Consider the following 71,361-nt stretch of genomic DNA (forward strand, 5'->3'; position numbering starts at 1 on the left):
AGCAAGCCTGGCTGAAGATGGCTGAAATGCCAGAAACCAGTCCTAGGTAGCTTGTTTCCGGTCCAGGGAAGACATGGCTTGGCAGTTCGGGCTGGACTGTTCCCATGAGGCACAGGGTCAGACTGATTTGCATATGGCCATGTCTGAACTGGGGTGGCAGAGTGGGCTAAAGAACGGTGATGGATTAAACCCAGATCAGTTGACTGGGGGTGAGTGCTTGCAATGTTCAACACTCCGTCCATCATTTCCTTTGGTTTTTGCTTTGTTCGCCATAAGTTGGCAGGGTATGCTCAGACGTGAGTCCCTTGCTCACTTTGCCACTGGATTCAAGCAAGCCTGGCAGAAGACGGCTGAAATGCCAGAAACCGGTCCTAGGAAGCCTGTTTCCGGTCCAGGGAAGACATGGTTTGGCAGTTCGGGCTGGACTGTTCCCATGAGGCACAGGGTCAGACTCATTTGCATATGGCCATGTCTGAAGTGAGGTGGCAGAGTGGCCTAAAGAACGGTGATGGATTAAACCCAGATCAGTTGACTGGGGGTGAGTGCTTGCAATGTTCAACACTCTGTCCATCATTTCCTTTGGTTTTTGCTTTGTTCGCCATAAATTGGCAGGGTATGCTCAGACGTGAATCCCCTGCTCACTTTGCCACTGGATTCAAGCAAGCCTGGCTGAAGATGGTTGAAATGCCAGAAACCGGTCCTAGGCAGCTTGTTTCCGGTCCAGGGAAGACATGGCTTGGCAGTTTGGGCTGGACTGTTCCCATGAGGCACAGGGTCAGACTGATTTGCATATGGCCATGTCTGAAGTGGGGTGGCAGAGTGGGCTAAAGAACGGTGATGGATTAAACCCAGATCAGTTGACTGGGGGTGAGTGCTTGCAATGTTCAACACTCCGTCCATCATTTCCTTTGGTTTTTGCTTTGTTCGCCATAAGTTGGCAGGGTATGCTCAGACATAAGTCCCTTGCTCACTTTGGCACTGGATTCAAGCAAGCCTGGCTGAAGACGGCTGAAATGCCAGAAACCGGTCCTAGGTAGCTTGTTTCCGGTCCAGGGAAAACATGGCTTGGCAGTTCGGGCTGGACTGTTCCCATGAGGCACAGGGTCAGACTGATTTGCACATGGCCATGTCTGAACTGGGGTGGCAGCGTGGGCTAAAGAACGGTGATGGATTAAACCCAGATCAGTTGACTGGGGGTGAGTGCTTGCAATGTTCAACACTCCGTCCATCATTTCCTTTGGTTTTTGCTTTGTTCGCCATAAATTGGCAGGGTATGCTCAGACGTGAGTCCACTGCTCACTTTGCCACTGGATTCAAGCAAGCCTGGCTGAAGACGGTTGAAATGCCAGAAACCGGTCCTAGGCAGCTTGTTTCCGGTCCAGGGAAGACATGGCTTGGCAGTTCGGGCTGGAATGTTCCCATGAGGCACAGGGTCAGACTGATTTGCATATGGCCATGTCTGAAGTGGGGTGGCAGAGTGGGCTAAAGAACGGTGATGGATTAAACCCAGATCAGTTGACTGGGGGTGAGTGCTTGCAATGTTCAACACTCCGTCCATCATTTTCTTTGGTTTTTGCTTTGTTCGCCATAAGTTGGCAGGGTATGCTCAGACGTGAGTCCCTTGCTCACTTTGCCACTGGATTCAAGCAAGCCTGGCTGAAGACGGCTGAAATGCCAGAAACCGGTCCTAGGTAGCTTGTTTCCGGTCCAGGGAAGACATGGCTTGGCGGGTTCGGGCTGGACTGTTCCCATGAGGCATAGGGTCAGACTGATTTGCATATGGCCATGTCTGAACTGGGGTGGCAGCGTGGGCTAAAGAACGGTGATGGATTAAACCCAGATCAGTTGACTGGGGGTGACTGCTTGCAATGTTCAACACTCCGTCCATCATTTCCTTTGGTTTTTGCTTTGTTCGCCATAAGTTGGCAGGGTATGCTCAGACGTGAGTCCCTTGCTCACTTTACCACTGGATTCAAGCAAGCCTGGCTGAAGACGGCTGAAATGCCATAAACCGGTCCTAGGTAGCTTGTTTCCGGTCCAGGGAAGACATGGCTTTACAGTTCGGGCTGGACTGTTCCCATGAGGCACAGGGTCGGACTCATTTGCATATGGCCATGTCTGAACTGGGGTGGCAGAGTGGGCTAAAGAACGGTGATGGATTAAACCCAGATCAGTTGACTAGGGTGAGTGCTTGCAATGTTCAACACTCCGTCCATCATTTCCTTTCGTTTTTGCTTTGTTCGCCATAAGTTGGCAGGGTATGCTCAGACGTGAGTCCCTTGCTCACTTTGCCACTGGATTCAAGCAAGCCTGGCTGAAGACGGCTGAAATGCCAGAAACCAGTCCTAGGTAGCTTGTTTCCGGTCCAGGGAAGACATGGCTTGGCAGTTCGGGCTGGACTGTTCCCATGAGGCACAGGGTCAGACTGATTTGCATATGGCCATGTCTGAACTGGGGTGGCAGAGTGGGCTAAAGAACGGTGATGGATTAAACCCAGATCAGTTGACTTGGGGTGAGTGCTTGCAATGTTCAACACTCCATCCATCATTTCCTTTGGTTTTTGCTTTGTTCGCCATAAATTGGCAGGGTATGCTCAGACATGAGTCCCCTGCTCACTTTGCCACTGGATTCAAGCAAGCCTGGCTGAAATGCCAGAAACCGGTCCTAGGCAGCTTGTTTCCGGTCCAGAGAAGACATGGCTTGGCAGTTCGGGCTGGACTGTTCCCATGAGGCACAGGGTCAAACTGATTTGCATATGGCCATATCTGAACTGGGGTGGCAGAGTGGGCTAAAGAACGGTGATGGATTAAACCCAGATCAGTTGACTGGGGGTGAGTGCTTGCAATGTTCAACACTCCGTCCATCATTTCCTTTGGTTTTTGCTTTGTTCGCCATAAATTGGCAGGGTATGCTCAGACATGAGTCCCCTGCTCACTTTGCCACTGGATTCAAGCAAGCCTGGCTGAAATGCCAGAAACCGGTCCTAGGCAGCTTGTTTCCGGTCCAGAGAAGACATGGCTTGGCAGTTCGGGCTGGACTGTTCCCATGAGGCACAGGGTCAAACTGATTTGCATATGGCCATATCTGAACTGGGGTGGCAGAGTGGGCTAAAGAACGGTGATGGATTAAACCCAGATCAGTTGACTGGGGGTGAGTGCTTGCAATGTTCAACACTCTGTCCATCATTTCCTTTGGTTTTTGCTTTGTTCGCCATAAGTTGGCAGGGTATGCTCAGACGTGAATCCCTTGCTCACTTTGCCACTGGATTCAAGCAAGCCTGGCTGAAGACGGCTGAAATGCCAGAAACCGGTCCTAGGTAGTTTGTTTCCGGTCCAGGGAAGACATGGCTTGGCAGTTACGGCAGGACTGTTCCCATGAGGCACAGGGTCAGACTGATTTGCATATGGCCATGTCTGAACTGGGGTGGCAGCGTGGGCTAAAGAATGGTGATGGATTAAACCCAGATCAGTTGACTGGGGGTGAGTGCTTGCAATGTTCAACACTCCGTCCATCATTTCCTTTGGTTTTTGCTTTGTTCGCCATAAATTGGCAGGGTATGCTCAGACGTGAGTCCCTTGCTCACTTTGCCCCTGGATTCAAGCAAGCCTGGCTGAAGACGGCTGAAATGCCAGAAACCGGTCCTAGGTAGCTTGTTTCTGGTCCAGGGAAGACATGGCTTGGCAGTTTGGGCTGGACGATTCCCATGAGGCACGGGGTCAGACTGATTTGCATATGGCCATGTCTGAACTGGGGTGGCAGAGTGGGCTAAAGAACGGTGATGGATTAAACCCAAATCAGTTGACTGGGGGTGAGTGCTTGCAATGTTCAACACTCCGTCCATCATTTCCTTTGGTTTTTGCTTTGTTCGCCATAAGTTGGCAGGGTATGCTCAGACATGAGGCCCTTGCTCACGTTGCCACTGGATTCAAGCAAGCCTGGCTGAAGACGGCTGAAATGCCAGAAACCGGTCCTAGGTAGCTTGTTTCCGGTCCTGGGAAGACATGGCTTGGCAGTTTGCGCTGGACTGTTCCCATGAGGCACAGGGTCAGACTGATTTGCATATGGCCATGTCTGAACTGGGGTGGCAGCGTGGGCTAAAGAACGGTGATGGATTAAACCCAGATCAGTTGACTGGGGGTGAGTGCTTGCAATGTTCAACACTCCGTCCATCATTTCCTTTGGTTTTTGCTTTGTTCGCCATAAGTTGGCAGGGTATGCTCAGACGTGAGTCCCTTGCTCACTTTGCCACTGGATTCAAGCAAGCCTGGCTGAAGACGGCTGAAATGCCAGAAAACGGTCCTAGGTAGCTTGTTTCCGGTCCAGGGAAGACATGGCTTGGCAGTTTGGGCTGGACTGTTCCCATGAGGCACAGGGTCAGACTGATTTGCGTATGGCCATGTCTGAACTGGGGTGGCAGCGTGGGCTAAAGAACGGTGATGGATTAAACCCAGATCAGTTGACTGGGGTTGAGTGCTTGCAATGTTCAACACTCCGTCCATCATTTCCTTTGGTTTTTGCTTTGTTCGCCATAAGTTGGCAGGGTATGCTCAGACGTGAGTCCCTTGCTCACTTTGCCACTGGATTCAAGCAAGCCTGGCTGAAGACGGGTGAAATGCCATAAACCGGTCCTAGGTAGCTTGTTTCCGGTCCAGGGAAGACATGGCTTTGCAGTTCGGGCTGGACTGTTCCCATGAGGCACAGAGTCAGACTCATTTGCATATGGCCATGTCTGAACTGGGGTGGCAGAGTGGGCTAAAGAACGGTGATGGATTAAACCCAGATCAGTTGACTGGGGGTGAGTGCTTGCAATGTTCAACACTCCGTCCATTATTTCCTTTCGTTTTTGCTTTGTTCGCCATAAGTTGGCAGGGTACGCTCAGACGTGAGTCCCTTGCTCACGTTGCCACTGGATTCAAGCAAGCCTGGCTGAAGACGGCTGAAATGCCAGAAACCAGTCCTAGGTAGCTTGTTTCCGGTCCTGGGAAGACATGGCTTGGCAGTTTGGGCTGGACTGTTCCCATGAGGCACAGGGTCAGACTGATTTGCATATGGCCATGTCTGAACTGGGGTGGCAGCGTGGGCTAAAGAACGGTGATGGATTAAACCCAGATCAGTTGACTGGGGGTGAGTGCTTGCAATGTTCAACACTCCGTCCATCATTTCCTTTGGTTTTTGCTTTGTTCGCCATAAGTTGGCAGGGTATGCTCAGACGTGAGTCCCTTGCTCACTTTGCCACTGGATTCAAGCAAGCCTGGCTGAAGACGGGTGAAATGCCATAAACTGGTCCTAGGTAGCTTGTTTCCAGTCCAGGGAAGACATGGCTTTGCAGTTCGGGCTGGACTGTTCCCATGAGGCACAGGGTCAGACTCATTTGCATATGGCCATGTCTGAACTGGGGTGGCAGAGTGGGCTAAAGAACGGTGATGGATTAAACCCAGATCAGTTGACTGGGGGTGAGTGCTTGCAATGTTCAACACTCCGTCCATTATTTCCTTTCGTTTTTGCTTTGTTCGCCATAAGTTGGCAGGGTATGCTCAGACGTGAGTCCCTTGCTCACGTTGCCACTGGATTCAAGCAAGCCTGGCTGAAGACGGCTGAAATGCCAGAAACCGGTCCTAGGTAGCTTGTTTCCGGTCCTGGGAAGACATGGCTTGGCAGTTTGGGCTGGACTGTTCCCATGAGGCACAGGGTCAGACTGATTTGCATATGGCCATGTCTGAACTGGGGTGGCAGCGTGGGCTAAAGAACGGTGATCGATTAAACCCAGATCAGTTGACTGGGGGTGAGTGCTTGCAATGTTCAACACTCCGTCCATCATTTCCTTTGGTTTTTGCTTTGTTCGCCAAAAGTTGGCAGGGTATGCTCAGACGTGAGTCCCTTGCTCACTTTGCCACTGGATTCAAGCAAGCCTGGCTGAAGACGGCTGAAATGCCAGAAAACGGTCCTAGGTAGCTTGTTTCCGGTCCAGGGAAGACATGGCTTGGCAGTTTGGGCTGGACTGTTCCCATGAGGCACAGGGTCAGACTCATTTGCATATGGCCATGTCTGAACTGGGGTGGCAGAGTGGGCTAAAGAACGGTGATGGATTAAACCCAGATCAGTTGACTGGGGGTGAGTGCTTGCAATGTTCAACACTCCGTCCATTATTTCCTTTCGTTTTTGCTTTGTTCGCCATAAGTTGGCAGGGTATGCTCAGACGTGAGTCCCTTGCTCACGTTGCCACTGGATTCAAGCAAGCCTGGCTGAAGACGGCTGAAATGCCAGAAACCGGTCCTAGGTAGCTTGTTTCCGGTCCTGGGAAGACATGGCTTGGCAGTTTGGGCTGGACTGTTCCCATGAGGCACAGGGTCAGACTGATTTGCATATGGCCATGTCTGAACTGGGGTGGCAGCGTGGGCTAAAGAACGGTGATCGATTAAACCCAGATCAGTTGACTGGGGGTGAGTGCTTGCAATGTTCAACACTCCGTCCATCATTTCCTTTGGTTTTTGCTTTGTTCGCCAAAAGTTGGCAGGGTATGCTCAGACGTGAGTCCCTTGCTCACTTTGCCACTGGATTCAAGCAAGCCTGGCTGAAGACGGCTGAAATGCCAGAAAACGGTCCTAGGTAGCTTGTTTCCGGTCCAGGGAAGACATGGCTTGGCAGTTTGGGCTGGACTGTTCCCATGAGGCACAGGGTCGGACTGATTTGCGTATGGCCATGTCTGAACTGGGGTGGCAGCGTGGGCTAAAGAACGGTGATGGATTAAACCCAGATCAGTTGACTGGGGGTGAGTGCTTGCAATGTTCAACACTCCGTCCATTATTTCCTTTCGTTTTTGCTTTGTTCACCATAAGTTGGCAGGGTATGCTCAGACGTGAGTCCCTTGCTCACTTTGCCACTGGATTCAAGCAAGCCTGGCTGAAGATGGCTGAAATGCCAGAAACCGGTCCTAGGTAGCTTGTTTCTGGTCCAGGGAAGGCATGGCTTGGCAGTTCGGGCTGGACTGTTCCCATGAGGCACAGGGTGAGACTGATTTGCACATGGCCATGTCTGAACTGGGGTGGCAGTGTGGGCTAAAGAACGGTGATGGATTAAACCCAGATCAGTTGACTGGGGGTGAGTGCTTGCAATGTTCAACACTCCGTCCATCATTTCCTTTGGTTTTTGCTTTGTTCGCCATAAGTTGGCAGGGTATGCTCAGACGTCAGTCCCTTGCTCACTTTGCCACTGGATTCAAGCAAGCCTGGCTGAAGATGGCTGAAATGCCAGAAACCAGTCCTAGGTAGCTTGTTTCCGGTCCAGGGAAGACATGGCTTGGCAGTTCGGGCTGGACTGTTCCCATGAGGCACAGGGTCAGACTGATTTGCATATGGCCATGTCTGAACTGGGGTGGCAGAGTGGGCTAAAGAACGGTGATGGATTAAACCCAGATCAGTTGACTGGGGGTGAGTGCTTGCAATGTTCAACACTCCGTCCATCATTTCCTTTGGTTTTTGCTTTGTTCGCCATAAGTTGGCAGGGTATGCTCAGACATGAGTTCCTTGCTCACTTTGCCACTGGATTCAAGCAAGCCTGGCTGAAGACGGCTGAAATGCCAGAAACCGGTCCTAGGAAGCTTGTTTCCGGTCCAGGGAAGACATGGTTTGGCAGTTCGGGCTGGACTGTTCCCATCAGGCACAGGGTCAGACTGATTTGCATATGGCCATGTCTGAACTGGGGTGGCAGAGTGGGCTAAAGAACGGTGATGGATTAAACCCAGATCAGTTGACTGGGGGTGAGTGCTTGCAATGTTCAACACTCCGTCCATCATTTCCTTTGGTTTTTGCTTTGTTCGCCATAAGTTGGCAGGGTATGCTCAGACGTGAGTCCCTTGCTCACTTTGCCACTGGATTCAAGCAAGCCTGGCTGAAGACGGGTGAAATGCCATAAACTGGTCCTAGGTAGCTTGTTTCCAGTCCAGGGAAGACATGGCTTTGCAGTTCGGGCTGGACTGTTCCCATGAGGCACAGGGTCAGACTCATTTGCATATGGCCATGTCTGAACTGGGGTGGCAGAGTGGGCTAAAGAACGGTGATGGATTAAACCCAGATCAGTTGACTGGGGGTGAGTGCTTGCAATGTTCAACACTCCGTCCATTATTTCCTTTCGTTTTTGCTTTGTTCGCCATAAGTTGGCAGGGTATGCTCAGACGTGAGTCCCTTGCTCACGTTGCCACTGGATTCAAGCAAGCCTGGCTGAAGACGGCTGAAATGCCAGAAACCGGTCCTAGGTAGCTTGTTTCCGGTCCTGGGAAGACATGGCTTGGCAGTTTGGGCTGGACTGTTCCCATGAGGCACAGGGTCAGACTGATTTGCATATGGCCATGTCTGAACTGGGGTGGCAGCGTGGGCTAAAGAACGGTGATCGATTAAACCCAGATCAGTTGACTGGGGGTGAGTGCTTGCAATGTTCAACACTCCGTCCATCATTTCCTTTGGTTTTTGCTTTGTTCGCCAAAAGTTGGCAGGGTATGCTCAGACGTGAGTCCCTTGCTCACTTTGCCACTGGATTCAAGCAAGCCTGGCTGAAGACGGCTGAAATGATAGAAAACGGTCCTAGGGAGCTTGTTTCTGGTCCAGGGAAGACATGGCTTGGCAGTTTGGGCTGGACTGTTCCCATGAGGCACAGGGTCAGACTGATTTGCGTATGGCCATGTCTGAACTGGGGTGGCAGCGTGGGCTAAAGAACGGTGATGGATTAAACCCAGATCAGTTGACTGGGGGTGAGTGCTTGCAATGTTCAACACTCCGTCCATTATTTCCTTTCGTTTTTGCTTTGTTCACCATAAGTTGGCAGGGTATGCTCAGACGTGAGTCCCTTGCTCACTTTGCCACTGGATTCAAGCAAGCCTGGCTGAAGATGGCTGAAATGCCAGAAACCGGTCCTAGGTAGCTTGTTTCTGGTCCAGGGAAGGCATGGCTTGGCAGTTCGGGCTGGACTGTTCCCATGAGGCACAGGGTCAGACTGATTTGCACATGGCCATGTCTGAACTGGGGTGGCAGCGTGGGCTAAAGAACGGTGATGGATTAAACCCAGATCAGTTGACTGGGGGTGAGTGCTTGCAATGTTCAACACTCCGTCCATCATTTCCTTTGGTTTTTGCTTTGTTCGCCATAAGTTGGCAGGGTATGCTCAGACGTCAGTCCCTTGCTCACTTTGCCACTGGATTCAAGCAAGCCTGGCTGAAGATGGCTGAAATGCCAGAAACCAGTCCTAGGTAGCTTGTTTCCGGTCCAGGGAAGACATGGCTTGGCAGTTCGGGCTGGACTGTTCCCATGAGGCACAGGGTCAGACTGATTTGCATATGGCCATGTCTGAACTGGGGTGGCAGAGTGGGCTAAAGAACGGTGATGGATTAAACCCAGATCAGTTGACTGGGGGTGAGTGCTTGCAATGTTCAACACTCCGTCCATCATTTCCTTTGGTTTTTGCTTTGTTCGCCATAAGTTGGCAGGGTATGCTCAGACATGAGTTCCTTGCTCACTTTGCCACTGGATTCAAGCAAGCCTGGCTGAAGACGGCTGAAATGCCAGAAACCGGTCCTAGGAAGCTTGTTTCCGGTCCAGGGAAGACATGGTTTGGCAGTTCGGGCTGGACTGTTCCCATCAGGCACAGGGTCAGACTGATTTGCATATGGCCATGTCTGAACTGGGGTGGCAGAGTGGGCTAAAGAACGGTGATGGATTAAACCCAGATCAGTTGACTGGGGGTGAGTGCTTGCAATGTTCAACACTCCGTCCATCATTTCCTTTGGTTATTGCTTTGTTCGCCATAAGTTGGCAAGGTATGCTCAGACGTGAGTCCCTTGCTCACTTTGCCACTGGATTCAAGCAAGCCTGGCTGAAATGCCAGAAACCGGTCCTAGGCAGCTTGTTTCCGGTCCAGAGAAGACATGGCTTGGCAGTTCGGGCTGGACTGTTCCCATGAGGCACAGGGTCAAACTGATTTGCATATGGCCATATCTGAACTGGGGTGGCAGAGTGGGCTAAAGAATGGTGATGGATTAAACCCAGATCAGTTGACTGGGGGTGAGTGCTTGCAATGTTCAACACTCCGTCCATCATTTCCTTTGGTTTTTGCTTTGTTCGCCATAAATTGGCAGGGTATGCTCAGACGTGAGTCCCTTGCTCACTTTGCCCCTGGATTCAAGCAAGCCTGGCTGAAGACGGCTGAAATGCCAGGAACCGGTCCTAGGTAGTTTGTTTCTGGTCCAGGGAAGACATGGCTTGGCAGTTTGGGCTGGACGATTCCCATGAGGCACGGGGTCAGACTCATTTGCATATGGCCATATCTGAACTGGGGTGGCAGAGTGGGCTAAAGAACGGTGATGGATTAAACCCAAATCAGTTGACTGGGGGTGAGTGCTTGCAATGTTCAACACTCCGTCCATCATTTCCTTTGGTTTTTGCTTTGTTTGCCATAAGTTGGCAGGGTATGCTCAGACGTGAGTCCCTTGCTCACGTTGCCACTGGATTCAAGCAAGCCTGGCTGAAGACGGCTGAAATGCCAGAAAACGGTCCTAGGTAGCTTGTTTCCGGTCCTGGGAAGACATGGCTTGGCAGTTTGGGCTGGACTGTTCCCATGAGGCACAGGGTCAGACTGATTTGCATATGGCCATGTCTGAACTGGGGTGGCAGCGTGGGCTAAAGAACGGTGATGGATTAAACCCAGATCAGTTGACTGGGGGTGAGTGCTTGCAATGTTCAACACTCCGTCCTTCATTTCCTTTGGTTTTTGCTTTGTTCGCCATAAGTTGGCAGGGTATGCTCAGACGTGAGTCCCTTGCTCACTTTGCCACTGGATTCAAGCAAGCCTGGCTGAAGACGGCTGAAATGCCAGAAAACGGTCCTAGGTAGCTTGTTTCCGGTCCAGGGAAGACATGGCTTGGCAGTTTGGGCTGGACTGTTCCCATGAGACACAGGGTCAGACTGATTTGCGTAGGGCCATGTCTGAACTGGGGTGGCAGCGTGGGCTAAAGAACGGTGATGGATTAAACCCAGATCAGTTGACTGGGGTTGAGTGCTTGCAATGTTCAACACTCCGTCCATCATTTCCTTTGGTTTTTGCTTTGTTCGCCATAAGTTGGCAGGGTATGCTCAGACGTGAGTCCCTTGCTCACTTTGCCACTGGATTCAAGCAAGCCTGGCTGAAGACGGGTGAAATGCCATAAACCGGTCCTAGGTAGCTTGTTTCCGGTCCAGGGAAGACATGGCTTTGCAGTTCGGGCTGGACTGTTCCCATGAGGCACAGAGTCAGACTCATTTGCATATGGCCATGTCTGAACTGGGGTGGCAGAGTGGGCTAAAGAACGGTGATGGATTAAACCCAGATCAGTTGACTGGGGGTGAGTGCTTGCAATGTTCAACACTCCGTCCATTATTTCCTTTCGTTTTTGCTTTGTTCGCCATAAGTTGGCAGGGTATGCTCAGACGTGAGTCCCTTGCTCACGTTGCCACTGGATTCAAGCAAGCCTGGCTGAAGATGGCTGAAATGCCAGAAACCAGTCCTAGGTAGCTTGTTTCCGGTCCAGGGAAGACATGGCTTGGCAGTTCGGGCTGGACTGTTCCCATGAGGCACAGGGTCAGACTGATTTGCATATGGCCATGTCTGAACTGGGGTGGCAGAGTGGGCTAAAGAACGGTGATGGATTAAACCCAGATCAGTTGACTGGGGGTGAGTGCTTGCAATGTTCAAAACTCCGTCCATCATTTCCTTTGGTTTTTGCTTTGATCGCCATAAGTTGGCAGGGTATGCTCAGATGTGAGTTCCTTGCTCACTTTGCCACTGGATTCAAGCAAGCCTGGCTGAAGACGGCTGAAATGCCAGAAACCGGTCCTAGGAAGCTTGTTTCCGGTCCAGGAAAGACATGGTTTGGCAGTTCGGGCTGGACTGTTCCCATCAGGCACAGGGTCAGACTGATTTGCATATGGCCATGTCTGAACTGAGGTGGCAGAGTGGGCTAAAGAACGGTGATGGATTAAACCTAGATCAGTTGACTGGGGGTGAGTGCTTGCAATGTTCAACACTCCGTCCATCATTTCCTTTGGTTTTTGCTTTGTTTGCCATAAGTTGGCAGGGTATGCTCAGACGTGAGTCCCTTGCTCACGTTGCCACTGGATTCAAGCAAGCCTGGCTGAAGATGGCTGAAATGCCAGAAACCGGTCCTAGGTAGCTTGTTTCCGGTCCTGGGAAGACATGGCTTGGCAGTTTGGGCTGGACTGTTCCCATGAGGCACAGGGTCAGACTGATTTGCATATGGCCATGTCTGAACTGGGGTGGCAGCGTGGGCTAAAGAACGGTGATGGATTAAACCCAGATCAGTTGACTGGGGGTGAGTGCTTGCAATGTTCAACACTCCGTCCTTCATTTCCTTTGGTTTTTGCTTTGTTCGCCATAAGTTGGCAGGGTATGCTCAGACGTGAGTCCCTTGCTCACTTTGCCACTGGATTCAAGCAAGCCTGGCTGAAGACGGCTGAAATGCCAGAAAACGGTCCTAGGTAGCTTGTTTCCGGTCCAGGGAAGACATGGCTTGGCAGTTTGGGCTGGACTGTTCCCATGAGACACAGGGTCAGACTGATTTGCGTAGGGCCATGTCTGAACTGGGGTGGCAGCGTGGGCTAAAGAACGGTGATGGATTAAACCCAGATCAGTTGACTGGGGTTGAGTGCTTGCAATGTTCAACACTCCGTCCATCATTTCCTTTGGTTTTTGCTTTGTTCGCCATAAGTTGGCAGGGTATGCTCAGACGTGAGTCCCTTGCTCACTTTGCCACTGGATTCAAGCAAGCCTGGCTGAAGACGGGTGAAATGCCATAAACCGGTCCTAGGTAGCTTGTTTCCGGTCCAGGGAAGACATGGCTTTGCAGTTCGGGCTGGACTGTTCCCATGAGGCACAGAGTCAGACTCATTTGCATATGGCCATGTCTGAACTGGGGTGGCAGAGTGGGCTAAAGAACGGTGATGGATTAAACCCAGATCAGTTGACTGGGGGTGAGTGCTTGCAATGTTCAACACTCCGTCCATTATTTCCTTTCGTTTTTGCTTTGTTCGCCATAAGTTGGCAGGGTATGCTCAGACGTGAGTCCCTTGCTCACGTTGCCACTGGATTCAAGCAAGCCTGGCTGAAGATGGCTGAAATGCCAGAAACCAGTCCTAGGTAGCTTGTTTCCGGTCCAGGGAAGACATGGCTTGGCAGTTCGGGCTGGACTGTTCCCATGAGGCACAGGGTCAGACTGATTTGCATATGGCCATGTCTGAACTGGGGTGGCAGAGTGGGCTAAAGAACGGTGATGGATTAAACCCAGATCAGTTGACTGGGGGTGAGTGCTTGCAATGTTCAAAACTCCGTCCATCATTTCCTTTGGTTTTTGCTTTGATCGCCATAAGTTGGCAGGGTATGCTCAGATGTGAGTTCCTTGCTCACTTTGCCACTGGATTCAAGCAAGCCTGGCTGAAGACGGCTGAAATGCCAGAAACCGGTCCTAGGAAGCTTGTTTCCGGTCCAGGAAAGACATGGTTTGGCAGTTCGGGCTGGACTGTTCCCATCAGGCACAGGGTCAGACTGATTTGCATATGGCCATGTCTGAACTGAGGTGGCAGAGTGGGCTAAAGAACGGTGATGGATTAAACCTAGATCAGTTGACTGGGGGTGAGTGCTTGCAATGTTCAACACTCCGTCCATCATTTCCTTTGGTTTTTGCTTTGTTCGCCATAAGTTGGCAAGGTATGCTCAGACGTGAGTCCCTTGCTCACTTTGGCACTGGATTCAAGCAAGCCTGGCTGAAGACGGTTAAAATGCCAGAAACCGGTCCTAATTAGCTTGTTTCCTGTCCAGGTAAGACATGGCTTGGCAGTTCGGGCTGAACTGTTCCCATGAGGCACAGGGTCAGACTGATTTGCATATGGCCATGTCTGAACTGGGGTGGCAGAGTGGGCTAAAGAACTGTGATGGATTAAACCCAGATCAGTTGACTGGGGGTGAGTGCTTGCAATGTTCAACACTCCGTCCATCATTTCCTTTGGTTTTTGCTTTGTTCGCCAAAAGTTGGCAGGGTATGCTCAGACGTGAGTCCCTTGCTCACTTTGCCACTGGATTCAAGCAAGCCTGGCAGAAGACGGCTGAAATGCCAGAAACTGGTCATAGGAAGCTTGTTTCTGGTCCAGGGAAGACATGGTTTGGCAGTTCGGGCTGGACTGTTCCCATGAGGCACAGGGTCAGACTGATTTGCATATGGCCATGTCTGAACTGGGGTGGCAGAGTGGGCTAAAGAACGGTGATGGATTAAACCCAGATCAGTTGACTGGGGGTGAGTGCTTGCAATGTTCAACACTCCATCCATCATTTCCTTTGGTTTTTGCTTTGTTCTCCATAAATTGGCAGGGTATGCTCAGACGTGAGTCTCCTGCTCTCTTTGACACTGGATTCAAGCAAGCCTGGCTGAAATGCCAGAAACCGGTCCTAGGTAGCTTGTTTCCGGTCCAGAGAAGACATGGCTTGGCAGTTCGGGCTGGACTGTTCCCATGAGGCACAGGGTCAGACTGATTTGCATATGGCCATGTCTGAACTGGGGTGGCAGAGTGGGCTAAAGAACGGTGATGGATTAAACCCAGATCAGTTGACTGGGGGTGAGTGCTTGCAATGTTCAATACTCCGTCCATCATTTCCTTTGGTTTTTGCTTTGTTCGCCATAAGTTGGCGGGGTATGCTCAGACGTGAGTCCCTTGCTCACTTTGCCACTGGATTCAAGCAATCCTGGCTGAAGACGGCTGAAATGCCAGAAACCGGTCCTATGTAGTTTGTTTCCGGTCCAGGGAAGACATGGCTTGGCAGTTAGAGCGGGACTGCAGGGTCAGACTGATTTGCATATGGCTATGTCTGAACTGGGGTGGCAGCATGGGCTAAAGAATGGTGATGGATTAAACCCAGATCAGTTGACTGGGGGTGAGTGCTTGCAATGTTCAACACTCCGTCCATAATTTCCTTTGGTTTTTGCTTTGTTCGCCATAAGTTGGCAGGGTATGCTCAGACGTCAGTCCCTTGCTCACTTTGCCACTGGATTCAAGCAAGCCTGGCTGAAGATGGCTGAAATGCCAGAAACCAGTCCTAGGTAGCTTGTTTCCGGTCCAGGGAAGACATGGCTTGGCAGTTCGGGCTGGACTGTTCCCATGAGGCACAGGGTCAGACTGATTTGCATATGGCCATGTCTGAACTGGGGTGGCAGAGTGGGCTAAAGAACGGTGATGGATTAAACCCAGATCAGTTGACTGGGGGTGAGTGCTTGCAATGTTCAACACTCCGTCCATCATTTCCTTTGGTTTTTGCTTTGTTCGCCATAAGTTGGCAGGGTATGCTCAGACGTGAGTCCCTTGCTCACTTTGCCACTGGATTCAAGCAAGCCTGGCAGAAGACGGCTGAAATGCCAGAAACCGGTCCTAGGAAGCCTGTTTCCGGTCCAGGGAAGACATGGTTTAGCAGTTCGGGCTGGACTGTTCCCATGAGGCACAGGGTCAGACTCATTTGCATATGGCCATGTCTGAACTGAGGTGGCAGAGTGGCCTAAAGAACGGTGATGGATTAAACCCAGATCAGTTGACTGGGGGTGAGTGCTTGCAATGTTCAACACTCTGTCCATCATTTCCTTTGGTTTTTGCTTTGTTCGCCATAAATTGGCAGGGTATGCTCAGACGTGAATCCCCTGCTCACTTTGCCACTGGATTCAAGCAAGCCTGGCTGAAGATGGTTGAAATGCCAGAAACCGGTCCTAGGCAGCTTGTTTCCGGTCCAGGGAAGACATGGCTTGGCAGTTTGGGCTGGACTGTTCCCATGAGGCACAGGGTCAGACTGATTTGCATATGGCCATGTCTGAAGTGGGGTGGCAGAGTGGGCTAAAGAACGGTGATGGATTAAACCCAGATCAGTTGACTGGGGGTGAGTGCTTGCAATGTTCAACACTCCGTCCATCATTTCCTTTGGTTTTTGCTTTGTTCGCCATAAGTTGGCAGGGTATGCTCAGACATGAGTCCCTTGCTCACTTTGCCACTGGATTCAAGCAAGCCTGGCTGAAGACGGCTGAAATGCCAGAAAACGGTCCTAGGTAGCTTGTTTCCAGTCCAAGGAAGACATTGCTTGGCAGTTCGGGCTGGACTGTTCCCATGAGGCACAGGGTCAGACTCATGTGCATATGGCCATGTCTGAACTGGGGTGGCAGAGTGGGCTAAAGAACGGTGATGGATTAAACCCAGATCAGTTGACTGGGGGTGAGTGCTTGCAATGTTCAACACTCCGTCCATCATTTCCTTTCGTTTTTGCTTTGTTCGCCATAAATTGGCAGGGTATGCTCAGACGTGAGTCCCTTGCTCACTTTGGCACTGGATTCAAGCAAGCCTGGCTGAAGACGGCTGAAATGCCAGAAACCGGTCCTAGGTAGCTTGTTTCCGGTCCAGGGAAAACATGGCTTGGCAGTTCGGGCTGGACTGTTCCCATGAGGCACAGGGTCAGACTGATTTGCACATGGCCATGCCTGAACTGGGGTGGCAGCGTGGGCTAAAGAACGGTGATGGATTAAACCCAGATCAGTTGACTGGGGGTGAGTGCTTGCAATGTTCAACACTCCGTCCATCATTTCCTTTGGTTTTTGCTTTGTTCGCCATAAATTGGCAGGGTATGCTCAGACGTGAGTCCACTGCTCACTTTGCCACTGGATTCTAGCAAGCCTGGCTGAAGACGGTTGAAATGCCAGAAACCGGTCCTAGGCAGCTTGTTTCCGGTCCAGGGAAGACATGGCTTGGCAGTTCGGGCTGGACTGTTCCCATGAGGCACAGGGTCAGACTGATTTGCATATGGCCATGTCTGAAGTGGGGTGGCAGAGTGGGCTAAAGAACGGTGATGGATTAAACCCAGATCAGTTGACTGGGGGTGAGTGCTTGCAATGTTCAACACTCCGTCCATCATTTTCTTTGGTTTTTGCTTTGTTCGCCATAAGTTGGCAGGGTATGCTCAGACGTGAGTCCCTTGCTCACTTTGCCACTGGATTCAAGCAAGCCTGGCTGAAGACGGCTGAAATGCCAGAAACCGGTCCTAGGTAGCTTGTTTCCGGTCCAGGGAAGACATGGCTTGGCGGGTTCTGGCTGGACTGTTCCCATGAGGCATAGGGTCAGACTGATTTGCATATGGCCATGTCTGAAATGGGGTGGCAGCGTGGGCTAAAGAACGGTGATGGATTAAACCCAGATCAGTTGACTGGGGGTGACTGCTTGCAATGTTCAACACTCCGTCCATCATTTCCTTTGGTTTTTGCTTTGTTCGCCATAAGTTGGCAGGGTATGCTCAGACGTGAGTCCCTTGCTCACTTTACCACTGGATTCAAGCAAGCCTGGCTGAAGACGGCTGAAATGCCATAAACCGGTCCTAGGTAGTTTGTTTCCGGTCCAGGGAAGACATGGCTTTGCAGTTCGGGCTGGACTGTTCCCATGAGGCACAGGGTCAGACTCATTTGCATATGGCCATGTCTGAACTGGGGTGGCAGAGTGGGCTAAAGAACGGTGATGGATTAAACCCAGATCAGTTGACTAGGGTGAGTGCTTGCAATGTTCAACACTCCGTCCATCATTTCCTTTCGTTTTTGCTTTGTTCGCCATAAGTTGGCAGGGTATGCTCAGACGTGAGTCCCTTGCTCACTTTGCCACTGGATTCAAGCAAGCCTGGCTGAAGACGGCTGAAATGCCAGAAACCAGTCCTAGGTAGCTTGTTTCCGGTCCAGGGAAGACATGGCTTGGCAGTTCGGGCTGGACTGTTCCCATGAGGCACAGGGTCAGACTGATTTGCATATGGCCATGTCTGAACTGGGGTGGCAGAGTGGGCTAAAGAACGGTGATGGATTAAACCCAGATCAGTTGACTTGGGGTGAGTGCTTGCAATGTTCAACACTCCATCCATCATTTCCTTTGGTTTTTGCTTTGTTCGCCATAAATTGGCAGGGTATGCTCAGACATGAGTCCCCTGCTCACTTTGCCACTGGATTCAAGCAAGCCTGGCTGAAATGCCAGAAACCGGTCCTAGGCAGCTTGTTTCCGGTCCAGAGAAGACATGGCTTGGCAGTTCGGGCTGGACTGTTCCCATGAGGCACAGGGTCAAACTGATTTGCATATGGCCATATCTGACCTGGGGTGGCAGAGTGGGCTAAAGAACGGTGATGGATTAAACCCAGATCAGTTGACTGGGGGTGAGTGCTTGCAATGTTCAACACTCCGTCCATCATTTCCTTTGGTTTTTGCTTTGTTCGCCATAAGTTGGCAGGGTATGCTCAGACGTGAATCCCTTGCTCACTTTGCCACTGGATTCAAGCAAGCCTGGCTGAAGACGGCTGAAATGCCAGAAACCGGTCCTAGGTAGTTTGTTTCCGGTCCAGGGAAGACATGGCTTGGCAGTTACGGCAGGACTGTTCCCATGAGGCACAGGGTCAGACTGATTTGCATATGGCCATGTCTGAACTGGGGTGGCAGCGTGGGCTAAAGAATGGTGATGGATTAAACCCAGATCAGTTGACTGGGGGTGAGTGCTTGCAATGTTCAACACTCCGTCCATCATTTCCTTTGGTTTTTGCTTTGTTCGCCATAAATTGGCAGGGTATGCTCAGACGTGAGTCCCATGCTCAGACGTGAGTCCCTTGCTCACTTTGCCCCTGGATTCAAGCAAGCCTGGCTGAAGACGGCTGAAATGCCAGAAACAGGTCCTAGGTAGCTTGTTTCTGGTCCAGGGAAGACATGGCTTGGCAGTTTGGGCTGGACGATTCCCATGAGGCACGGGGTCAGACTGATTTGCATATGGCCATGTCTGAACTGGGGTGGCAGAGTGGGCTAAAGAACGGTGATGGATTAAACCCAAATCAGTTGACTGGGGGTGAGTGCTTGCAATGTTCAACACTCCGTCCATCATTTCCTTTGGTTTTTGCTTTGTTCGCCATAAGTTGGCAGGGTATGCTCAGACATGAGTCCCTTGCTCACGTTGCCACTGGATTCAAGCAAGCCTGGCTGAAGACGGCTGAAATGCCAGAAACCGGTCCTAGGTAGCTTGTTTCCGGTCCTGGGAAGACATGGCTTGGCAGTTTGGGCTGGACTGTTCCCATGAGGCACAGGGTCAGACTGATTTGCATATGGCCATGTCTGAACTGGGGTGGCAGCGTGGGCTAAAGAACGGTGATGGATTAAACCCAGATCAGTTGACTGGGGGTGAGTGCTTGCAATGTTCAACACTCCGTCCATCATTTCCTTTGGTTTTTGCTTTGTTCGCCATAAGTTGGCAGGGTATGCTCAGACGTGAGTCCCTTGCTCACTTTGCCACTGGATTCAAGCAAGCCTGGCTGAAGACGGCTGAAATGCCAGAAAACGGTCCTAGGTAGCTTGTTTCCGGTCCAGGGAAGACATGGCTTGGCAGTTTGGGCTGGACTGTTCCCATGAGGCACAGGGTCAGACTGATTTGCGTATGGCCATGTCTGAACTGGGGTGGCAGCGTGGGCTAAAGAACGGTGATGGATTAAACCCAGATCAGTTGACTGGGGTTGAGTGCTTGCAATGTTCAACACTCCGTCCATCATTTCCTTTGGTTTTTGCTTTGTTCGCCATAAGTTGGCAGGGTATGCTCAGACGTGAATCCCCTGCTCACTTTGCCACTGGATTCAAGCAAGCCTGGCTGAAGATGGTTGAAATGCCAGAAACCGGTCCTAGGCAGCTTGTTTCCGGTCCAGGGAAGACATGGCTTGGCAGTTTGGGCTGGACTGTTCCCATGAGGCACAGGGTCAGACTGATTTGCATATGGCCATGTCTGAAGTGGGGTGGCAGAGTGGGCTAAAGAACGGTGATGGATTAAACCCAGATCAGTTGACTGGGGGTGAGTGCTTGCAATGTTCAACACTCCGTCCATCATTTCCTTTGGTTTTTGCTTTGTTCGCCATAAGTTGGCAGGGTATGCTCAGACATGAGTCCCTTGCTCACTTTGCCACTGGATTCAAGCAAGCCTGGCTGAAGACGGCTGAAATGCCAGAAAACGGTCCTAGGTAGCTTGTTTCCAGTCCAAGGAAGACATTGCTTGGCAGTTCGGGCTGGACTGTTCCCATGAGGCACAGGGTCAGACTCATGTGCATATGGCCATGTCTGAACTGGGGTGGCAGAGTGGGCTAAAGAACGGTGATGGATTAAACCCAGATCAGTTGACTGGGGGTGAGTGCTTGCAATGTTCAACACTCCGTCCATCATTTCCTTTCGTTTTTGCTTTGTTCGCCATAAATTGGCAGGGTATGCTCAGACGTGAGTCCCTTGCTCACTTTGGCACTGGATTCAAGCAAGCCTGGCTGAAGACGGCTGAAATGCCAGAAACCGGTCCTAGGTAGCTTGTTTCCGGTCCAGGGAAAACATGGCTTGGCAGTTCGGGCTGGACTGTTCCCATGAGGCACAGGGTCAGACTGATTTGCACATGGCCATGCCTGAACTGGGGTGGCAGCGTGGGCTAAAGAACGGTGATGGATTAAACCCAGATCAGTTGACTGGGGGTGAGTGCTTGCAATGTTCAACACTCCGTCCATCATTTCCTTTGGTTTTTGCTTTGTTCGCCATAAATTGGCAGGGTATGCTCAGACGTGAGTCCACTGCTCACTTTGCCACTGGATTCTAGCAAGCCTGGCTGAAGACGGTTGAAATGCCAGAAACCGGTCCTAGGCAGCTTGTTTCCGGTCCAGGGAAGACATGGCTTGGCAGTTCGGGCTGGACTGTTCCCATGAGGCACAGGGTCAGACTGATTTGCATATGGCCATGTCTGAAGTGGGGTGGCAGAGTGGGCTAAAGAACGGTGATGGATTAAACCCAGATCAGTTGACTGGGGGTGAGTGCTTGCAATGTTCAACACTCCGTCCATCATTTTCTTTGGTTTTTGCTTTGTTCGCCATAAGTTGGCAGGGTATGCTCAGACGTGAGTCCCTTGCTCACTTTGCCACTGGATTCAAGCAAGCCTGGCTGAAGACGGCTGAAATGCCAGAAACCGGTCCTAGGTAGCTTGTTTCCGGTCCAGGGAAGACATGGCTTGGCGGGTTCTGGCTGGACTGTTCCCATGAGGCATAGGGTCAGACTGATTTGCATATGGCCATGTCTGAAATGGGGTGGCAGCGTGGGCTAAAGAACGGTGATGGATTAAACCCAGATCAGTTGACTGGGGGTGACTGCTTGCAATGTTCAACACTCCGTCCATCATTTCCTTTGGTTTTTGCTTTGTTCGCCATAAGTTGGCAGGGTATGCTCAGACGTGAGTCCCTTGCTCACTTTACCACTGGATTCAAGCAAGCCTGGCTGAAGACGGCTGAAATGCCATAAACCGGTCCTAGGTAGTTTGTTTCCGGTCCAGGGAAGACATGGCTTTGCAGTTCGGGCTGGACTGTTCCCATGAGGCACAGGGTCAGACTCATTTGCATATGGCCATGTCTGAACTGGGGTGGCAGAGTGGGCTAAAGAACGGTGATGGATTAAACCCAGATCAGTTGACTAGGGTGAGTGCTTGCAATGTTCAACACTCCGTCCATCATTTCCTTTCGTTTTTGCTTTGTTCGCCATAAGTTGGCAGGGTATGCTCAGACGTGAGTCCCTTGCTCACTTTGCCACTGGATTCAAGCAAGCCTGGCTGAAGACGGCTGAAATGCCAGAAACCAGTCCTAGGTAGCTTGTTTCCGGTCCAGGGAAGACATGGCTTGGCAGTTCGGGCTGGACTGTTCCCATGAGGCACAGGGTCAGACTGATTTGCATATGGCCATGTCTGAACTGGGGTGGCAGAGTGGGCTAAAGAACGGTGATGGATTAAACCCAGATCAGTTGACTTGGGGTGAGTGCTTGCAATGTTCAACACTCCATCCATCATTTCCTTTGGTTTTTGCTTTGTTCGCCATAAATTGGCAGGGTATGCTCAGACATGAGTCCCCTGCTCACTTTGCCACTGGATTCAAGCAAGCCTGGCTGAAATGCCAGAAACCGGTCCTAGGCAGCTTGTTTCCGGTCCAGAGAAGACATGGCTTGGCAGTTCGGGCTGGACTGTTCCCATGAGGCACAGGGTCAAACTGATTTGCATATGGCCATATCTGACCTGGGGTGGCAGAGTGGGCTAAAGAACGGTGATGGATTAAACCCAGATCAGTTGACTGGGGGTGAGTGCTTGCAATGTTCAACACTCCGTCCATCATTTCCTTTGGTTTTTGCTTTGTTCGCCATAAGTTGGCAGGGTATGCTCAGACGTGAATCCCTTGCTCACTTTGCCACTGGATTCAAGCAAGCCTGGCTGAAGACGGCTGAAATGCCAGAAACCGGTCCTAGGTAGTTTGTTTCCGGTCCAGGGAAGACATGGCTTGGCAGTTACGGCAGGACTGTTCCCATGAGGCACAGGGTCAGACTGATTTGCATATGGCCATGTCTGAACTGGGGTGGCAGCGTGGGCTAAAGAATGGTGATGGATTAAACCCAGATCAGTTGACTGGGGGTGAGTGCTTGCAATGTTCAACACTCCGTCCATCATTTCCTTTGGTTTTTGCTTTGTTCGCCATAAATTGGCAGGGTATGCTCAGACGTGAGTCCCATGCTCAGACGTGAGTCCCTTGCTCACTTTGCCCCTGGATTCAAGCAAGCCTGGCTGAAGACGGCTGAAATGCCAGAAACAGGTCCTAGGTAGCTTGTTTCTGGTCCAGGGAAGACATGGCTTGGCAGTTTGGGCTGGACGATTCCCATGAGGCACGGGGTCAGACTGATTTGCATATGGCCATGTCTGAACTGGGGTGGCAGAGTGGGCTAAAGAACGGTGATGGATTAAACCCAAATCAGTTGACTGGGGGTGAGTGCTTGCAATGTTCAACACTCCGTCCATCATTTCCTTTGGTTTTTGCTTTGTTCGCCATAAGTTGGCAGGGTATGCTCAGACATGAGTCCCTTGCTCACGTTGCCACTGGATTCAAGCAAGCCTGGCTGAAGACGGCTGAAATGCCAGAAACCGGTCCTAGGTAGCTTGTTTCCGGTCCTGGGAAGACATGGCTTGGCAGTTTGGGCTGGACTGTTCCCATGAGGCACAGGGTCAGACTGATTTGCATATGGCCATGTCTGAACTGGGGTGGCAGCGTGGGCTAAAGAACGGTGATGGATTAAACCCAGATCAGTTGACTGGGGGTGAGTGCTTGCAATGTTCAACACTCCGTCCATCATTTCCTTTGGTTTTTGCTTTGTTCGCCATAAGTTGGCAGGGTATGCTCAGACGTGAGTCCCTTGCTCACTTTGCCACTGGATTCAAGCAAGCCTGGCTGAAGACGGCTGAAATGCCAGAAAACGGTCCTAGGTAGCTTGTTTCCGGTCCAGGGAAGACATGGCTTGGCAGTTTGGGCTGGACTGTTCCCATGAGGCACAGGGTCAGACTGATTTGCGTATGGCCATGTCTGAACTGGGGTGGCAGCGTGGGCTAAAGAACGGTGATGGATTAAACCCAGATCAGTTGACTGGGGTTGAGTGCTTGCAATGTTCAACACTCCGTCCATCATTTCCTTTGGTTTTTGCTTTGTTCGCCATAAGTTGGCAGGGTATGCTCAGACGTGAGTCCCTTGCTCACTTTGCCACTGGATTCAAGCAAGCCTGGCTGAAGACGGGTGAAATGCCATAAACCGGTCCTAGGTAGCTTGTTTCCGGTCCAGGGAAGACATGGCTTTGCAGTTCGGGCTGGACTGTTCCCATGAGGCACAGAGTCAGACTCATTTGCATATGGCCATGTCTGAACTGGGGTGGCAGAGTGGGCTAAAGAACGGTGATGGATTAAACCCAGATCAGTTGACTGGGGGTGAGTGCTTGCAATGTTCAACACTCCGTCCATTATTTCCTTTCGTTTTTGCTTTGTTTGCCATAAGTTGGCAGGGTACGCTCAGACGTGAGTCCCTTGCTCACTTTGCCACTGGATTCAAGCAAGCCTGGCTGAAGACGGCTGAAATGCCAGAAACCAGTCCTAGGTAGCTTGTTTCCGGTCCTGGGAAGACATGGCTTGGCAGTTTGGGCTGGACTGTTCCCATGAGGCACAGGGTCAGACTGATTTGCATATGGCCATGTCTGAACTGGGGTGGCAGCGTGGGCTAAAGAACGGTGATGGATTAAACCCAGATCAGTTGACTGGGGGTGAGTGCTTGCAATGTTCAACACTCCGTCCATCATTTCCTTTGGTTTTTGCTTTGTTCGCCATAAGTTGGCAGGGTATGCTCAGACGTGAGTCCCTTGCTCACTTTGCCACTGGATTCAAGCAAGCCTGGCTGAAGACGGGTGAAATGCCATAAACTGGTCCTAGGTAGCTTGTTTCCAGTCCAGGGAAGACATGGCTTTGCAGTTCGGGCTGGACTGTTCCCATGAGGCACAGGGTCAGACTCATTTGCATATGGCCATGTCTGAACTGGGGTGGCAGAGTGGGCTAAAGAACGGTGATGGATTAAACCCAGATCAGTTGACTGGGGGTGAGTGCTTGCAATGTTCAACACTCCGTCCATTATTTCCTTTCGTTTTTGCTTTGTTCGCCATAAGTTGGCAGGGTATGCTCAGACGTGAGTCCCTTGCTCACGTTGCCACTGGATTCAAGCAAGCCTGGCAGAAGACGGCTGAAATGCCAGAAACCGGTCCTAGGTAGCTTGTTTCCGGTCCTGGGAAGACATGGCTTGGCAGTTTGGGCTGGACTGTTCCCATGAGGCACAGGGTCAGACTGATTTGCATATGGCCATGTCTGAACTGGGGTGGCAGCGTGGGCTAAAGAACGGTGATCGATTAAACCCAGATGAGTTGACTGGGGGTGAGTGCTTGCAATGTTCAACACTCCGTCCATCATTTCCTTTGGTTTTTGCTTTGTTCGCCAAAAGTTGGCAGGGTATGCTCAGACGTGAGTCCCTTGCTCACTTTGCCACTGGATTCAAGCAAGCCTGGCTGAAGACGGCTGAAATGCCAGAAAACGGTCCTAGGTAGCTTGTTTCCGGTCCAGGGAAGACATGGCTTGGCAGTTTGGGCTGGACTGTTCCCATGAGGCACAGGGTCAGACTGATTTGCGTATGGCCATGTCTGAACTGGGGTGGCAGCGTGGGCTAAAGAACGGTGATGGATTAAACCCAGATCAGTTGACTGGGGGTGAGTGCTTGCAATGTTCAACACTCCGTCCATCATTTCCTTTGGTTTTTGCTTTGTTCGCCATAAGTTGGCAGGGTATGCTCAGACATGAGTTCCTTGCTCACTTTGCCACTGGATTCAAGCAAGCCTGGCTGAAGACGGCTGAAATGCCAGAAACCTGTCCTATGAAGCTTGTTTCCGGTCCAGGGAAGACATGGTTTGGCAGTTCGGGCTGGACTGTTCCCATCAGGCACAGGGTCAGACTGATTTGCATATGGCCATGTCTGAACTGGGGTGGCAGAGTGGGCTAAAGAACGGTGATGGATTAAACCCAGATCAGTTGACTGGGGGTGAGTGCTTGCAATGTTCAACACTCCGTCCATCATTTCCTTTGGTTATTGCTTTGTTCGCCATAAGTTGGCAAGGTATGCTCAGACGTGAGTCCCTTGCTCACTTTGGCACTGGATTCAAACAAGCCTGGCTGAAGACGGTTAAAATGCCAGAAACCGGTCCTAATTAGCTTGTTTCCGGTCCAGGTAAGACATGGCTTGGCAGTTCGGGCTGAACTGTTCCCATGAGGCACAGGGTCAGACTGATTTGCATATGGCCATGTCTGAACTGGGGTGGCAGAGTGGTCTAAAGAACGGTGATGGATTAAACCCAGATCAGTTGACTGGGGGTGAGTGCTTGCAATGTTCAACACTCCGTCCATCATTTCCTTTGGATTTTGCTTTGTTCGCCATAAGTTGTCAGGGTATGCTCAGACGTGAGTACCTTGCTCACTTTGCCACTGGATTCAAGCAAGCCTGGCTGAAGACGGCTGAAATGCCAGAAAACGGTCTTAGGTAGCTTGTTTCCGGTCCAGGGAAGACATGGCTTGGCAGTTTGGGCTGGACTGTTCCCATGAGGCACAGGGTCAGACTGATTTGCATATGGCCATGTCTGAACTGGGGTGGCAGCGTGGGCTAAAGAACGATGATAGATTAAACCCAGATCAGTTGACTGGGGGTGAGTGCTTGCAATGTTCAACACTCCGTCCATCATTTCCTTTGTTTTTTGCTTTGTGCGCCATAAGTTGGCAGGGTATGCTCAGACGTGAGACCCTTGCTCACTTTGCCACTGGATTCAAGCAAGCCTGGCAGAAGACGGCTGAAATGCCAGAAACTGGTCCTAGGAAGCTTGTTTCTGGTCCAGGGAAGACATGGTTTGGCAGTTCGGGCTGGACTGTTCCCATGAGGCACAGGGTCAGACTGATTTGCAGATGGCCATGTCTGAACTGGGGTGGCAGCGTGGGCTAAAGAACGATGATTGATTAAACCCAGATCAGTTGACTGGGGGTGAGTGCTTGCAATGTTCAACACTCTGTCCATCATTTCCTTTGGTTTTTGCTTTGTTCGCCATAAATTGGCAGGGTATGCTCAGACGTGAGTCCCCTGCTCACTTTGCCACTGGATTCAAGCAAGCCTGGCTGAAAACGGTTGAAATGCCAGAAACCGGTCCTAGGCAGCTTGTTTCCAGTCCAGGGAAGACATGGCTTGGCAGTTCGGGCTGGACTGTTCCCATGAGGCACAGGGTCAGACTCATTTGCATATGGCCATGTCTGAACTGGGGTGGCAGAGTGGGCTAAAGAACTGTGATGGATTAAACCCAGATCAGTTGACTGGGGGTGAGTGCTTGCAATGTTCAACACTCCGTCCATCATTTCCTTTCGTTTTTGCTTTGTTCGCTATAAGTTGGCAGGGTATGCTCAGACGTGAGTCCCTTGCTCACTTTGCCACTGGATTCAAGCAAGCCTGGCTGAAGATGGCTGAAATGCCAGAAACCGGTCCTAGGTAGCTTGTTTCCGGTCCAGGGAAGACATGGCTTGGCAGTTCGGGCTGGACTGTTCCCATGAGGCACAGGGTCAGACTGATTTGCACATGGCCATGTCTGAACTGGGGTGGCAGCGTGGGGTAAAGAACGGTGATGGATTAAACCCAGATCAGTTGACTGGGGGTGAGTGCTTGCAATGTTCAACACTCCGTCCATCATTTCCTTTGGTTTTTGCTTTGTTCGCCATAAGTTGGCAGGGTATGCTCAGACGTGAGTCCCTTGCTCACTTTGCCACTGGATTCAAGCAAGCCTGGCTGAAGACGGCTGAAATGCCAGAAACCAGTCCTAGGTAGCTTGTTTCCGGTCCAGGGAAGACATGGCTTTGCAGTTCGGGCTGGACTGTTCCCATGAGGCACAGGGTCAGACTCATTTGCATATGGCCATGTCTGAACTGGGGTGGCAGAGTGGGCTAAAGAACGGTGATGGATTAAACCCATATCAGTTGACTGGGGGTGAGTGCTTGCAATGTTCGACACTCTGTCCATCATTTCCTTTGGTTTTTGCTTTGTTCGCCATAAATTGGCAGGGTATGCTCAGACGTGAGTCCCCTGCTCACTTTGCCACTGGATTCAAGCAAGCCTGGCTGAAAACGGTTGAAATGCCAGAAACCGGTCCTAGGCAGCTTGTTTCCGGTCCAGGGAAGACATGGCTTGGCAGTTCGGGCTGGACTGTTCCCATGAGGCACAGGGTCAGACTGATTTGCATATGGCCATGTCTGAAGTGGGGTGGCAGAGTGGGCTAAAGAACGGTGATGGATTAAACCCAGATCAGTTGACTGGGGGTGAGTGCTTGCAATGTTCAACACTCCGTCCATCATTTCCTTTGGTTTTTGCTTTGTTCGCCATAAGTTGGCAGGGTATGCTCAGACGTGAGTCCCTTGCTCACTTTGCCACTGGATTCAAGCAAGCCTGGCTGAAGACGGCTGAAATGCCAGAAAACGGTCCTAGGTAGCTTGTTTCCCATCCAGGGAAGACATGGCTTGGCAGTTTGGGCTGGACTGTTCCCATGAGGCACAGGGTCAGACTGATTTGCGTATGGCCATGTCTGAACTGGGGTGGCAGCGTGGGCTAAAGAACGGTGATGGATTAAACCCAGATCAGTTGACTGGGGTTGAGTGCTTGCAATGTTCAACACTCCGTCCATCATTTCCTTTGGTTTTTGCTTTGTTCGCCATAAGTTGGCAGGGTATGCTCAGACGTGAGTCCCTTGCTCACTTTGCCACTGGATTCAAGCAAGCCTGGCTGAAGACGGCTGAAATGCCATAAACCGGTCCTAGGTAGCTTGTTTCCGGTCCAGGGAAGACATGGCTTTGCAGTTCGGGCTGGACTGTTCCCATGAGGCACAGGGTCAGACTCATTTGCATATGGCCATGTCTGAACTGGGGTGGCAGAGTGGGCTAAAGAACTGTGATGGATTAAACCCAGATCAGTTGACTGGGGGTGAGTGCTTGCAATGTTCAACACTCCGTCCATTATTTCCTTTCGTTTTTGCTTTGTTCGCCATAAGTTGGCAGGGTATGCTCAGACGGGAGTCCCTTGCTCACTTTGCCACTGGATTCAAGCAAGCCTGGCTGAAGATGGCTGAAATGCCAGAAACCGGGCCTAGGTAGCTTGTTTCTGGTCCAGGGAAGACATGGCTTGGCAGTTCGGGCTGGACTGTTCCCATGAGGCACAGGGTCAGACTGATTTGTACATGGCCATGTCTGAACTGGGGTGGCAGCGTGGGCTAAAGAACGGTGATGGATTAAACCCAGATCAGTTGACTGGGGGTGAGTGCTTGCAATGTTCAACACTCCGTCCATCATTTCCTTTGGTTTTTGCTTTGTTCGCCATAAGTTGGCAGGGTATGCTCAGACGTGAGTCCCTTGCTCACTTTGCCACTGGATTCAAGCAAGCCTGGCTGAAGACGGCTGAAATGCTAGAAACCAGTCCTAGGTAGCTTGTTTCCGGTCCAGGGAAGACATGGCTTGGCAGTTCGGGCTGGACTGTTCCCATGAGGCACAGGGTCAGACTGATTTGCATATGGCCATGTCTGAAGTGGGGTGGCAGAGTGGGCTAAAGAACGGTGATGGATTAAACCCAGATCAGTTGACTGGGGGTGAGTGCTTGCAATGTTCAACACTCCGTCCATCATTTCCTTTGGTTTTTGCTTTGTTCGCCATAAGTTGGCAGGGTATGCTCAGACGTGAGTCCCTTGCTCACTTTGCCACTGGATTCAAGCAAGCCTGGCTGAAGACGGCTGAAATGCCAGAAAACGGTCCTAGGTAGCTTGTTTCCGGTCCAGGGAAGACATGGCTTGGCAGTTTGGGCTGGACTGTTCCCATGAGGCACAGGGTCAGACTGATTTGCGTATGGCCATGTCTGAACTGGGGTGGCAGCGTGGGCTAAAGAACGGTGATGGATTAAACCCAGATCAGTTGACTGGGGTTGAGTGCTTGCAATGTTCAACACTCCGTCCATCATTTCCTTTGGTTTTTGCTTTGTTCGCCATAAGATGGCAGGGTATGCTCAGACGTGAGTCCCTTGCTCACTTTGCCACTGGATTCAAGCAAGCCTGGCTGAAGACGGGTGAAATGCCATAAACCGGTCCTAGGTAGCTTGTTCCCGGTCCAGGGAAGACATGGCTTGGCAGTTAGGGCTGGACTGTTCCCATGAGGCACAGGGTCAGACTCATTTGCATATGGCCATGTCTGAACTGGGGTGGCAGCGTGGGCTAAAGAATGGTGATGGATTAAACCCAGATCAGTTGACTGGGGGTGAGTGCTTGCAATGTTCAACACTCCGTCCATCATTTCCTTTGGTTTTTGCTTTGTTCGCCATAAGTTGGCAGGGTATGCTCAGACGTCAGTCCCTTGCTCACTTTGCCACTGGATTCAAGCAAGCCTGGCTGAAGATGGCTGAAATGCCAGAAACCAGTCCTAGGTAGCTTGTTTCCGGTCCAGGGAAGACATGGCTTGGCAGTTCGGGCTGGACTGTTCCCATGAGGCACAGGGTCAGACTGATTTGCATATGGCCATGTCTGAACTGGGGTGGCAGAGTGGGCTAAAGAACGGTGATGGATTAAACCCAGATCCGTTGACTGGGGGTGAGTGCTTGCAATGTTCAACACTCCGTCCATCATTTCCTTTGGTTTTTGCTTTGTTCGCCATAAGTTGGCAGGGTATGCTCAGACGTGAGTTCCTTGCTCACTTTGCCACTGGATTCAAGCAAGCCTGGCTGAAGACGGCTGAAATGCCAGAAACCAGTCCTAGGAAGCTTGTTTCCGGTCCAGGAAAGACATGGTTTGGCAGTTCGGGCTGGACAGTTCCCATCAGGCACAGGGTCAGACTGATTTGCATATGGCCATGTCTGAACTGAGGTGGCAGAGTGGGCTAAAGAACGGTGATGGATTAAACCCAGATCAGTTGACTGGGGGTGAGTGCTTGCAATGTTCAACACTCCGTCCATCATTTCCTTTGTTTTTTGCTTTGTTCGCCATAAGTTGGCAGGGTATGCTCAGACGGGAGTCCCTTGCTCACTTTGCCACTGGATTCAAGCAAGCCTGGCTGAAGATGGCTGAAATGCCAGAAACCGGTCCTAGGTAGCTTGTTTCTGGTCCAGGGAAGACATGGCTTGGCAGTTCGGGCTGGACTGTTCCCATGAGGCACAGGGTCAGACTGATTTGTACATGGCCATGTCTGAACTGGGGTGGCAGCGTGGGCTAAAGAACGGTGATGGATTAAACCCAGATCAGTTGACTGGGGGTGAGTGCTTGCAATGTTCAACACTCCGTCCATCATTTCCTTTGGTTTTTGCTTTGTTCGCCATAAGTTGGCAGGGTATGCTCAGACGTGAGTCCCTTGCTCACTTTGCCACTGGATTCAAGCAAGCCTGGCTGAAGACGGCTGAAATGCTAGAAACCAGTCCTAGGTAGCTTGTTTCCGGTCCAGGGAAGACATGGCTTGGCAGTTCGGGCTGGACTGTTCCCATGAGGCACAGGGTCAGACTGATTTGCATATGGCCATGTCTGAAGTGGGGTGGCAGAGTGGGCTAAAGAACGGTGATGGATTAAACCCAGATCAGTTGACTGGGGGTGAGTGCTTGCAATGTTCAACACTCCGTCCATCATTTCCTTTGGTTTTTGCTTTGTTCGCCATAAGTTGGCAGGGTATGCTCAGACGTGAGTCCCTTGCTCACTTTGCCACTGGATTCAAGCAAGCCTGGCTGAAGACGGCTGAAATGCCAGAAAACGGTCCTAGGTAGCTTGTTTCCGGTCCAGGGAAGACATGGCTTGGCAGTTTGGGCTGGACTGTTCCCATGAGGCACAGGGTCAGACTGATTTGCGTATGGCCATGTCTGAACTGGGGTGGCAGCGTGGGCTGAAGAACGGTGATGGATTAAACCCAGATCAGTTGACTGGGGTTGAGTGCTTGCAATGTTCAACACTCCGTCCATCATTTCCTTTGGTTTTTGCTTTGTTCGCCATAAGATGGCAGGGTATGCTCAGACGTGAGTCCCTTGCTCACTTTGCCACTGGATTCAAGCAAGCCTGGCTGAAGACGGGTGAAATGCCATAAACCGGTCCTAGGTAGCTTGTTCCCGGTCCAGGGAAGACATGGCTTGGCAGTTAGGGCTGGACTGTTCCCATGAGGCACAGGGTCAGACTCATTTGCATATGGCCATGTCTGAACTGGGGTGGCAGCGTGGGCTAAAGAATGGTGATGGATTAAACCCAGATCAGTTGACTGGGGGTGAGTGCTTGCAATGTTCAACACTCCGTCCATCATTTCCTTTGGTTTTTGCTTTGTTCACCATAAGTTGGCAGGGTATGCTCAGACGTCAGTCCCTTGCTCACTTTGCCACTGGATTCAAGCAAGCCTGGCTGAAGATGGCTGAAATGCCAGAAACCAGTCCTAGGTAGCTTGTTTCCGGTCCAGGGAAGACATGGCTTGGCAGTTCGGGCTGGACTGTTCCCATGAGGCACAGGGTCAGACTGATTTGCATATGGCCATGTCTGAACTGGGGTGGCAGAGTGGGCTAAAGAACGGTGATGGATTAAACCCAGATCAGTTGACTGGGGGTGAGTGCTTGCAATGTTCAACACTCCGTCCATCATTTCCTTTGGTTTTTGCTTTGTTCGCCATAAGTTGGCAGGGTATGCTCAGACGTGAGTTCCTTGCTCACTTTGCCACTGGATTCAAGCAAGCCTGGCTGAAGACGGCTGAAATGCCAGAAACCGGTCCTAGGAAGCTTGTTTCCGGTCCAGGAAAGACATGGTTTGGCAGTTCGGGCTGGACAGTTCCCATCAGGCACAGGGTCAGACTGATTTGCATATGGCCATGTCTGAACTGAGGTGGCAGAGTGGGCTAAAGAACGGTGATGGATTAAACCCAGATCAGTTGACTGGGGGTGAGTGCTTGCAATGTTCAACACTCCGTCCATCATTTCCTTTGGTTTTTGCTTTGTTCGCCATAAGTTGGCAAGGTATGCTCAGACGTGAGTCCCTTGCTCACTTTGGCACTGGATTCAAGCAAGCCTGGCTGAAGACGGTTAAAATGCCAGAAACCGGTCCTAATTAGCTTGTTTCCTGTCCAGGTAAGACATGGCTTGGCAGTTCGGGCTGAACTGTTCCCATGAGGCACAGGGTCAGACTGATTTGTATATGGCCATGTCTGAACTGGGGTGGCAGAGTGGGCTAAAGAACGGTGATGGTTTAAACCCAGATCAGTTGACTGGAGGTGAGTGCTTGCAATGTTCAACACTCCGTCCATCATTTCCTTTGGATTTTGCTTTGTTCGCCATAAGTTGGCAGGGTATGCTCAGACGTGAGTCCCTTGCTCACTTTGCCACTGGATTCAAGCAAGCCTGGCTGAAGACGGCTGAAATGCCAGAAACCGGTCCTCGGTAGCTTGTTTCCGGTCCAGGGAAGACATGGCTTGGCAGTTTGGGCTGGACTGTTCCCATGAGGCACAGGGTCAGACTGATTTGCATATGGCCATGTCTGAACTGGGGTGGCAGCGTGGGCTAAAGAACGATGATAGATTAAACCCAGTTCAGTTGACTGGGGGTGAGTGCTTGCAATGTTCAACACTCCGTCCATCATTTCCTTTGTTTTTTGCTTTGTGCGCCATAAGTTGGCAGGGTATGCTCAGACGTGAGTCCCTTGCTCACTTTGCCACTGGATTCAAGCAAGCCTGGCAGAAGACGGCTGAAATGCCAGAAACTGGTCATAGGAAGCTTGTTTCTGGTCCAGGGAAGACATGGTTTGGCAGTTCGGGCTGGACTGTTCCCATGAGGCACAGGGTCAGACTGATTTGCATATGGCCATGTCTGAACTGGGGTGGCAGCGTGGGCTAAAGAACGGTGATGGATTAAACCCAGATCAGTTGACTGGGGGTGAGTGCTTGCAATGTTCAACACTCCATCCATCATTTCCTTTGGTTTTTGCTTTGTTCGCCATAAATTGGCAGGGTATGCTCAGACGTGAGTCCCCTGCTCACTTTGCCACTGGATTCAAGCAAGCCTGGCTGAAATGCCAGAAACCAGTCCTAGGCAGCTTGTTTCCGGTCCAGAGAAGACATGGCTTGGCAGTTCGGGCTGGACTGTTCCCATGAGGCACAGGGTCAGACTGATTTGCATATGGCCATGTCTGAACTGGGGTGGCAGCGTGGGCTAAAGAATGGTGATGGATTAAACCCAGATCAGTTGACTGGGGGTGAGTGCTTGCAATGTTCAACACTCCATCCATCATTTCCTTTGGTTTTTGCTTTGTTCGCCATAAGTTGGCAGGGTATGCTCAGACGTCAGTCCCTTGATCACTTTGCCACTGGATTCAAGCAAGCCTGGCTGAATATGGCTGAAATGCCAGAAACCAGTCCTAGGTAGCTTGTTTCCAGTCCAGGGAAGACATGGCTTGGCAGTTCGGGCTGGACTGTTCCCATGAGGCACAGGGTCAGACTGATTTGCAGATGGCCATGTCTGAACTGGGGTGGCAGAGTGGGCTAAAGAACGGTGATGGATTAAACCCAGATCAGTTGACTGGGGGTGAGTGCTTGCAATGTTCAACACTCCGTCCATCATTTCCTTTGTTTTTTGCTTTGTTCGCCATAAGTTGGCAGGGTATGCTCAGACGTGAGTCCCTTGCTCACTTTGCCTCTGGATTCAAGCAAGCCTGGCAGAAGACGGCTGAAATGCCAGAAACCGGTCCTAGGAAGCTTGTTTCTGGTCCAGGGAAGACATGGTTTGGCAGTTCGGGCTGGACTGTTCCCATGAGGCACAGGGTCAGACTCATTTGCATATGGCCATGTCTGAACTGGGGTGGCAGAGTGGGCTAAAGAACGGTGATGGATTAAACCCAGATCAGTTGACTGGGGGTGAGTGCTTGCAATGTTAAACACTCTGTCCATCATTTCCTTTGGATTTTGCTTTGTTCGCCATAAGCTGGCAGGGTATGCTCAGACGTGAGTCCCTTGCTCACTTTGCCACTGGATTCAAGCAAGCCTGGCTGAAGACGGTTGAAATGCCAGAAACCGGTCCTAGGCAGCTTGTTTCCGGTCCAGGGAAGACATGGCTTGGCAGTTCAGGCTGGACTGTTCCCATGAGGCACAGGGTCAGACTGATTTGCACATGGCCATGTCTGAACTGGGGTGGCAGCGTGGGCTAAAGAACGGTGATGGATTAAACCCAGATCAGTTGACTGGGGGTGAGTGCTTGCAATGTTCAACACTCCGTCCATCATTTCCTTTGGTTTTTGCTTAGTTCGCCATAAGTTGGCAGGGTATGTTGAGACATGAGTCCCTTGCTCACTTTGCCACTGGATTCAAGCAAGCCTGGCTGAAGACGGCTGAAATGCCAGAAACCAGTCCTAGGTAGCTTGTTTCCGGTCCAGGGAAGACATGGCTTGGCAGTTCAGGCTGGACTGTTCCCATGAGGCACAGGGTCAGACTGATTTGCATATGGCCATGTCTGAACTGGGGTGGCAGAGTGGGCTAAAGAATGGTGATGGATTAGACCCAGATCAGTTGGCTGGGGTGAGTGCTTGCAATGTTCAACACTCCGTCCATCATTTCCTCTGGTTTTTGCTTTGTTCGCCATAAGTTGGCAGGGTATGCTCAGACGTGAGTCCCTTGCTCACTTTGCCACTGGATTCAAGCAAGCCTGGCTGAAGACGGCTGAAATGCCATAAACCGGTCCTAGGTAGCTTGTTTCCGGTCCAGGGAAGACATGGCTTTGCAGTTCGGGCTGGACTGTTCCCATGAGGCACAGGGTCAGACTGATTTGCATATGGCCATGTCTGAACTGGGGTGGCAGAGTGGGCTAAAGAACGGTGATGGATTAAACCCAGATCAGTTGACTGGGGGTGAGTGCTTGCAATGTTCAACACTCCGTCCATCATTTCCTTTCGTTTTTGCTTTGTTCGCCATAAGTTGGCAGGGTATGCTCAGACGTGAGTCCCTTGCTCACTTTGCCACTGGATTCAAGCAAGCCTGGCTGAAGACGGCTGAAATGCCAGAAACCGGTCCTAGGTAGTCTGTTTCCGGTCCAGGGAAGACATGGCTTGGCAGTTAGGGCTGGACTGTTCCCGTGAGGCACAGGGAAGACTGATTTACATATGGCCATGTCTGAACTGGGGTGGCAGCGTGGGCTAAAGAATGGTGATGGATTAAACCCAGATCAGTTGACTGGGGGTGAGTGCTTGCAATGTTCAACACTCCATCCATCATTTCCTTTGGTTTTTGCTTTGTTCGCCATAAATTGGCAGGGTATGCTCAGACGTGAGTCCCCTGCTCACTTTGCCACTGGATTCAAGCAAGCCTGGCTGAAATGCCAGAAACCAGTCCTAGGCAGCTTGTTTCCGGTCCAGAGAAGACATGGCTTGGCAGTTCGGGCTGGACTGTTCCCATGAGGCACAGGGTCAGACTGATTTGCATATGGCCATGTCTGAACTGGGGTGGCAGAGTGGTCTAAAGAACGGTGATGGATTAAACCCAGATCAGTTGACTGGGGGTGAGTGCTTGCAATGTTCAACACTCCGTCCATCATTTCCTTTGGTTTTTGCTTTGTTCGCCATAAGTTGCAGGGTATGCTCAGACGTGAGTCCCTTGCTCACTTTGCCACTGGATTCAAGCAAGCCTTGCTGAAGACGGCTGAAATGCCATAAACCGGTCCTAGGTAGCTTGTTTCCGGTCCAGGGAAGACATGGCTTTGCAGTTCGGGCTGGACTGTTCCCATGAGGCACAGGGTCAGACTGATTAGCATATGGCCATGTCTGAACTGGGGTGGCAGAGTGGGCTAAAGAACGGTGATGGATTAAACCCAGATCAGTTGACTGGGGGTGAGTGCTTGCAATGTTCAACACTCCGTCCATCATTTCCTTTCGTTTTTGCTTTGTTCGCCATAAGTTGGCAGGGTATGCTCAGACGTGAGTCCCTTGCTCACTTTGCCACTGGATTCAAGCAAGCATGGCTGAAGACGGCTGAAATGCCAGAAACCGGTCCTAGGTAGTTTGTTTCCGGTCCAGGGAAGACATGGCTTGGCAGTTAGGGCTGGACTGGTACCGTGAGGCACCGGGTCAGACTGATTTGCATATGGCCATGTCTGAACTGGGGTGGCAGCATGGGCTAAACAATGGTGATGGATTAAACCCAGATCAGTTGACTGGGGGTGAGTGCTTGCAATGTTCAACACTCCGTCCATCATTTCCTTTGTTTTTTGCTTTGTTCGCCATAAGTTGGCAGGGTATGCTCAGACGTGAGTCCCTTGCTCACTTTGCCACTGGATTCAAGCAAGCCTGGCTGAAGATGGCTGAAATGCCAGAAACCGGTCCTAGGTAGCTTGTTTCCGGTCCAGGGAAGACATGGCTTGGCAGTTCGGGCTGGACTGTTCCCATGAGGCACAGGGTCAGACTGATTTGCACATGGCCATGTCTGAACTGGGGTGGCAGCGTGGGCTAAAGAACGGTGATGGATTAAACCCAGATCAGTTGACTGGGGGTGAGTGCTTGCAATGTTCAACACTCCGTCCATCATTTCCTTTGGTTTTTGCTTTGTTCGCCATAAGTTGGCAGGGTATGCTCAGACGTGAGTCCCTTGCTCACTTTGCCACTGGATTCAAGCAAGCCTGGCTGAAGACGGCTGAAATGCCAGAAACCAGTCCTAGGTAGCTTGTTTCCGGTCCAGGGAAGACATGGCTTGGCAGTTCGGGCTGGACTGTTCCCATGAGGCACAGGGTCAGACTGATTTGCATATGGCCATGTCTGAACTGGGGTGGCAGAGTGGGCTGAAGAACGGTGATGGATTAAACCCAGATCAGTTGACTGGGGGTGAGTGCTTGCAATGTTCAACACTCCATCCATCATTTCCGTTGGTTTTTGCTTTGTTCGCCATAAATTGGCAGGGTATGCTCAGACGTGAGTCCCCTGCTCACTTTGCCACTGGATTCAAGCAAGCCTGGCTGAAATGCCAGAAACCAGTCCTAGGCAGCTTGTTTCCGGTCCAGAGAAGACATGGCTTGGCAGTTCGGGCTGGACTGTTCCCATGAGGCACAGGGTCAGACTGATTTGCATATGGCCATATCTGAACTGGGGTGGCAGAGTGGTCTAAAGAACGGTGATGGATTAAACCCAGATCAGTTGACTGGGGGTGAGTGCTTGCAATGTTCAACACTCCGTCCATCATTTCCTTTGGTTTTTGCTTTGTTCGCCATAAGTTGGCAGGGTATGCTCAGACGTGAGTCCCTTGCTCACTTTGCCACTGGATTCAAGCAAGCCTGGCTGAAGACGGCTGAAATGCCAGAAACCGGTCCTAGGTAGTTTGTTTCCGGTCCAGGGAAGACATGGCTTGGCAGTTCGGGCTGGACTGTTCCCATGAGGCACAGGGTCAGACTGATTTGCATATGGCCATATCTGAACTGGGGTGGCAGAGTGGTCTAAAGAACGGTGATGGATTAAACCCAGATCAGTTGACTGGGGGTGAGTGCTTGCAATGTTCAACACTCCGTCCATCATTTCCTTTGTTTTTTGCTTTGTTCGCCATAAATTGGCAGGGTATGCTCAGACGTGAGTCCCTTGCTCACTTTGCCAGTGGATTCAAGCAAGCCTGGCAGAAGACGGCTGAAATGCCAGAAACCGGTCCTAGGAAGCTTGTTTCTGGTCCAGGGAAGACATGGTTTGGCAGTTCGGGCTGGACTGTTCCCATGAGGCACAGGGTCAGACTCATTTGCATATGGCCATGTCTGAACTGGGGTGGCAGAGTGGGCTAAAGAACGGTGATGGATTAAACCTAGATCAGTTGACTGGGGGTGAGTGCTTGCAATGTTAAACACTCTGTCAATCATTTCCTTTGGATTTTGCTTTGTTCGCCATAAGCTGGCAGGGTATGCTCAGACGTGAGTCCCTTGCTCACTTTGCCACTGGATTCAAGCAAGCCTGGCTGAAGACGGCTGAAATGCCAGAAACCGGTCCTAGGTAGCTTGTTTCCGGTCCAGGGAATACATGGCTTGGCAGTTTGGGCTGGACTGTTCCCATGAGGCACAGGGTCAGACTGATTTGCATATGGCCATGTTTGAACTGGGGTGGCAGCGTGGGCTAAAGAACGATGATAGATTAAACCCAGATCAGTTGACTGGGGGTGAGTGCTTGCAATGTTCAACACTCCGTCCATCATTTCCTTTGTTTTTTGCTTTGTTCGCCATAAGTTGGCAGGGTATGCTCAGACGTGAGTCCATTGCTCACTTTGCCACTGGATAAAAGCAAGCCTGGCAGAAGACGGCTGAAATGCCAGAAACCGGTCCTAGGAAGCTTGTTTCTGGTCCAGGGAAGACATGGTTTGGCAGTTCGGGCTGGACTGTTCCCATGAGGCACAGGGTCAGGCTCATTTGCATATGGCCATGTCTGAACTGGGGTGGCAGAGTGGGCTAAAGAACGGTGATGGATTAAACCCAGATCAGTTGACTGGGGGTGAGTGCTTGCAATGTTAAACACTCTGTCCATCATTTCCTTTGGTTTTTGCTTTGTTCGCCATAAATTGGCAGGGTATGCTCAGACATGAGTCCCCTGCTCACTTTGCCACTGGATTCAAGCAAGCCTGGCTGAAGACGGTTGAAATGCCAGAAACCGGTCCTAGGCAGCTTGTTTCCGGTCCAGGGAAGACATGGCTTGGCAGTTCGGGCTGGACTGTTCCCATGAGGCACAGGGTCAGACTGATTTGCACATGGCCATGTCTGAACTGGGGTGGCAGCGTGGGCTAAAGAACGGTGATGGATTAAACCCAGATCAGTTGACTGGGGGTGAGTGCTTGCAATGTTCAACACTCCATCCATCATTTCCTTTGGTTTTTGCTTTGTTCGCCATAAGTTGGCAGGGTATGCTCAGACGTGAGTCCCTTGCTCACTTTGCCACTGGATTCAAGCAAGCCTGGCTGAAGACGGCTGAAATGCTAGAAACCAGTCCTAGGTAGCTTGTTTCCGGTCCAGGGAAGACATGGCTTGGCAGTTCGGGCTGGACTGTTCCCATGAGGCACAGGGTCAGACTGATTTGCATATGGCCATGTCTGAACTGGGGTGGCAGAGTGGGCTAAAGAACGGTGATGGATTAAACCCAGATCAGTTGACTGGGGGTGAGTGCTTGCAATGTTCAACACTCCGTCCATCATTTCCTCTGGTTCTTGCTTTGTTCGCCATCAGTTGGCAGGGTATGCTCAGACGTGAGTCCCTTGCTCACTTTGCCACTGGATTCAAGCAAGCCTGGCTGAAGACGGCTGAAATGCCATAAACCGGTCAAAGGTAGCTTGTTTCCGGTCCAGGGAAGACATGGCTTTGCAGTTCGGGCTGGACTGTTCCCATGAGGCACAGGGTCAGACTGATTTGCATATGGCCATGTCTGAACTGGGGTGGCAGAGTGGGCTAAAGAACGGTGATGGATTAAACCCAGATCAGTTGACTGGGGGTGATTGCTTGCAATGTTCCACACTCCGTCCATCATTTCCTTTGGTTTTTGCTTTGTTCGCCATAAGTTGGCAGGGTATGCTCAGACGTGAGTCCCTTGCTCACTTTGCCACTGGATTCAAGCAAGCCTGGCTGAAGACGGGTGAAATGCCATAAAACGGTCCTAGGTAGCTTGTTTCCGGTCCAGGGAAGACATGGCTTTAGAGTTCAGGCTGGACTGTTCCCATGAGGCACAGGGTCAGACTCATTTGCATATGGCCATGTCTGAACTGGGGTGGCAGAGTGGGCTAAAGAACGGTGATGGATTAAACCCAGATCAGTTGACTGGGGATGAGTGCTTGCAATGTTCAACACTCCGTCCATTATTTCCTTTAGTTTTTGCTTTGTTCGCCATAAGTTGGCAGGGTATGCTCAGACTTGAGTCCCTTGCTCACTTTGCCACTGGATTCAAGCAAGCCTGGCTGAAGATGGCTGAAATGCCAGAAACCGGTCCTAGGTAGCTTGTTTCTGGTCCAGGGAAGACATGGCTTGGCAGTTCGGGCTGGACTGTTCCCATGAGGCACAGGGTCAGACTGATTTGCACATGGCCATGTCTGAACTGGGGTGGCAGCGTGGGCTAAAGAACGGTGATGGATTAAACCCAGATCAGTTGACTGGGGGTGAGTGCTTGCAATGTTCAACACTCCGTCCATCATTTCCTTTGGTTTTTGCTTTGTTCGCCATAAGTCTGCAGGGTATGCTCAGACGTGAGTCCCTTGCTCACTTTGCCACTGGATTCAAGCAAGCCTGGCTGAAGACGGCTGAAATGCCAGAAACCGGTCCTAGGTAGTTTGTTCCCGGTCCAGGGAAGACATGGCTTGGCAGTTAGGGCTGGACTGTTCCCATGAGGCACAGGGTCAGACTGATTTGCATATGGCCATGTCTGAACTGGGGTGGTAGCGTGGGCTAAAGAATGGTGATGGATTAAACCCAGATCAGTTGACTGGGGGTGAGTGCTTGCAATGTTCAACACTCCGTCCATCATTTCCTTTGGTTTTTGCTTTGTTCGCCATAAGTTGGCAGGGTATGCTCAGACGTCAGTCCCTTGCTCACTTTGCCACTGGATTCAAGCAAGCCTGGCTGAAGATGGCTAAAATGCCAGAAACCAGTCCTAGGTAGCTTGTTTCCGGTCCAGGGAAGACATGGCTTGGCAGTTCGGGCTGGACTGTTCCCATGAGGCACAGGGTCAGACTGATTTGCACATGGCCATGTCTGAACTGGGGTGGCAGCGTGGGCTAAAGAACGGTGATGGATTAAACCCAGATCAGTTGACTGGGGGTGAGTGCTTGCAATGTTCAACACTCCGTCCATCATTTCTTTTGGTTTTTGCTTTGTTCGCCATAAGTTGGCAGGGTATGCTCAGACGTCAGTCCCTTGCTCACTTTGCCACTGGATTCAAGCAAGCCTGGCTGAAGATGGCTGAAATGCCAGAAACCAGTCCTAGGTAGCTTGTTTCCGGTCCAGGGAAGACATGGCTTGGCAGTTCGGGCTGGACTGTTCCCATGAGGCACAGGGTCAGACTGATTTGCATATGGCCATGTCTGAACTGGGGTGGCAGCGTGGGCTAAAGAACGGTGATGGATTAAACCCAGATCAGTTGACTGGGGGTGAGTGCTTGCAATGTTCAACACTCCGTCCATCATTTCCTCTGGTTTTTGCTTTGTTCGCCATAAGTTGGCAGGGTATGCTCAGACGTGAGTCCCTTGCTCACTTTGCCACTGGATTCAAGCAAGCCTGGCTGAAGACGGCTGAAATGCCATAAACCGGTCCTAGGTAGCTTGTTTCCGGTCCAGGGAAGACATGGCTTTGCAGTTCGGGCTGGACTGTTCCCATGAGGCACAGGGTCAGACTGATTTGCATATGGCCATGTCTGAACTGGGGTGGCAGAGTGGGCTAAAGAACGGTGATGGATTAAACCCAGATCAGTTGACTGGGGGTGAGTGCTTGCAATGTTCAACACTCCGTCCATCATTTCCTTTGGTTTTTGCTTTTTTTGCCATAAGTTGGCAGGGTATGCTCAGACGTGAGTCCCTTGCTCACTTTGCCACTGGATTCAAGCAAGCCTGGCTGAAGACGGGTGAAATGCCATAAACCGGTCCTAGGTAGCTTGTTTCCGGTCCAGGGAAGACATGGCTTTGCAGTTCGGGCTGGACTGTTCCCATGAGGCACAGGGTCAGACTCATTTGCATATGGCCATGTATGAACTGGGGTGGCAGAGTGGGCTAAAGAACGGTGATGGATTAAACCCAGATCAGTTGACTGGGGATGAGTGCTTGCAATGTTCAACACTCCGTCCATTATTTCCTTTCGTTTTTGCTTTGTTCGCCATAAGTTGGCAGGGTATGCTCAGACTTGAGTCCCTTGCTCACTTTGCCACTGGATTCAAGCAAGCCTGGCTGAAGATGGCTGAAATGCCAGAAACCGGTCCTAGGTAGTTTGTTCCCGGTCCAGGGAAGACATGGCTTGGCAGTTAGGGCTGGACTGTTCCCATGAGGCACAGGGTCAGACTGATTTGCATATGACCATGTCTGAACTGGGGTGGTAGCGTGGGCTAAAGAATGGTGATGGATTAAACCCAGATCAGTTGACTGGGGGTGAGTGCTTGCAATGTTCAACACTCCGTCCATCATTTCCTTTGGTTTTTGCTTTGTGCGCCATAAGTTGGCAGGGTATGCTCAGACGTCAGTCTCTTGCTCACTTTGCCACTGGATTCAAGCAAGCCTGGCTGAAGATGGCTGAAATGCCAGAAACCAGTCCTAGGTAGCTTGTTTCCGGTCCAGGGAAGACATGGCTTGGCAGTTCGGGCTGGACTGTTCCCATGAGGCACAGGGTCAGACTGATTTGCACATGGCCATGTCTGAACTGGGGTGGCAGCGTGGGCTAAAGAACGGTGATGGATTAAACCCAGATCAGTTGACTGGGGGTGAGTGCTTGCAATGTTCAACACTCCGTCCATCATTTCCTTTGGTTTTTGCTTTGTTCGCCATAAGTTGGCAGGGTATGCTCAGACGTCAGTCCCTTGCTCACTTTGCCACTGGATTCAAGCAAGCCTGGCTGAAGATGGCTGAAATGCCAGAAACCAGTCCTAGGTAGCTTGTTTCCGGTCCAGGGAAGACATGGCTTGGCAGTTCGGGCTGGACTGTTCCCATGAGGCACAGGGTCAGACTGATTTCCACATGGCCATGTCTGAACTGGGGTGGCAGCGTGGGCTAAAGAACGGTGATGGATTAAACCCAGATCAGTTGACTGGGGGTGAGTGCTTGCAATGTTCAACACTCCGTCCATCATTTCCTTTGGTTTTTGCTTTGTTCGCCATAAGTTGGCAGGGTATGCTCAGACGTGAGTCCATTGCTCACTTTGCCACTGGATTCAAGCAAGCCTGGCTGAAGACGGCTGAAATGCCATAAACCGGTCCTAGGTAGCTTGTTTCCGGTCCAGGGAAGACATGGCTTGGCAGTTCGGGCTGGACTGTTCCCATGAGGCACAGGGTCAGACTGATTTGCACATGGCCATGTCTGAACTGGGGTGGCAGCGTGGGCTAAAGAACGGTGATGGATTAAACCCAGATCAGTTGACTGGGGGTGAGTGCTTGCAATGTTCAACACTCCGTCCATCATTTCCTTTGGTTTTTGCTTTGTTCGCCATAAGTCTGCAGGGTATGCTCAGACGTGAGTCCCTTGCTCACTTTGCCACTGGATTCAAGCAAGCCTGGCTGAAGACGGCTGAAATGCCAGAAACCGGTCCTAGGTAGTTTGTTCCCGGTCCAGGGAAGACATGGCTTGGCAGTTAGGGCTGGACTGTTCCCATGAGGCACAGGGTCAGACTGATTTGCATATGGCCATGTCTGAACTGGGGTGGTAGCGTGGGCTAAAGAATGGTGATGGATTAAACCCAGATCAGTTGACTGGGGGTGAGTGCTTGCAATGTTCAACACTCCGTCCATCATTTCCTTTGGTTTTTGCTTTGTTCGCCATAAGTTGGCAGGGTATGCTCAGACGTCAGTCCCTTGCTCACTTTGCCACTGGATTCAAGCAAGCCTGGCTGAAGATGGCTAAAATGCCAGAAACCAGTCCTAGGTAGCTTGTTTCCGGTCCAGGGAAGACATGGCTTGGCAGTTCGGGCTGGACTGTTCCCATGAGGCACAGGGTCAGACTGATTTGCACATGGCCATGTCTGAACTGGGGTGGCAGCGTGGGCTAAAGAACGGTGATGGATTAAACCCAGATCAGTTGACTGGGGGTGAGTGCTTGCAATGTTCAACACTCCGTCCATCATTTCTTTTGGTTTTTGCTTTGTTCGCCATAAGTTGGCAGGGTATGCTCAGACGTCAGTCCCTTGCTCACTTTGCCACTGGATTCAAGCAAGCCTGGCTGAAGATGGCTGAAATGCCAGAAACCAGTCCTAGGTAGCTTGTTTCCGGTCCAGGGAAGACATGGCTTGGCAGTTCGGGCTGGACTGTTCCCATGAGGCACAGGGTCAGACTGATTTGCATATGGCCATGTCTGAACTGGGGTGGCAGCGTGGGCTAAAGAACGGTGATGGATTAAACCCAGATCAGTTGACTGGGGGTGAGTGCTTGCAATGTTCAACACTCCGTCCATCATTTCCTCTGGTTTTTGCTTTGTTCGCCATAAGTTGGCAGGGTATGCTCAGACGTGAGTCCCTTGCTCACTTTGCCACTGGATTCAAGCAAGCCTGGCTGAAGACGGCTGAAATGCCATAAACCGGTCCTAGGTAGCTTGTTTCCGGTCCAGGGAAGACATGGCTTTGCAGTTCGGGCTGGACTGTTCCCATGAGGCACAGGGTCAGACTGATTTGCATATGGCCATGTCTGAACTGGGGTGGCAGAGTGGGCTAAAGAACGGTGATGGATTAAACCCAGATCAGTTGACTGGGGGTGAGTGCTTGCAATGTTCAACACTCCGTCCATCATTTCCTTTGGTTTTTGCTTTTTTTGCCATAAGTTGGCAGGGTATGCTCAGACGTGAGTCCCTTGCTCACTTTGCCACTGGATTCAAGCAAGCCTGGCTGAAGACGGGTGAAATGCCATAAACCGGTCCTAGGTAGCTTGTTTCCGGTCCAGGGAAGACATGGCTTTGCAGTTCGGGCTGGACTGTTCCCATGAGGCACAGGGTCAGACTCATTTGCATATGGCCATGTATGAACTGGGGTGGCAGAGTGGGCTAAAGAACGGTGATGGATTAAACCCAGATCAGTTGACTGGGGATGAGTGCTTGCAATGTTCAACACTCCGTCCATTATTTCCTTTCGTTTTTGCTTTGTTCGCCATAAGTTGGCAGGGTATGCTCAGACTTGAGTCCCTTGCTCACTTTGCCACTGGATTCAAGCAAGCCTGGCTGAAGATGGCTGAAATGCCAGAAACCCGTCCTAGGTAGCTTGTTTCTGGTCCAGGGAAGACATGGCTTGGCAGTTCGGGCTGGACTGTTCCCATGAGGCACAGGGTCAGATTGATTTGCACATGGCCATGTCTGAACTGGGGTGACAGCGTGGGCTAAAGAACGGTGATGGATTAAACCCAGATCAGTTGACTGGGAGTGAGTGCTTGCAATGTTCAACACTCCGTCCATCATTTCCTTTGGTTTTTGCTTTGTTCGCCATAAGTCTGCAGGGTATGCTCAGACGTGAGTCCCTTGCTCACTTTGCCACTGGATTCAAGCAAGCCTGGCTAAAGACGGCTGAAATGCCAGAAACCGGTCCTAGGTAGTTTGTTCCCGGTCCAGGGAAGACATGGCTTGGCAGTTAGGGCTGGACTGTTCCCATGAGGCACAGGGTCAGACTGATTTGCATATGACCATGTCTGAACTGGGGTGGTAGCGTGGGCTAAAGAATGGTGATGGATTAAACCCAGATCAGTTGACTGGGGGTGAGTGCTTGCAATGTTCAACACTCCGTCCATCATTTCCTTTGGTTTTTGCTTTGTTCGCCATAAGTCTGCAGGGTATGCTCAGACGTGAGTCCCTTGCTCACTTTGCCACTGGATTCAAGCAAGCCTGGCTGAAGACGGCTGAAATGCCAGAAACCGGTCCTAGGTAGTTTGTTCCCGGTCCAGGGAAGACATGGCTTGGCAGTTAGGGCTGGACTGTTCCCATGAGGCACAGGGTCAGACTGATTTGCATATGGCCATGTCTGAACTGGGGTGGTAGCGTGGGCTAAAGAATGGTGATGGATTAAACCCAGATCAGTTGACTGGGGGTGAGTGCTTGCAATGTTCAACACTCCGTCCATCATTTCCTTTGGTTTTTGCTTTGTTCGCCATAAGTTGGCAGGGTATGCTCAGACGTCAGTCCCTTGCTCACTTTGCCACTGGATTCAAGCAAGCCTGGCTGAAGATGGCTAAAATGCCAGAAACCAGTCCTAGGTAGCTTGTTTCCGGTCCAGGGAAGACATGGCTTGGCAGTTCGGGCTGGACTGTTCCCATGAGGCACAGGGTCAGACTGATTTGCACATGGCCATGTCTGAACTGGGGTGGCAGCGTGGGCTAAAGAACGGTGATGGATTAAACCCAGATCAGTTGACTGGGGGTGAGTGCTTGCAATGTTCAACACTCCGTCCATCATTTCTTTTGGTTTTTGCTTTGTTCGCCATAAGTTGGCAGGGTATGCTCAGACGTCAGTCCCTTGCTCACTTTGCCACTGGATTCAAGCAAGCCTGGCTGAAGATGGCTGAAATGCCAGAAACCAGTCCTAGGTAGCTTGTTTCCGGTCCAGGGAAGACATGGCTTGGCAGTTCGGGCTGGACTGTTCCCATGAGGCACAGGGTCAGACTGATTTGCATATGGCCATGTCTGAACTGGGGTGGCAGCGTGGGCTAAAGAACGGTGATGGATTAAACCCAGATCAGTTGACTGGGGGTGAGTGCTTGCAATGTTCAACACTCCGTCCATCATTTCCTCTGGTTTTTGCTTTGTTCGCCATAAGTTGGCAGGGTATGCTCAGACGTGAGTCCCTTGCTCACTTTGCCACTGGATTCAAGCAAGCCTGGCTGAAGACGGCTGAAATGCCATAAACCGGTCCTAGGTAGCTTGTTTCCGGTCCAGGGAAGACATGGCTTTGCAGTTCGGGCTGGACTGTTCCCATGAGGCACAGGGTCAGACTGATTTGCATATGGCCATGTCTGAACTGGGGTGGCAGAGTGGGCTAAAGAACGGTGATGGATTAAACCCAGATCAGTTGACTGGGGGTGAGTGCTTGCAATGTTCAACACTCCGTCCATCATTTCCTTTGGTTTTTGCTTTTTTTGCCATAAGTTGGCAGGGTATGCTCAGACGTGAGTCCCTTGCTCACTTTGCCACTGGATTCAAGCAAGCCTGGCTGAAGACGGGTGAAATGCCATAAACCGGTCCTAGGTAGCTTGTTTCCGGTCCAGGGAAGACATGGCTTTGCAGTTCGGGCTGGACTGTTCCCATGAGGCACAGGGTCAGACTCATTTGCATATGGCCATGTATGAACTGGGGTGGCAGAGTGGGCTAAAGAACGGTGATGGATTAAACCCAGATCAGTTGACTGGGGATGAGTGCTTGCAATGTTCAACACTCCGTCCATTATTTCCTTTCGTTTTTGCTTTGTTCGCCATAAGTTGGCAGGGTATGCTCAGACTTGAGTCCCTTGCTCACTTTGCCACTGGATTCAAGCAAGCCTGGCTGAAGATGGCTGAAATGCCAGAAACCCGTCCTAGGTAGCTTGTTTCTGGTCCAGGGAAGACATGGCTTGGCAGTTCGGGCTGGACTGTTCCCATGAGGCACAGGGTCAGATTGATTTGCACATGGCCATGTCTGAACTGGGGTGACAGCGTGGGCTAAAGAACGGTGATGGATTAAACCCAGATCAGTTGACTGGGAGTGAGTGCTTGCAATGTTCAACACTCCGTCCATCATTTCCTTTGGTTTTTGCTTTGTTCGCCATAAGTCTGCAGGGTATGCTCAGACGTGAGTCCCTTGCTCACTTTGCCACTGGATTCAAGCAAGCCTGGCTAAAGACGGCTGAAATGCCAGAAACCGGTCCTAGGTAGTTTGTTCCCGGTCCAGGGAAGACATGGCTTGGCAGTTAGGGCTGGACTGTTCCCATGAGGCACAGGGTCAGACTGATTTGCATATGACCATGTCTGAACTGGGGTGGTAGCGTGGGCTAAAGAATGGTGATGGATTAAACCCAGATCAGTTGACTGGGGGTGAGTGCTTGCAATGTTCAACACTCCGTCCATCATTTCCTTTGGTTTTTGCTTTGTGCGCCATAAGTTGGCAGGGTATGCTCAGACGTCAGTCCCTTGCTCACTTTGCCACTGGATTCAAGCAAGCCTGGCTGAAGATGGCTGAAATGCCAGAAACCAGTCCTAGGTAGCTTGTTTCCGGTCCAGGGAAGACATGGCTTGGCAGTTCGGGCTGGACTGTTCCCATGAGGCACAGGGTCAGACTGATTTGCACATGGCCATGTCTGAACTGGGGTGGCAGCGTGGGCTAAAGAACGGTGATGGATTAAACCCAGATCAGTTGACTGGGGGTGAGTGCTTGCAATGTTCAACACTCCGTCCATCATTTCCTTTGGTTTTTGCTTTGTTCGCCATAAGTTGGCAGGGTATGCTCAGACGTCAGTCCCTTGCTCACTTTGCCACTGGATTCAAGCAAGCCTGGCTGAAGATGGCTGAAATGCCAGAAACCAGTCCTAGGTAGCTTGTTTCCGGTCCAGGGAAGACATGGCTTGGCAGTTCGGGCTGGACTGTTCCCATGAGGCACAGGGTCAGACTGATTTCCACATGGCCATGTCTGAACTGGGGTGGCAGCGTGGGCTAAAGAACGGTGATGGATTAAACCCAGATCAGTTGACTGGGGGTGAGTGCTTGCAATGTTCAACACTCCGTCCATCATTTCCTTTGGTTTTTGCTTTGTTCGCCATAAGTTGGCAGGGTATGCTCAGACGTGAGTCCATTGCTCACTTTGCCACTGGATTCAAGCAAGCCTGGCTGAAGACGGCTGAAATGCCATAAACCGGTCCTAGGTAGCTTGTTTCCGGTCCAGGGAAGACATGGCTTTGCAGTTCGGGCTGGACTGTTCCCATGAGGCACAGGGTCAGACTGATTTGCATATGGCCATGTCTGAACTGGGGTGGCAGAGTGGGCTAAAGAACGGTGATGGATTAAACCCAGATCAGTTGACTGGGGGTGAGTGCTTGCAATGTTAAACACTCTGTCCATCCTTTCCTTTGGTTTTTGCTTTGTTCGCCATAAATTGGCAGGGTATGCTCAGACGTGAGTCCCCTGCTCACTTTGCCACTGGATTCAAGCAAGCCTGGCTGAAGACGGTTGAAATGCCAGAAACCGGTCCTAGGCAGCTTGTGTCCGGTCCAGGGAAGACATGGCTTGGCAGTTCGGGCTGGACTGTTCCCATGAGGCACAGGGTCAGACTGATTTGCACATGGCCATGTCTGAACTGGGGTGGCAGCGTGGGCTAAAGAACGGTGATGGATTAAACCCAGATCAGTTGACTGGGGGTGAGTGCTTGCAATGTTCAACACTCCGTCCATCATTTCCTTTGGATTTTGCTTTGTTCGCCATAAGTTGGCAGGGTATGCTCAGACGTGAGTCCCTTGCTCACTTTGCCACTGGATTCAAGCAAGCCTGGCTGAAGACGGCTGAAATGCCAGAAACCGGTCCTAGGTAGCTTGTTTCCGGTCCAGGGAAGACATGGCTTGGCAGTTTGGGCTGGACTGTTCCCATGAGGCACAGGGTCAGACTGATTTTCATATGGCCATGTCTGAACTGGGGTGGCAGCGTGGGCTAAAGAACGATGATAGATTAAACCCAGTTCTGTTGACTCGGGGTGAGTGCTTGCAATGTTCAACACTCCGTCCATCATTTCCTTTGTTTTTTGCTTTGTGCGCCATAAGTTGGAAGGGTATGCTCAGACGTGAGTCCCTTGCTCACTTTGCCACTGAATTCAAGCAAGCCTGGCAGAAGACGGCTGAAATGCCAGAAACTGGTCCTAGGAAGCTTGTTTCTGGTCCAGGGAAGACATGGCTTGGCAGTTCGGGCTGGACTGTTCCCATGAGGCACAGGGTCAGATTGATTTGCACATGGCCATGTCTGAACTGGGGTGGCAGCGTGGGCTAAAGAACGGTGATGGATTAAACCCAGATCAGTTGACTGGGAGTGAGTGCTTGCAATGTTCAACACTCCGTCCATCATTTCCTTTGGTTTTTGCTTTGTTCGCCATAAGTCTGCAGGGTATGCTCAGACGTGAGTCCCTTGCTCACTTTGCCACTGGATTCAAGCAAGCCTGGCTAAAGACGGCTGAAATGCCAGAAACCGGTCCTAGGTAGTTTGTTCCCGGTCCAGGGAAGACATGGCTTGGCAGTTAGGGCTGGACTGTTCCCATGAGGCACAGGGTCAGACTGATTTGCATATGACCATGTCTGAACTGGGGTGGTAGCGTGGGCTAAAGAATGGTGATGGATTAAACCCAGATCAGTTGACTGGGGGTGAGTGCTTGCAATGTTCAACACTCCGTCCATCATTTCCTTTGGTTTTTGCTTTGTGCGCCATAAGTTGGCAGGGTATGCTCAGACGTCAGTCCCTTGCTCACTTTGCCACTGGATTCAAGCAAGCCTGGCTGAAGATGGCTGAAATGCCAGAAACCAGTCCTAGGTAGCTTGTTTCCGGTCCAGGGAAGACATGGCTTGGCAGTTCGGGCTGGACTGTTCCCATGAGGCACAGGGTCAGACTGATTTGCACATGGCCATGTCTGAACTGGGGTGGCAGCGTGGGCTAAAGAACGGTGATGGATTAAACCCAGATCAGTTGACTGGGGGTGAGTGCTTGCAATGTTCAACACTCCGTCCATCATTTCCTTTGGTTTTTGCTTTGTTCGCCATAAGTTGGCAGGGTATGCTCAGACGTCAGTCCCTTGCTCACTTTGCCACTGGATTCAAGCAAGCCTGGCTGAAGATGGCTGAAATGCCAGAAACCAGTCCTAGGTAGCTTGTTTCCGGTCCAGGGAAGACATGGCTTGGCAGTTCGGGCTGGACTGTTCCCATGAGGCACAGGGTCAGACTGATTTCCACATGGCCATGTCTGAACTGGGGTGGCAGCGTGGGCTAAAGAACGGTGATGGATTAAACCCAGATCAGTTGACTGGGGGTGAGTGCTTGCAATGTTCAACACTCCGTCCATCATTTCCTTTGGTTTTTGCTTTGTTCGCCATAAGTTGGCAGGGTATGCTCAGACGTGAGTCCATTGCTCACTTTGCCACTGGATTCAAGCAAGCCTGGCTGAAGACGGCTGAAATGCCATAAACCGGTCCTAGGTAGCTTGTTTCCGGTCCAGGGAAGACATGGCTTTGCAGTTCGGGCTGGACTGTTCCCATGAGGCACAGGGTCAGACTGATTTGCATATGGCCATGTCTGAACTGGGGTGGCAGAGTGGGCTAAAGAACGGTGATGGATTAAACCCAGATCAGTTGACTGGGGGTGAGTGCTTGCAATGTTAAACACTCTGTCCATCCTTTCCTTTGGTTTTTGCTTTGTTCGCCATAAATTGGCAGGGTATGCTCAGACGTGAGTCCCCTGCTCACTTTGCCACTGGATTCAAGCAAGCCTGGCTGAAGACGGTTGAAATGCCAGAAACCGGTCCTAGGCAGCTTGTGTCCGGTCCAGGGAAGACATGGCTTGGCAGTTCGGGCTGGACTGTTCCCATGAGGCACAGGGTCAGACTGATTTGCACATGGCCATGTCTGAACTGGGGTGGCAGCGTGGGCTAAAGAACGGTGATGGATTAAACCCAGATCAGTTGACTGGGGGTGAGTGCTTGCAATGTTCAACACTCCGTCCATCATTTCCTTTGGATTTTGCTTTGTTCGCCATAAGTTGGCAGGGTATGCTCAGACGTGAGTCCCTTGCTCACTTTGCCACTGGATTCAAGCAAGCCTGGCTGAAGACGGCTGAAATGCCAGAAACCGGTCCTAGGTAGCTTGTTTCCGGTCCAGGGAAGACATGGCTTGGCAGTTTGGGCTGGACTGTTCCCATGAGGCACAGGGTCAGACTGATTTTCATATGGCCATGTCTGAACTGGGGTGGCAGCGTGGGCTAAAGAACGATGATAGATTAAACCCAGTTCTGTTGACTCGGGGTAAGTGCTTACAATGTTCAACACTCCGTCCATCATTTCCTTTGTTTTTTGCTTTGTGCGCCATAAGTTGGAAGGGTATGCTCAGACGTGAGTCCCTTGCTCACTTTGCCACTGAATTCAAGCAAGCCTGGCAGAAGACGGCTGAAATGCCAGAAACTGGTCCTAGGAAGCTTGTTTCTGGTCCAGGGAAGACATGGTTTGGCAGTTCGGGCTCTACTGTTCCCATGAGGCACAGGGTCAGACTGATTTGCATATGGCCATGTCTGAACTGGGGTGGCAGCGTGGGCTAAAGAACGATGATAGATTAAACCCAGATCAGTTGACTGGGGGTGAGTGCTTGCAATGTTCAACACTCCGTCCATCATTTCCTTTGTTTTTTGCTTTGTTCGCCATAAGTTGGCAGGGTATGCTCAGACGTGAGTCCCTTGCTCACTTTGCCACTGGATAAAAGCAAGCCTGGCAGAAGACGGCTGAAATGCCAGAAACCGGTCCTAGGAAGCTTGTTTCCGGTCCAGGGAAGACATGGTTTGGCAGTTCGGGCTGGACTGTTCCCATGAGGCACAGCGTCAGACTCATTTGCATATGGCCATGTCTGAACTGGGGTGGCAGAGTGGGCTAAAGAACGGTGATGGATTAAACCCAGATCAGTTGACTGGGGGTGAGTGCTTGCAATGTTAAACACTCTGTCCATCATTTCCTTTGGTTTTTGCTTTGTTCGCCATAAATTGGCAGGGTATGCTCAGACGTGAGTCCCCTGCTCACTTTGCCACTGGATTCAAGCAAGCCTGGCTGAAGACGGTTGAAATGCCAGAAACCGGTCCTAGGCAGCTTGTGTCTGGTCCAGGGAAGACATGGCTTGGCAGTTCGGGCTGGACTGTTCCCATGAGGCACAGGGTCAGACTGATTTGCACATGGCCATGTCTGAACTGGGGTGGCAGCGTGGGCTAAAGAACGGTGATGGATTAAACCCAGATCAGTTGACTGGGGGTGAGTGCTTGCAATGTTCAACACTCCGTCCATCATTTCCTTTGGTTTTTGCTTTGTTCGCCATAAGTTGGCAGGGTATGCTCAGACGTGAGTCCCTTGCTCACTTTGCCACTGGATTCAAGCAAGCCTGGCTGAAGACGGCTGAAATGCTAGAAACCAGTCCTAGGTAGCTTGTTTCCGGTCCAGGGAAGACATGGCTTGGCAGTTCGGGCTGGACTGTTCCCATGAGGCACAGGGTCAGTCTGATTTGCATATGGCCATGTCTGAACTGGGGTGGCAGAGTGGGCTAAAGAACGGTGATGGATTAAACCCAGATCAGTTGACTGGGGGTGAGTGCTTGCAATGTTCAACACTCCGTCCATCATTTCCTCTGGTTTTTGCTTTGTTCGCCATAAGTTGGCAGGGTATGCTCAGACGTGAGTCCCTTGCTCACTTTGCCACTGGATTCAAGCAAGCCTGGCTGAAGATGGCTGAAATGCCATAAACCGGTCCTAGGTAGCTTGTTTCCGGTCCAGGGAAGACATGGCTTTGCAGTTTGGGCTGGACTGTTCCCATGAGGCACAGGGTCAGACTGATTTGCATATGGCCATGTCTGAAATGGGGTGGCAGAGTGGGCTAAAGAACGGTGATGGATTAAACCCAGATCAGTTGACTGGGGGTGAGTGCTTGCAATGTTCAACACTCCGTCCATCATTTCCTTTGGTTTTTGCTTTGTTCGCCATAAGTCTGCAGGGTGTGCTCAGACGTGAGTCCCTTGCTCACTTTGCCACTGGATTCAAGCAAGCCTGGCTGAAGACGGCTGAAATGCCAGAAACCGGTCCTAGGTAGTTTGTTCCCGGTCCAGGGAAGACATGGCTTGGCAGTTAGGGCTGGACTGTTCCCATGAGGCACAGGGTCAGACTGACTTGCATATGGCCATGTCTGAACTGGGGTGGCAGCGTGGGCTAAAGAATGGTGATGGATTAAACCCAGATCAGTTGACTGGGGGTGAGTGCTTGCAATGTTCAACACTCCGTCCATCATTTCCTTTGGTTTTTGCTTTGTTCGCCATAAGTTGGCAGGGTATGCTCAGACGTCAGTCCCTTGCTCACTTTGCCACTGGATTCAAGCAAGCCTGGCTGAAGATGGCTGAAATGCCAGAAACCAGTCCTAGGTAGCTTGTTTCCGGTCCAGGGAGGACATGGCTTGGCAGTTCGGGCTGGACTGTTCCCATGAGGCACAGGGTCAGACTGATTTGCACATGGCCATGTCTGAACTGGGGTGGCAGCGTGGGCTAAAGAACGGTGATGGATTAAACCCAGATCAGTTGACTGGGGGTGAGTGCTTGCAATGTTCAACACTCCGTCCATCATTTCCTTTGGTTTTTGCTTTGTTCGCCATAAGTTGGCAGGGTATGCTCAGACGTCAGTCCCTTGCTCACTTTGCCACTGGATTCAAGCAAGCCTGGCTGAAGATGGCTGAAATGCCAGAAACCAGTCCTAGGTAGCTTGTTTCCGGTCCAGGGAAGACATGGCTTGGCAGTTCGGGCTGGACTGTTCCCATGAGGCACAGGGTCAGACTGATTTGCACATGGCCATGTCTGAACTGGGGTGGCAGCGTGGGCTAAAGAATGGTGATGGATTAAACCCAGATCAGTTGACTGGGGGTGAGTGCTTGCAATGTTCAACACTCCGTCCATCATTTCCTTTGTTTTTTGCTTTGTTCGCCATAAGTTGGCAGGGTATGCTCAGACGTGAGTCCCTTGCTCAGTTTGCCACTGGATTCAAGCAAGCCTGGCAGAAGACGGCTGAAATGCCAGAAACCGGTCCTAGGAAGCTTGTTTCTGGTCCAGGGAAGACATGGTTTGGCAGTTCGGGCTGGACTGTTCCCATGAGGCACAGGGTCAGACTCATTTGCATATGGCCATGTCTGAACTGGTGTGGCAGAGTGGGCTAAAGAACGGTGATGGATTAAACCCAGATCAGTTGACTGGGGGTGAGTGCTTGCAATGTTAAACACTCTGTCCATCATTTCCTTTGGATTTTGCTTTGTTCGCCTTAAGTTGACAGGGTATGCTCAGACGTGAGTCCCTTGCTCACTTTGCCACTGGATTCAAGCAAGCCTGGCTGAAGACGGCTGAAATGCCAGAAACCGGTCCTAGGTAGCTTGTTTCCGGTCCAGGGAAGACATGGCTTGGCAGTTTGGGCTGGACTGTTCCCATGAGGCACAGGGTCAGACTGATTTTCATATGGCCATGTCTGAACTGGGGTGGCAGCGTGGGCTAAAGAACGATGATAGATTAAACCCAGTTCTGTTGACTCGGGGTGAGTGCTTGCAATGTTCAACAGTCCGTCCATCATTTCCTTTGTTTTTTGCTTTGTGCGCCATAAGTTGGAAGGGTATGCTCAGACGTGAGTCCCTTGCTCACTTTGCCACTGAATTCAAGCAAGCCTGGCAGAAGACGGCTGAAATGCCAGAAACTGGTCCTAGGAAGCTTGTTTCTGGTCCAGGGAAGACATGGCTTGGCAGTTCGGGCTGGACTGTTCCCATGAGGCACAGGGTCAGATTGATTTGCACATGGCCATGTCTGAACTGGGGTGGCAGCGTGGGCTAAAGAACGGTGATGGATTAAACCCAGATCAGTTGACTGGGAGTGAGTGCTTGCAATGTTCAACACTCCGTCCATCATTTCCTTTGGTTTTTGCTTTGTTCGCCATAAGTCTGCAGGGTATGCTCAGACGTGAGTCCCTTGCTCACTTTGCCACTGGATTCAAGCAAGCCTGGCTAAAGACGGCTGAAATGCCAGAAACCGGTCCTAGGTAGTTTGTTCCCGGTCCAGGGAAGACATGGCTTGGCAGTTAGGGCTGGACTGTTCCCATGAGGCACAGGGTCAGACTGATTTGCATATGACCATGTCTGAACTGGGGTGGTAGCGTGGGCTAAAGAATGGTGATGGATTAAACCCAGATCAGTTGACTGGGGGTGAGTGCTTGCAATGTTCAACACTCCGTCCATCATTTCCTTTGGTTTTTGCTTTGTGCGCCATAAGTTGGCAGGGTATGCTCAGACGTCAGTCCCTTGCTCACTTTGCCACTGGATTCAAGCAAGCCTGGCTGAAGATGGCTGAAATGCCAGAAACCAGTCCTAGGTAGCTTGTTTCCGGTCCAGGGAAGACATGGCTTGGCAGTTCGGGCTGGACTGTTCCCATGAGGCACAGGGTCAGACTGATTTGCACATGGCCATGTCTGAACTGGGGTGGCAGCGTGGGCTAAAGAACGGTGATGGATTAAACCCAGATCAGTTGACTGGGGGTGAGTGCTTGCAATGTTCAACACTCCGTCCATCATTTCCTTTGGTTTTTGCTTTGTTCGCCATAAGTTGGCAGGGTATGCTCAGACGTCAGTCCCTTGCTCACTTTGCCACTGGATTCAAGCAAGCCTGGCTGAAGATGGCTGAAATGCCAGAAACCAGTCCTAGGTAGCTTGTTTCCGGTCCAGGGAAGACATGGCTTGGCAGTTCGGGCTGGACTGTTCCCATGAGGCACAGGGTCAGACTGATTTCCACATGGCCATGTCTGAACTGGGGTGGCAGCGTGGGCTAAAGAACGGTGATGGATTAAACCCAGATCAGTTGACTGGGGGTGAGTGCTTGCAATGTTCAACACTCCGTCCATCATTTCCTTTGGTTTTTGCTTTGTTCGCCATAAGTTGGCAGGGTATGCTCAGACGTGAGTCCATTGCTCACTTTGCCACTGGATTCAAGCAAGCCTGGCTGAAGACGGCTGAAATGCCATAAACCGGTCCTAGGTAGCTTGTTTCCGGTCCAGGGAAGACATGGCTTTGCAGTTCGGGCTGGACTGTTCCCATGAGGCACAGGGTCAGACTGATTTGCATATGGCCATGTCTGAACTGGGGTGGCAGAGTGGGCTAAAGAACGGTGATGGATTAAACCCAGATCAGTTGACTGGGGGTGAGTGCTTGCAATGTTAAACACTCTGTCCATCCTTTCCTTTGGTTTTTGCTTTGTTCGCCATAAATTGGCAGGGTATGCTCAGACGTGAGTCCCCTGCTCACTTTGCCACTGGATTCAAGCAAGCCTGGCTGAAGACGGTTGAAATGCCAGAAACCGGTCCTAGGCAGCTTGTGTCCGGTCCAGGGAAGACATGGCTTGGCAGTTCGGGCTGGACTGTTCCCATGAGGCACAGGGTCAGACTGATTTGCACATGGCCATGTCTGAACTGGGGTGGCAGCGTGGGCTAAAGAACGGTGATGGATTAAACCCAGATCAGTTGACTGGGGGTGAGTGCTTGCAATGTTCAACACTCCGTCCATCATTTCCTTTGGATTTTGCTTTGTTCGCCATAAGTTGGCAGGGTATGCTCAGACGTGAGTCCCTTGCTCACTTTGCCACTGGATTCAAGCAAGCCTGGCTGAAGACGGCTGAAATGCCAGAAACCGGTCCTAGGTAGCTTGTTTCCGGTCCAGGGAAGACATGGCTTGGCAGTTTGGGCTGGACTGTTCCCATGAGGCACAGGGTCAGACTGATTTTCATATGGCCATGTCTGAACTGGGGTGGCAGCGTGGGCTAAAGAACGATGATAGATTAAACCCAGTTCTGTTGACTCGGGGTGAGTGCTTGCAATGTTCAACACTCCGTTCATCATTTCCTTTGTTTTTTGCTTTGTGCGCCATAAGTTGGAAGGGTATGCTCAGACGTGAGTCCCTTGCTCACTTTGCCACTGAATTCAAGCAAGCCTGGCAGAAGACGGCTGAAATGCCAGAAACTGGTCCTAGGAAGCTTGTTTCTGGTCCAGGGAAGACATGGTTTGGCAGTTCGGGCTCTACTGTTCCCATGAGGCACAGGGTCAGACTGATTTGCATATGGCCATGTCTGAACTGGGGTGGCAGCGTGGGCTAAAGAACGATGATAGATTAAACCCAGATCAGTTGACTGGGGGTGAGTGCTTGCAATGTTCAACACTCCGTCCATCATTTCCTTTGTTTTTTGCTTTGTTCGCCATAAGTTGGCAGGGTATGCTCAGACGTGAGTCCCTTGCTCACTTTGCCACTGGATAAAAGCAAGCCTGGCAGAAGACGGCTGAAATGCCAGAAACCGGTCCTAGGAAGCTTGTTTCCGGTCCAGGGAAGACATGGTTTGGCAGTTCGGGCTGGACTGTTCCCATGAGGCACAGCGTCAGACTCATTTGCATATGGCCATGTCTGAACTGGGGTGGCAGAGTGGGCTAAAGAACGGTGATGGATTAAACCCAGATCAGTTGACTGGGGGTGAGTGCTTGCAATGTTAAACACTCTGTCCATCATTTCCTTTGGTTTTTGCTTTGTTCGCCATAAATTGGCAGGGTATGCTCAGACGTGAGTCCCCTGCTCACTTTGCCACTGGATTCAAGCAAGCCTGGCTGAAGACGGTTGAAATGCCAGAAACCGGTCCTAGGCAGCTTGTGTCTGGTCCAGGGAAGACATGGCTTGGCAGTTCGGGCTGGACTGTTCCCATGAGGCACAGGGTCAGACTGATTTGCACATGGCCATGTCTGAACTGGGGTGGCAGCGTGGGCTAAAGAACGGTGATGGATTAAACCCAGATCAGTTGACTGGGGGTGAGTGCTTGCAATGTTCAACACTCCGTCCATCATTTCCTTTGGTTTTTGCTTTGTTCGCCATAAGTTGGCAGGGTATGCTCAGACGTGAGTCCCTTGCTCACTTTGCCACTGGATTCAAGCAAGCCTGGCTGAAGACGGCTGAAATGCTAGAAACCAGTCCTAGGTAGCTTGTTTCCGGTCCAGGGAAGACATGGCTTGGCAGTTCGGGCTGGACTGTTCCCATGAGGCACAGGGTCAGTCTGATTTGCATATGGCCATGTCTGAACTGGGGTGGCAGAGTGGGCTAAAGAACGGTGATGGATTAAACCCAGATCAGTTGACTGGGGGTGAGTGCTTGCAATGTTCAACACTCCGTCCATCATTTCCTCTGGTTTTTGCTTTGTTCGCCATAAGTTGGCAGGGTATGCTCAGACGTGAGTCCCTTGCTCACTTTGCCACTGGATTCAAGCAAGCCTGGCTGAAGATGGCTGAAATGCCATAAACCGGTCCTAGGTAGCTTGTTTCCGGTCCAGGGAAGACATGGCTTTGCAGTTTGGGCTGGACTGTTCCCATGAGGCACAGGGTCAGACTGATTTGCATATGGCCATGTCTGAAATGGGGTGGCAGAGTGGGCTAAAGAACGGTGATGGATTAAACCCAGATCAGTTGACTGGGGGTGAGTGCTTGCAATGTTCAACACTCCGTCCATCATTTCCTTTGGTTTTTGCTTTGTTCGCCATAAGTCTGCAGGGTATGCTCAGACGTGAGTCCCTTGCTCACTTTGCCACTGGATTCAAGCAAGCCTGGCTGAAGACGGCTGAAATGCCAGAAACCGGTCCTAGGTAGTTTGTTCCCGGTCCAGGGAAGACATGGCTTGGCAGTTAGGGCTGGACTGTTCCCATGAGGCACAGGGTCAGACTGACTTGCATATGGCCATGTCTGAACTGGGGTGGCAGCGTGGGCTAAAGAATGGTGATGGATTAAACCCAGATCAGTTGACTGGGGGTGAGTGCTTGCAATGTTCAACACTCCGTCCATCATTTCCTTTGGTTTTTGCTTTGTTCGCCATAAGTTGGCAGGGTATGCTCAGACGTCAGTCCCTTGCTCACTTTGCCACTGGATTCAAGCAAGTCTGGCTGAAGATGGCTGAAATGCCAGAAACCAGTCCTAGGTAGCTTGTTTCCGGTCCAGGGAGGACATGGCTTGGCAGTTCGGGCTGGACTGTTCCCATGAGGCACAGGGTCAGACTGATTTGCACATGGCCATGTCTGAACTGGGGTGGCAGCGTGGGCTAAAGAACGGTGATGGATTAAACCCAGATCAGTTGACTGGGGGTGAGTGCTTGCAATGTTCAACACTCCGTCCATCATTTCCTTTGGTTTTTGCTTTGTTCGCCATAAGTTGGCAGGGTATGCTCAGACGTCAGTCCCTTGCTCACTTTGCCACTGGATTCAAGCAAGCCTGGCTGAAGATGGCTGAAATGCCAGAAACCAGTCCTAGGTAGCTTGTTTCCGGTCCAGGGAAGACATGGCTTGGCAGTTCGGGCTGGACTGTTCCCATGAGGCACAGGGTCAGACTGATTTGCACATGGCCATGTCTGAACTGGGGTGGCAGCGTGGGCTAAAGAATGGTGATGGATTAAACCCAGATCAGTTGACTGGGGGTGAGTGCTTGCAATGTTCAACACTCCGTCCATCATTTCCTTTGTTTTTTGCTTTGTTCGCCATAAGTTGGCAGGGTATGCTCAGACGTGAGTCCCTTGCTCAGTTTGCCACTGGATTCAAGCAAGCCTGGCAGAAGACGGCTGAAATGCCAGAAACCGGTCCTAGGAAGCTTGTTTCTGGTCCAGGGAAGACATGGTTTGGCAGTTCGGGCTGGACTGTTCCCATGAGGCACAGGGTCAGACTCATTTGCATATGGCCATGTCTGAACTGGTGTGGCAGAGTGGGCTAAAGAACGGTGATGGATTAAACCCAGATCAGTTGACTGGGGGTGAGTGCTTGCAATGTTAAACACTCTGTCCATCATTTCCTTTGGATTTTGCTTTGTTCGCCTTAAGTTGACAGGGTATGCTCAGACGTGAGTCCCTTGCTCACTTTGCCACTGGATTCAAGCAAGCCTGGCTGAAGACGGCTGAAATGCCAGAAACCGGTCCTAGGTAGCTTGTTTCCGGTCCAGGGAAGACATGGCTTGGCAGTTTGGGCTGGACTGTTCCCATGAGGCACAGGGTCAGACTGATTTGCATATGGCCATGTCTGAACTGGGGTGGCAGCGTGGGCTAAAGAACGATGATAGATTAAACCCAGATCAGTTGACTGGGGGTGAGTGCTTGCAATGTTCAACACTCCGTCCATCATTTCCTTTGGATTTTGCTTTGTTCGCCATAAGTTGGCAGGGTATGCTCAGACGTGAGTCCCTTGCTCACTTTGCCACTGGATTCAAGCAAGCCTGGCTGAAGACGGCTGAAATGCCAGAAACCGGTCCTAGGTAGCTTGTTTCCGGTCCAGGGAAGACATGGCTTGGCAGTTTGGGCTGGACTGTTCCCATGAGGCACAGGGTCAGACTGATTTGCATATGGCCATGTCTGAACTGGGGTGGCAGCGTGGGCTAAAGAACGATGATAGATTAAACCCAGTTCTGTTGACTAGGGGTGAGTGCTTGCAATGTTCAACACTCCGTCCATCATTTCCTTTGTTTTTTGCTTTGTGCGCCATAAGTTGGAAGGGTATGCTCAGACGTGAGTCCCTTGCTCACTTTGCCACTGGATTCAAGCAAGCCTGGCAGAAGACGGCTGAAATGCCAGAAACTGGTCCTAGGAAGCTTGTTTCTGGTCCAGGGAAGACATGGTTTGGCAGTTCGGGCTCTACTGTTCCCATGAGGCACAGGGTCAGACTGATTTGCATATGGCCATGTCTGAACTGGGGTGGCAGCGTGGGCTAAAGAACGATGAGAGATTAAACCCAGATCAGTTGACTGGGGGTGAGTGCTTGCAATGTTCAACACTCCGTCCATCATTTCCTTTGTTTTTTGCTTTGTTCGCCATAAGTTGGCAGGGTATGCTCAGACGTGAGTCCCTTGCTCACTTTGCCACTGGATTCAAGCAAGCCTGGCAGAAGACGGCTGAAATGCCAGAAACCGGTCCTAGGAAGCTTGTTTCCGGTCCAGGGAAGACATGGTTTGGCAGTTCGGGCTGGACTGTTCCCATGAGGCACAGGGTCAGACTGATTTGCATATGGCCATGTCTGAACTGGGGTGGCAGCGTGGGCTAAAGAACGGTGATGGATTAAACCCAGATCAGTTGACTGGCGGTGAGTGCTTGCAATGTTCAACACTCCGTCCATCATTTCCTTTGGTTTTTGCTTTGTTCGCCATAAGTTGGCAGGGTATGCTCAGACGTGAGTCCCTTGCTCACTTTGCCACTGGATTCAAGCAAGCCTGGCTGAAGACGGCTGAAATGCTAGAAACCAGTCCTAGGTAGCTTGTTTCCGGTCCAGGGAAGACATGGCTTGGCAGTTCGGGCTGGACTGTTCCCATGAGGCACAGGCTCAGACTGATTTGCACATGGCCATGTCTGAACTGGGGTGGCAGCGTGGGCTAAAGAACGGTGATGGATTAAACCCAGATCAGTTGACTGGCGGTGAGTGCTTGCAATGTTCAACACTCCGTCCATCATTTCCTTTGGTTTTTGCTTTGTTCGCCATAAGTTGGCAGGGTATGCTCAGACGTGAGTCCCTTGCTCACTTTGCCACTGGATTCAAGCAAGCCTGGCTGAAGACGGCTGAAATGCTAGAAACCAGTCCTAGGTAGCTTGTTTCCGGTCCAGGGAAGACATGGCTTGGCAGTTCGGGCTGGACTGTTCCCATGAGGCACAGGGTCAGACTGATTTGCATATGGCCATGTCTGAACTGGGGTGGCAGAGTGGGCTAAAGAACGGTGATGGATTAAACCCAGATCAGTTGACTGGGGGTGAGTGCTTGCAATGTTCAACACTCCGTCCATCATTTCCTCTGGTTTTTGCTTTGTTCGCCATAAGTTGGCAGGGTATGCTCAGACGTGAGTCCCTTGCTCACTTTGCCACTGGATTCAAGCAAGCCTGGCTGAAGACGGCTGAAATGCCATAAACCGGTCCTAGGTAGCTTGTTTCCGGTCCAGGGAAGACATGGCTTTGCAGTTCGGGCTGGACTGTTCCCATGAGGCACAGGGTCAGACTGATTTGCATATGGCCATGTCTGAACTGGGGTGGCAGAGTGGGCTAAAGAACGGTGATGGATTAAACCCAGATCAGTTGACTGGGGGTGAGTGCTTGCAATGTTCAACACTCCGTCCATCATTTCCTTTGGTTTTTGCTTTGTTCGCCATAAGTCTGCAGGGTATGCTCAGACGTGAGTCCCTTGCTCACTTTGCCACTGGATTCAAGCAAGCCTGGCTGAAGACGGCTGAAATGCCAGAAACCGGTCCTAGGTAGTTTGTTCCCGGTCCAGGGAAGACATGGCTTGGCAGTTAGGGCTGGACTGTTCCCATGAGGCACAGGGTCAGACTGATTTGCATATGGCCATGTCTGAACTGGGGTGGCAGCGTGGGCTAAAGAATGGTGATGGATTAAACCCAGATCAGTTGACTGGGGGTGAGTGCTTGCAATGTTCAACACTCCGTCCATCATTTCCTTTGGTTTTTGCTTTGTTCGCCATAAGTTGGCAGGGTATGCTCAGACGTCAGTCCCTTGCTCACTTTGCCACTGGATTCAAGCAAGCCTGGCTGAAGATGGCTGAAATGCCAGAAACCAGTCCTAGGTAGCTTGTTTCCGGTCCAGGGAAGACATGGCTTGGCAGTTCGGGCTGGACTGTTCCCATGAGGCACAGGGTCAGACTGATTTGCACATGGCCATGTCTGAACTGGGGTGGCAGCGTGGGCTAAAGAATGGTGATGGATTAAACCCAGATCAGTTGACTGGGGGTGAGTGCTTGCAATGTTCAACACTCCGTCCATCATTTCCTTTGTTTTTTGCTTTGTTCGCCATAAGTTGGCAGGGTATGCTCAGACGTGAGTCCCTTGCTCAGTTTGCCACTGGATTCAAGCAAGCCTGGCAGAAGACGGCTGAAATGCCAGAAACCGGTCCTAGGAAGCTTGTTTCTGGTCCAGGGAAGACATGGTTTGGCAGTTCGGGCTGGACTGTTCCCATGAGGCACAGGGTCAGACTCATTTGCATATGGCCATGTCTGAACTGGGGTGGCAGAGTGGGCTAAAGAACGGTGATGGATTAAACCCAGATCAGTTGACTGGGGGTGAGTGCTTGCAATGTTAAACACTCTGTCCATCATTTCCTTTGGATTTTGCTTTGTTCGCCATAAGTTGGCAGGGTATGCTCAGACGTGAGTCCCTTGCTCACTTTGCCACTGGATTCAAGCAAGCCTGGCTGAAGACGGCTGAAATGCCAGAAACCGGTCCTAGGTAGCTTGTTTCCGGTCCAGGGAAGACATGGCTTGGCAGTTTGGGCTGGACTGTTCCCATGAGGCACAGGGTCAGACTAATTTGCATATGGCCATGTCTGAACTGGGGTGGCAGCGTGGGCTAAAGAACGATGATAGATTAAACCCAGATCAGTTGACTGGGGGTGAGTGCTTGCAATGTTCAACACTCCGTCCATCATTTCCTTTGTTTTTTGCTTTGTTTGCCATAAGTTGGCAGGGTATGCTCAGACGTGAGTCCCTTGCTCACTTTGCCACTGGATTCAAGCAAGCCTGGCAGAAGACGGCTGAAATGCCAGAAACCGGTCCTAGGAAGCTTGTTTCCGGTCCAGGGAAGACATGGTTTGGCAGTTCGGGCTGGACTGTTCCCATGAGGCACAGGGTCAGACTCATTTGCATATGGCCATGTCTGAACTGGGGTGGCAGAGTGGGCTAAAGAACGGTGATGGATTAAACCCAGATCAGTTGACTGGGGGTGAGTGCTTGCAATGTTAAACACTCTGTCCATCATTTCCTTTGGTTTTTGCTTTGTTCGCCATGAATTGGCAGGGTATGCTCAGACGTGAGTCCCCTGCTCACTTTGCCACTGGATTCAAGCAAGCCTGGCTGAAGACGGCTGAAATGCCAGAAACCGGTCCTAGGTAGCTTGTTTCCGGTCCAGGGAAGACATGGCTTGGCAGTTCGGGCTGGACTGTTCCCATGAGGCACAGGGTCAGACCGATTTGCATATGGCCATGTCTGAACTGGGGTGGCAGCGTGGGCTAAAGAACGGTGATGGATTAAACCCAGATCAGTTGACTGGGGGTGAGTGCTTGCAATGTTCAACACTCCGTCCATCATTTCCTTTGGTTTTTGCTTTGTTCGCCATAAGTTGGCAGGGTATGCTCAGACGTGAGTCCCTTGCTCACTTTGCCACTGGATTCAAGCAAGCCTGGCTGAAGACGGCTGAAATGCCATAAACCGGTCCTAGGTAGCTTGTTTCCGGTCCAGGGAAGACATGGCTTTGCAGTTCGGGCTGGCCTGTTCCCATGAGGCAAAGGGTCAGACTCATTTGCATATGGCCATGTCTGAACTGGGGTGGCAGAGTGGGCTAAAGAACGGTGATGGATTAAACCCAGATCAGTTGACTGGGGGTGAGTGCTTGCAATGTTCAACACTCCATCCATCATTTCCTTTGGTTTTTGCTTTGTTCGCCATAAATTGGCAGGGTATGCTCAGACGTGAGTCCCCTGCTCACTTTGCCACTGGATTCAAGCAAGCCTGGCTGAAGACGGCTGAAATGCCAGAAACCGGTCCTAGGTAGCTTGTTTCCGGTCCAGGGAAGACATGGCTTGGCAGTTTGGGCTGGACTGTTCCCATGAGGCACAGGGTCAGACTGATTTTCATATGGCCATGTCTGAACTGGGGTGGCAGCGTGGGCTAAAGAACGATGATAGATTAAACCCAGTTCTGTTGACTCGGGGTGAGTGCTTGCAATGTTCAACACTCCGTCCATCATTTCCTTTGTTTTTTGCTTTGTGCGCCATAAGTTGGAAGGGTATGCTCAGACGTGAGTCCCTTGCTCACTTTGCCACTGGATTCAAGCAAACCTGGCAGAAGACGGCTGAAATGCCAGAAACTGGTCCTAGGAAGCTTGTTTCTGGTCCAGGGAAGACATGGTTTGGCAGTTTGGGCTCTACTGTTCCCATGAGGCACAGGGTCAGACTGATTTGCATATGGCCATGTCTGAACTGGGGTGGCAGCGTGGGCTAAAGAACGATGATAGATTAAACCCAGATCAGTTGACTGGGGGTGAGTGCTTGCAATGTTCAACACTCCGTCCATCATTTCCTTTGTTTTTTGCTTTGTTCGCCATAAGTTGGCAGGGTATGCTCAGACGTGAGTCCCTTGCTCACTTTGCCACTGGATAAAAGCAAGCCTGGCAGAAGACGGCTGAAATGCCAGAAACCGGTCCTAGGAAGCTTGTTTCCAGTCCAGGGAAGACATGGTTTGGCAGTTCGGGCTGGACTGTTCCCATGAGGCACAGGGTCAGACTCATTTGCATATGGCCATGTCTGAACTGGGGTGGCAGAGTGGGCTAAAGAACGGTGATGGATTAAACCCAGATCAGTTGACTGGGGGTGAGTGCTTGCAATGTTAAACACTCTGTCCATCATTTCCTTTGGTTTTTGCTTTGTTCGCCATAAATTGGCAGGGTATGCTCAGACGTGAGTCCCCTGCTCACTTTGCCACTGGATTCAAGCAAGCCTGGCTGAAGACGGTGAAATGCCAGAAACCGGTCCTAGGCAGCTTGTGTCCGGTCCAGGGAAGACATGGCTTGGCAGTTCGCGCTGGACTGTTCCCATGAGGCACAGGGTCAGACTGATTTGCACATGGCCATGTCTGAACTGGGGTGGCAGCGTGGGCTAAAGAACGGTGATGGATTAAACCCAGATCAGTTGACTGGGGGTGAGTGCTTGCAATGTTCAACACTCCGTCCATCATTTCCTTTGGTTTTTGCTTTGTTCGCCATAAGTTGGCAAGGTATGCTCAGACGTGAGTCCCTTGCTCACTTTGGCACTGGATTCAAGCAAGCCTGGCTGAAGACGGTTAAAATGCCAGAAACCGGTCCTAATTAGCTTGTTTCCGGTCCAGGTAAGACATGGCTTGGCAGTTCGGGCTGAACTGTTCCCATGAGGCACAGGGTCAGACTGATTTGAATATGGCCATGTCTGAACTGGGGTGGCAGATTGGGCTAAAGAACGGTGATGGATTAAACCCAGATCAGTTGACTGGGGGTGAGTGCTTGCAATGTTCAACACTCCGTCCATCATTTCCTTTGGATTTTGCTTTGTTCGCTATAAGTTGGCAGGGTATGCTCAGACGTGAGTCCCTTGCTCACTTTGCCACTGGATTCAAGCAAGCCTGGCTGAAGACGGCTGAAATGCCAGAAACCGGTCCTAGGTAGCTTGTTTCTGGTCCAGGGAAGACATGGCTTGGCAGTTTGGGCTGGACTGTTCCCATGAGGCACAGGGTCAGACTGATTTTCATATGGCCATGTCTGAACTGGGGTGGCAGCGTGGGCTAAAGAACGATGATAGATTAAACCCAGTTCTGTTGACTCGGGGTGAGTGCTTGCAATGTTCAACACTCCGTCCATCATTTCCTTTGTTTTTTGCTTTGTGCGCCATAAGTTGGAAGGGTATGCTCAGACGTGAGTCCCTTGCTCACTTTGCCACTGAATTCAAGCAAGCCTGGCAGAAGACGGCTGAAATGCCAGAAACTGGTCCTAGGAAGCTTGTTTCTGGTCCAGGGAAGACATGGTTTGGCAGTTCGGGCTCTACTGTTCCCATGAGGCACAGGGTCAGACTGATTTGCATATGGCCATGTCTGAACTGGGGTGGCAGCGTGGGCTAAAGAACGATGATAGATTAAACCCAGATCAGTTGACTGGGGGTGAGTGCTTGCAATGTTCAACACTCCGTCCATCATTTCCTTTGTTTTTTGCTTTGTTCGCCATAAGTTGGCAGGGTATGCTCAGACGTGAGTCCCTTGCTCACTTTGCCACTGGATAAAAGCAAGCCTGGCAGAAGATGGCTGAAATGCCAGAAACCGGTCCTAGGAAGCTTGTTTCCGGTCCAGGGAAGACATGGTTTGGCAGTTCGGGCTGGACTGTTCCCATGAGGCACAGCGTCAGACTCATTTGCATATGGCCATGTCTGAACTGGGGTGGCAGAGTGGGCTAAAGAACGGTGATGGATTAAACCCAGATCAGTTGACTGGGGGTGAGTGCTTGCAATGTTAAACACTCTGTCCATCATTTCCTTTGGTTTTTGCTTTGTTCGCCATAAATTGGCAGGGTATGCTCAGACGTGAGTCCCCTGCTCACTTTGCCACTGGATTCAAGCAAGCCTGGCTGAAGACGGTTGAAATGCCAGAAACCGGTCCTAGGCAGCTTGTGTCTGGTCCAGGGAAGACATGGCTTGGCAGTTCGGGCTGGACTGTTCCCATGAGGCACAGGGTCAGACTGATTTGCACATGGCCATGTCTGAACTGGGGTGGCAGCGTGGGCCTAAGAACGGTGATGGATTAAACCCAGATCAGTTGACTGGGGGTGAGTGCTTGCAATGTTCAACACTCCGTCCATCATTTCCTTTGGTTTTTGCTTTGTTCGCCATAAGTTGGCAGGGTATGCTCAGACGTGAGTCCCTTGCTCACTTTGCCACTGGATTCAAGCAAGCCTGGCTGAAGACGGCTGAAATGCTAGAAACCAGTCCTAGGTAGCTTGTTTCCGGTCCAGGGAAGACATGGCTTGGCAGTTCGGGCTGGACTGTTCCCATGAGGCACAGGGTCAGACTGATTTGCATATGGCCATGTCTGAACTGGGGTGGCAGAGTGGGCTAAAGAACGGTGATGGATTAAACCCAGATCAGTTGACTGGGGGTGAGTGCTTGCAATGTTCAACACTCCGTCCATCATTTCCTCTGGTTTTTGCTTTGTTCGCCATAAGTTGGCAGGGTATGCTCAGACGTGAGTCCCTTGCTCACTTTGCCACTGGATTCAAGCAAGCCTGGCTGAAGACGGCTGAAATGCCATAAACCGGTCCTAGGTAGCTTGTTTCCGGTCCAGGGAAGACATGGCTTTGCAGTTCGGGCTGGACTGTTCCCATGAGGCACAGGGTCAGACTGATTTGCATATGGCCATGTCTGAACTGGGGTGGCAGAGTGGGCTAAAGAACGGTGATGGATTAAACCCAGATCAGTTGACTGGGGGTGAGTGCTTGCAATGTTCAACACTCCGTCCATCATTTCCTTTGGTTTTTGCTTTGTTCGCCATAAGTCTGCAGGGTATGCTCAGACGTGAGTCCCTTGCTCACTTTGCCACTGGATTCAAGCAAGCCTGGCTGAAGACGGCTGAAATGCCAGAAACCGGTCCTAGGTAGTTTGTTCCCGGTCCAGGGAAGACATGGCTTGGCAGTTAGGGCTGGACTGTTCCCATGAGGCACAGGGTCAGACTGACTTGCATATGGCCATGTCTGAACTGGGGTGGCAGCGTGGGCTAAAGAATGGTGATGGATTAAACCCAGATCAGTTGACTGGGGGTGAGTGCTTGCAATGTTCAACACTCCGTCCATCATTTCCTTTGGTTTTTGCTTTGTTCGCCATAAGTTGGCAGGGTATGCTCAGACGTCAGTCCCTTGCTCACTTTGCCACTGGATTCAAGCAAGCCTGGCTGAAGATGGCTGAAATGCCAGAAACCAGTCCTAGGTAGCTTGTTTCCGGTCCAGGGAGGACATGGCTTGGCAGTTCGGGCTGGACTGTTCCCATGAGGCACAGGGTCAGACTGATTTGCACATGGCCATGTCTGAACTGGGGTGGCAGCGTGGGCTAAAGAACGGTGATGGATTAAACCCAGATCAGTTGACTGGGGGTGAGTGCTTGCAATGTTCAACACTCCGTCCATCATTTCCTTTGGTTTTTGCTTTGTTCGCCATAAGTTGGCAGGGTATGCTCAGACGTCAGTCCCTTGCTCACTTTGCCACTGGATTCAAGCAAGCCTGGCTGAAGATGGCTGAAATGCCAGAAACCAGTCCTAGGTAGCTTGTTTCCGGTCCAGGGAAGACATGGCTTGGTAGTTCGGGCTGGACTGTTCCCATGAGGCACAGGGTCAGACTGATTTGCACATGGCCATGTCTGAACTGGGGTGGCAGCGTGGGCTAAAGAATGGTGATGGATTAAACCCAGATCAGTTGACTGGGGGTGAGTGCTTGCAATGTTCAACACTCCGTCCATCATTTCCTTTGTTTTTTGCTTTGTTCGCCATAAGTTGGCAGGGTATGCTCAGACGTGAGTCCCTTGCTCAGTTTGCCACTGGATTCAAGCAAGCCTGGCAGAAGACGGCTGAAATGCCAGAAACCGGTCCTAGGAAGCTTGTTTCTGGTCCAGGGAAGACATGGTTTGGCAGTTCGGGCTGGACTGTTCCCATGAGGCACAGGGTCAGACTCATTTGCATATGGCCATGTCTGAACTGGGGTGGCAGAGTGGGCTAAAGAACGATGATAGATTAAACCCAGATCAGTTGACTGGGGGTGAGTGCTTGCAATGTTCAACACTCCGTCCATCATTTCCTTTGTTTTTTGCTTTGTTTGCCATAAGTTGGCAGGGTATGCTCAGACGTGAGTCCCTTGCTCACTTTGCCACTGGATTCAAGCAAGCCTGGCAGAAGACGGCTGAAATGCCAGAAACCGGTCCTAGGAAGCTTGTTTCCGGTCCAGGGAAGACATGGTTTGGCAGTTCGGGCTGGACTGTTCCCATGAGGCACAGGGTCAGACTCATTTGCATATGGCCATGTCTGAACTGGGGTGGCAGAGTGGGCTAAAGAACGGTGATGGATTAAACCCAGATCAGTTGACTGGGGGTGAGTGCTTGCAATGTTAAACACTCTGTCCATCATTTCCTTTGGTTTTTGCTTTGTTCGCCATGAATTGGCAGGGTATGCTCAGACGTGAGTCCCCTGCTCACTTTGCCACTGGATTCAAGCAAGCCTGGCTGAAGACGGCTGAAATGCCAGAAACCGGTCCTAGGTAGCTTGTTTCCGGTCCAGGGAAGACATGGCTTGGCAGTTCGGGCTGGACTGTTCCCATGAGGCACAGGGTCAGACCGATTTGCATATGGCCATGTCTGAACTGGGGTGGCAGCGTGGGCTAAAGAACGGTGATGGATTAAACCCAGATCAGTTGAGTGGGGGTGAGTGCTTGCAATGTTCAACACTCCGTCCATCATTTCCTTTGGTTTTTGCTTTGTTCGCCATAAGTTGGCAGGGTATGCTCAGACGTGAGTCCCTTGCTCACTTTGCCACTGGATTCAAGCAAGCCTGGCTGAAGACGGCTGAAATGCCATAAACCGGTCCTAGGTAGCTTGTTTCCGGTCCAGGGAAGACATGGCTTTGCAGTTCGGGCTGGACTGTTCCCATGAGGCAAAGGGTCAGACTCATTTGCATATGGCCATGTCTGAACTGGGGTGGCAGAGTGGGCTAAAGAACGGTGATGGATTAAACCCAGATCAGTTGACTGGGGGTGAGTGCTTGCAATGTTCAACACTCCATCCATCATTTCCTTTGGTTTTTGCTTTGTTCGCCATAAATTGGCAGGGTATGCTCAGACGTGAGTCCCCTGCTCACTTTGCCACTGGATTCAAGCAAGCCTGGCTGAAGACGGCTGAAATGCCAGAAAC

The sequence above is a fragment of the Triturus cristatus genome, chromosome 1_1, assembly GCF_964204655.1.
Source record: "Triturus cristatus chromosome 1_1, aTriCri1.1, whole genome shotgun sequence".
NCBI classification, from domain to species: Eukaryota; Metazoa; Chordata; class Amphibia; order Caudata; family Salamandridae; genus Triturus; species Triturus cristatus.